The following is a 60948-nucleotide window of genomic DNA, read 5'->3' as shown; positions in this document are numbered from 1 at the left end:
GATTCATCCGGGATTACAGCCGTGTGGCCGCTCCATTAACTGCCTTGACTTCCAGTATCAGGACCTTCAAGTGGAATCCGGAGGCGGATCGAGCGTTTCTGGATTTGAAGAGGCGATTCACCAACGCACCGATTCTCTCTCAACCGGACACGGCCCGTCAGTTCGTCGTTGAAGTGGACGCGTCTGATGTGGGAGTTGGCGCCATCCTGTCGCAGCGATGCTCCACGGACAGTAAACTCCATCCCTGCGCCTACTACTCTCGTCGCCTTTCGCCTGCGGAGAGGAATTACGATGTGGGTAACCGGGAGCTTCTCGCGGTGAAACTTGCCTTGGAGGAGTGGCGCCACTGGTTGGAGGGGGCGGAGCAACCGTTTATTGTCTGGACTGACCACAAGAATCTTGCTTACGTGCAATCGGCTAAACGTCTCAACTCCCCGTCCAGGCCAGGTGGGCGTTGTTTTTCGGACGATTCAAGTTTGCCCTGACGTTCCGACCTGGATCTAAGAACGGCAAGGCGGACGCCTTGTCCCGGATGTTCTCCAAGACGGAGGAGAGTGGGTCCAAGACCGAGACAATCCTCCCCCGGAACTGCGTCGTGGGAGCAGTTATGTGGAAGATTGAGGAGGAGGTGCTGGCGGCCCTTCGGACTCAGCCCGGTCCCGGTAACGGTCCACCCGGTCGGTTGTTTGTGCCTGAGTCGGTTCGTCCTGCTGTCCTCAAATGGTCCCACGCCAGTAAGATGGCTTGTCACCCTGGCGTGGCTCGGACTATGGCGTTTCTTCGCAGACGTTTTTGGTGGCCTGCCATGGCCGAGGATACTCTGGGTTTTGTTGCTGCCTGTCCAGTGTGTGCGCAGAATAAGAGTACCAATCGGCCCAGCTCTGGACTACTTCACCCCCTTCCTATTCCCCGGCGACCATGGTCGCATCTGGCCCTGGACTTCGTCACTGGGTTGCCCGCTTCTGAGGGGAACACGGTCGTTCTGACTATCGTGGACAGATTCAGCAAGTTCGCCCACTTTGTGCCAATTGCCAAGCTTCCCTCTGCCTCGGAGACGTCCGAGATCCTGGTTAGGGAGGTTTTCAGGGTCCACGGTTTGCCCAGTGATATCGTTTCCGACCGTGGCCCTCAGTTTACCTCTGCTGTCTGGAAGTCCTTCTGTTTGGCCATTGGAGCTACAGTCAGTCTCACATCTGGTTTTCACCCCCAATCCAATGGTCAGGCGGAGAGAGCCAACCAGAAGATGGAATCCACGCTACGCTGTCTGGTCTCTTCCAACCCCACCTCCTGGGTCTCTCAGTTGCCTTGGGTTGAGTATGCCCACAATACTCTCCCTACATCTGCCACTGGGATGTCTCCCTTCCAGTGCCTGTATGGCTACCAACCTCCCTTGTTCCCTTCTCAGGAGAAGGAGCTCTCAGTGCCTTCTGTTCAGGCCCATATTCGTCGTTGCCACCGGACCTGGCATCGGGCCAGAAAGGCACTCCTTAGAGTTTCGGACCGGTATCAGCTCCAGGCGAATCGTCGCCGGATCCCCGCTCCCACCTACACCATCGGAGATAGGGTCTGGTTGGCCACACGGGATCTTCCTTTACGGACTGAGTCTAGGAAGTTGTTACCGAAGTTCATTGGTCCGTTTGTGGTGGAGAAGGTGATCAATCCAGTGGCAGTTCGACTCAAACTACCGAGGACGCTCAGAGTCCATCCCACCTTTCATGTCTCCTGCCTCAAGCCTGTCTTCCTCAGTCCTCTGTTGCCTCCTCCGCCTCCTCCTCCTCCTCCTCGGATGATCGGAGGTGGTCCTGCCTACACGGTGCGTCGCATCATGGATTCCAGACGGCGGGGCCGGGGTTTCCAGTATCTCGTGGACTGGGAGGGGTATGGTCCTGAAGAGAGGAGTTGGATTCCGCGGCGACAGGTCCTAGATGCTGACCTCATCAGTGATTTCTACCGCCTCCATCCTGGCGCTCCGGGAGGTCCGCCCGGTGGCGTTCGTCGGAGGGGGGTACTGTAACGATCCCGGCAGTCTGAGTCGGGTCCTGTCTGGTGACTAGTTTTTCCTGTTCGTGATCTCCAGTTTCCCGAGGGTTCGGGAACGCTCCGGGAGCTCTCTTGTTTTCCGCACCTGCATCCCATCAGCAATCTGCACACCTGGTCCTGATCATCACCCTTCTTAGGCTCTGGCCAAACATCCAGTTCCTGCCGGATCGTTAGCCATGAACAGTAGGTTTATCTGAGTATCAGTCCTAGAGCTTCTAGCGTTAGTTTTGTTGTTTTGTACCTTGTTGGTTTATTGTTGACTTACCTCCGTTTTTGTTCCATCTCCAGTCACTCGTCCGGAACCCTCACCCTACCTCTGCCTGATGGTCGGCGGCTGCCGAGCCATCATTGGACCAACAACTGCACCCTCAACAACTCATCCACGCCGCCCGCTCTGTTCCCTGGATTATCCTGCACCTTTTTGAATCTGTAATAAACCCTCACCTTCGTTCAACTCTCCTTGTCCTGGTCTGCTTCTGGGTTCTGTCTGAGGGAACCGTGACAGAAAAAGTGGTTGTTCTAAACCGAACAGAAGGTGGCTCGCTATTTCGACTAGACTGAAAGAGCACAGTCTTCAAATACTGTTACAGACAACCAAATTTGTATTATTGAAACGTAAAGTCTGTAGTAGGCTATTTGAGAGAACTATCATCATTCCTTCATTCAGGTTTGTCTTCTGGAAATCTCCAATGCACTAGATAAGTGTCTGTCATATCATATGTCAGACTGTCATATGACTATGTGTGTGCAGGTTATGTCCTGTTTACAAATGTGATTTACAACTGTAGCCTAAGCTTTTGTATTAGACTTTTATTCTGAAACTATGTTGAGTCATTATTACTGACTGTACCCTTATTGTGAAGCATTTAATTATTCCCGGAAGGCATCTGCGTGTGTCCAGAGTGAAAAAGAAGAGCTTTGATGTTGATGTGATTCCTACTTGGCTGCGTTCTTGTGATCGACGCACTAATACAAGATTAAGTATTAGTATTACCTGTTGTAACAGTGAGTTATTTTATTCTAAGACCCACAAGTCCTCCGGAAGAGATTGAATATAATACACAACTATCATCAGAATTAAAACATATAAAAGGGAAGCTATAAAATGCTATAAAAAGATCAGTGAATGTGGTAATTAAGATTGGGCAGGGCCAGGCTCTGTAGTAGTTATGAACACAGGATCTCTGTTGTGCTGATAAGTAGAGCCTCTCCATACTTAGGTTCCCTCCCAAATGGCACCCTATTCCCTACATAGTGCACTACTTTTGACCAGGGCCCATAAGGATCTGGTCAAAAGTAGTGTACTATGTAGGGAATAGGGTGCCATTTGGGACACACTGTGTCTTAGTAAAGCTGAAGTGGATGATAATGTAGTGTGTGCAGTACTTAAGCCTGGTTGGTTGGCATGTGAATTAATTAACACTCTCTGAACATTGAGTGATCTTAATTGCATTGAGGATGGAGGGGTTGGGTGCACTGCGTACCAATTAGTAGGACGCTCTTCTATGGGGGGCTCCGGGTGGGGAGGTACTTTGACACTGTAGGAAGGTGATAGTTATCCCGTCTGCGTCACGGCTATGCTATGTTTACTCTCAAGACAAAAATCAAGAATGCCTAATGCCATGTATGAGCAGCGACACTGATGACAACCCCCTCAGCTTTCAGTCATATTCATATCGGTGATACCAAAGATCCCTCCCGAAGTCATTCATATTGCATACATACAGCACTGTTGTGATTTGTGAGAGAATCTGTTATAATTCTCACTTCCAAAACCATTATAAGGTAACACTTTATTTGGATAGTCCATCTGTAGATACTCTATAGACTATCTACAGACTATCAGTAACATTTCAAATAACTATCTACTAACCCTAACCTTAACCTTTACCCTAACCCTTATTCTAACCCTAACCCTAGCCCTAACCCTAAACTTAACCCTTACCCTAAACCTTATTCTAAACCTAACCCTAACCGTTACTTTAGCAAGCAGTGGCTCATCAACAGATAGTTTGTTGATGGTATGACCATCTGTAGAGCATCTGGAGCATCTACAGATAGACTATCCGAACTATCCAAATAAAGTGTGACCTAATGTTCTGATAATACTTTAGGGATACCAGTATTTGTGTCATCAATTCACTTTCCAGTTGTTCGGGGAGAGAGGAGCCAGTGAGAGAGAGGAGTCAGTGGATGTTCAGAGAGAGAGAGGGGCGTCAGTGGATGTTCAGAGAGAGAGAGAGGAGTCAGTGGATGTTCAGAGAGAGAGAGGAGTCAGTGGATGTTCAGAGAGAAAGAGAGAGAGGAGTCAGTGGATGTTCAGAGAGAGAGAGGAATCAGTGGATGTTCAGAGAGAGAGGAGCCAGTGGATGTTCAGAGAGAGAGGAGTCAGTGGATGCTTAGAGAGAGAGGGGAGTCAGTGGATGTTCAGAAAGAGAGAGGAGTCAGTGGATGTCAGAGAGAGGAGCCAGCCAACTGGTTGAGGGAAAGCAGAGCATCAATATATCACACTTCCTAAATTACAGATTAGAAGCATCTGGTTCATCGAACAGCGTTCTGCTTCTCATTTAGAGTCAGTCCTCCCCATGTTATGTTCATCATCCCTGTATTCTCCCTGTAGCTCCTCTCAGCCCAGATCAGTCTGAAGGAGAAGGCCAGATGGCTATGATAATTTACCAAGTTCAAATCAGACCACCGCCTGTATGAGTGTTATAGGTTTATTGACTGCCGCCTTTATGTGCGTTGCATGGGTTTGTTATTGAGTCATTAGCCTACTATTTTTCAAAGCAGTGGTGTTATTCTATGAGAAAATATAAGGATACATTTTAGATCATCTTTTTACAGATTTGGATCCTCTCTGTTTTAGACAAAGATCACGCCTATATTATAATGGTCACTGGTGGAAAATGGAAGCATTTTATGCAAGATGTATACTAATCATTAGATCCAGCCAGGGTCAAAGGCCAAACCATATAATAAGCTAACAACATTCAACCCTTTAACCCTTGAAGTGTTGTGTTTCCACAGCCTGCCTGCAGCCCATAGTCATCTAGACCATGTCAGAACCATTTCTTTCAGGTGATTTCCTGCTCCTAGTGATAATTGTAGCTGTGCCCTGAGGGTTGTAAGTATTTTCAGCTAGCTAATCTGTGAGGTCGGCGATCTCTATCAATAAGTGTTTATCTCTTGCAATCTGGAACTCATTAAAACAATTAACCTTAACATAAACATTTTAAATTCTCTCTCAAGAATAATTGGCAATAAAATATATCAGTAAAGGAGAAAGATATTGTTTTTGCATGTCATCCAGACTGACTGGATGAATGACACAGAAAATTATACAGAAATAACATGTATCTCTGTCAAAGACAGATAACCCCCATGCAGTCCTAACTCAATAACCCAAAGGTCCTTACTTTACAACTTTACAACTCTACAACCTTACAGCCTTAAAACCTTACAACCTTACAGCCTTACAACCTTACACCTTAAAACTGTACAACCTTACAGCCTTACAACCTTACTGCCTTACAACATTACTGCCTTACAACCTTACAGCCTTACAACCTTACAGCCTTACAACCTTATTGCCTTACAACATGACAGCCTTACAACCTTACAGCCTTACAACCTTAGAGCCTTACAACCTTACAGCCTTACAACATTACTGCCTTACAACCTTACAGCCTTACAACCTTACAGCCTTAAAACTGTACAACCTTACTGCCTTACAACCTTACAGCCTTACAACCTTACAGCCTTAAAACCATACAACCTTACAGCCTTACTGCCTTACAACATTTCTGCCTTACAACCTTAAAGCCTTGCAGCCTTACAACCTTACAGCCTTACAAACTTACAGCCTTACAACATTACAACCTTACAAACTTACAGCCTTACAGCCTTACAACCTTACTGCCTTACAACCTTACAGCCTTACAGCCTTACAACCTTACTGCCTTACAAACTTACAACCTTACAACATGTCTGCCTTACAGCCTTAAAGCCCATTAATGCTTTATCTGAAAATGTGGTCTGAGGCGCCGTATGGATGGTGTGACACAATTACGGAGCCTCCGGAGAAATGCAGAGGTCAAATTGAGCACCGTACCGCATCGCCGTGCGCCTCTCAAATTTTTTAACAATGTGGAGGGCTCCGTATAGCTCCGCATTGACATGATTGGTTGCCAGTAGATGAGGGCTGGAGGTCCTGTACAAACACAAACTCACTTCCTTGAAAACTAACTTCACAACTGCTCTGCGCTGCTCCGTGAAGTGCAAAAAGTATGTTTGCTCTGACTTCTGCAGAGGCCGCATCGCAGTAAATGCTTTATAGCCAATGCAGACGTTGGATTGACCATTCAGAGCCTTTTACAAATGTACAGTCTTCCAACCTTAAAGCCTTACAGCCTTACAACTCTAGAGTCTTACAACCTTACAACCTTGCAGCCTGAAAACTTTACAACATACAGCCTTACAACCTTACAACCTTACCTTACAGCGTTACAGCATTACAACGCTACAACCTTACAGCCTTACAACTCTACATCCTTACAGCCTTACAACTCTATAGTCATACAACATTACAGCCTTACAACTCTACAGCATAACAACTCTACAGCCTTACAACCTTACAGTCTTACAACTCTACATTTTTACAGCCTTACAGCCTTCCAACTCTAAAGCCTTCCAACTCTACAGTCTGACAAACTTACAGCCTTATAACCCTACAGCCTTACAACTCTACAGCCTTACAACCTTGCAGCCTTACAACTCTACAGCCTTACAACCTTGCAGTCTTACAGGTTTACAGCCTTACAACTCTACACTTTTACAACCTTACAGTCATGCAACTCTACAGACTTACAACTCTACAGTTTTACATACTTACAGTCATGCAACTCTTCACTTACAACTCTACAACCTTACAACTCTACAGCCTTACAACTCTACAGCATAACAACTCGACAGCCTTACAACCTTACAGTCTTACAACTCTACATTTTTACAGACTTACAGCCTTCCAACTCTACAGCCTTCCAACTCTACAGTCTGACAAACTTACAGCCTTATAACCCTACAGCCTTACAACTCTACAGCCTTACAACCTTGCAGCCTTACAACTCTACAGCCTTACAACCTTGCAGTCTTACAGGTTTACAGCCTTACAACTCTACACTTTTACAACCTTACAGTCATGCAACTCTACAGACTTACAACTCTACAGTTTTACAACCTTACAGTCATGCAACTCTACACTTACAACTCTACAACCTTACAACTCTACAGCCTTACAACTCTACAGCCTTACAACTCCATAGCCTTACAACCTTACAGCCTTACAGTCTTACAGACTTACAACCTTACAATCTTACAGTCTTACAACTCTACAAAATTACAACCTTACAAACTTACAGCCTTACAACCTTACAACCTTACAAATCTACACCATTACAGCTTTACAACATTGCAACTCTACTGTAGTACTACCTTACAGCCTTACAACTCTACAGCCTAAAAACTCTACAGCCTTACAACCGTACAACCTTACAACATTACATTCTTACAACTCTACAGCCTTACAACCTTACCTTACAGCGTTACAGCCTTACAACCCTTCAACCTTACAGCCTTACAACTCTACAGCTTTACAGCCTTAAACCTTAGAGCCTTACAACCTTACAGCCTCACAAACTTACAACCTTACCTTACAGTCTTACAATCGTACAGCCTTAAAGACTTACAGACTTACAACCTTACAACCTTACAACCTTACAACTCTACAGCCATACAACTCCACAGCCTTACGACCTTACAGCCTTACAGCCTTACAACTCTACATACTTACAGCCTTACAACTCTACAGTCGTACAACATTACAACCTTACAACTCTACAGCCTAACACCTCTACATCCTTACAACCTTACAACATTACAGCCTTACGACCTTACATCCTTACAGCCTTACAACTCTACAGTCGTACAACAATACAGCCTTACAACTCTACAGACTAGCAACCCTACAGCCTTATAAACTTACAGTCTTACAACTCTACATCTTTACAGCCTTACAGCCTTCCAAGTCTACAGTCTTACAAACTTACAGCCTTACAACCCTACAGCCTTACAACTCTACAGCCTTACAACCGTACAGCCTTACAGGTTTACAGCCTTACAACTCTACATCTTTACAGCCTTACAGCCTTCCAACTCTACAGTCTTACAAACTTACAGCCTTACAACCCTACAACCTTACAACTCTACAGCCTTACAACCTTACAGCCTTACGGTCTTACAACTCTACAGCCTTACGACCTTACAGCCTTACAACTCTACACCCTTACAGCCTTACAGCCTTTCAACTCTACAGTCGTACAACCTTACAGCCTTACAACACTACAGCCTTACAATCTTACAGCCTTACAACCTTACAACCTTACGACCTTACAGCCTTACAGCCTTACAACTCTACAGTGTTACAACCTTACAACTCTACACCCTTACAGCTTCAGAGCCTTACAACTCTACAGTCATACAAACTTACAGCCATACAACCTTACAACTCTATAGCCATAAAACTCTACAGCCCTACGACCTTACAGCCTTACAACTCTACACCCTTACAGCCTTACAGCCTTGCAACTCTACAGTCATACAACCTTACAGCCTTACAACTCTACAGCCTAACAACTCTACAGCCTTACAACCTTACAACCTTACAACATTACAGCCTTACAACTCCACATCCTTACAGACTTACAGCCTTACAACTCTACAGTTTTACAACATTAGAGCCTTACAACTCTACAGCCTAGCAACTCTACAACCTTACAACCTTACAGTCTTACAACTCTACATCTTTACAATCTTACAGCCTTCCAACTCTACAGCCTTCCAACGCTACAGTCTTACAAATGTACAGCCTTACAACCCTACAACCTTACAACTCTACAACCTTACAACTCTACAGCCTTACAACCTTACGGTCTTACAACTCTACAGCCTTACGACCTTACAGCCTTACAACTCTACACCCTTACAGGCTTACAGCCTTACAAATCTACAGTCGTACAACCTTACAGCCTTACAACTCTACAGCCTAACAACACTACAGCCTTACAATCTTACAACCTTACGACCTTACAGCCTTACAGCCTTACAACTCTACAGTGTTACAACCTTACAACTCTACACCCTTACAGCTTTACAGCCTTACAACTGAACAGTCGTACAAACGTACAGCCATACAACCTTACAACTCTATAGCCATAAAACTCTACAGCCCTACAACCTTACAGCCTTACAACTCTACACCCTTACAGCCTTACAGCCTTACAACTCTACAGCCTAACAACTCTACAGCCTTACAACCTTACAACCTAACAACGTTACAGTCTACAACTCTACAGCCTTACAAACTTACCTTACAGCGTTACAGCCTTACATCCCTTCAACCTTACAGCCTTACAACTCTACAGCCTTACAGCCTTAAAACTTACAGCCTTATACAACTCTACAGACTTACAACCACACAGCCTTACAGCCTCAGAAACGTACAACCCTACCTTACAGTCTTTCAATCTTACAGCCTTAAAGACTTACAGACTTACAACCTTACAACCTTACAACTCTACAGCAATACAACTCTACAGCCTTACGACCTTACAGCCTTACAGCCTTACAACTCTACATCCTTACAGCCTTACAACTCTACAGTCGTACAACATTACAGCCTTACAACTCTATAGCCTAACAACTCTACAGCCTTACATCCTTACAACTCCACATCCTTACAGACTTACAGCCTTACAACTCTACAGTTTTACAACCTTACAGTCATGCAACTCTACAGACTTACAACTCTACAACCTTACAACTCCACATCCTTACAGCCTTACAGCAATACAACTCTACAGCCTTACGACCTTACAGCCTTACAGCCTTACAACTCTACATCCTTACAGCCTTACAACTCTACAGTCGTACAACAATACAGCCTTACAGCCTCACAAATGTACATCCTTACCTTACAGTCTTACAATCTTACAGCCTTAAAGACTTACAGACTTACAACCTTACAACCTAACAACCTAACAACTCTACAACCTTACAACTATATAGCCATACAACTCTACATTCTTACGACCTTACAGCCTTACAACTCTACATCCTTACAGCCTTACAGGTTTACAGCCTTACAAACTTACAGCCTTACAGCCTTACAACTCCACATCCTTACAGCGATACAACTCTACAGCCTTACGACCTTACAGCCTTACAACTCTACATCCTTACAGCCTTACAACTCTACAGTCGTACAACATTACAGCCTTACAACTCTACAGCCTTACATCCTTACAACTCCACATCCTTGCAGCCTTACAGCCTAACAACTCAACAGTTTTACAACCTTACAGTCATGCAACTCTACAGACTTACAACTCTACAGCCTTACAACCTTACGGACGTATACTAATATAATAATATGCCATTTAGCAGACGCTTTTATCCAAAGCGGCTTACAGTCATACGTGCATACATTTTTTTGTGTATGGGTGGTCCCGGGGATCGAACCCACTACCTTGGCATTACAAGCGCCGTGCTCTACCAGCTGAGCTACAGAGAACCACTTACAACTCTACAGCCTTACGACCTTACAGCCTTATAACTCTACACCCTTACAGCCTTACAGCCTTACAACTCTACAGTCGTACAACCTTACAGCCTTACAACTCTACAGCCTAACAACTCTACAGCCTTACAATCGTACAACCGTACAACCTTACAGTCTTACAACTCTACAGCCTTACAAACGTACAACCTTACCTTATAGCGTTACAGCCTTACAACCCTACAACCTTACAGCCATACAACTCTACAGCCTTACAGCCTTAAACATTACAGCCTTACAACTCTACAGCCTTACAACCTCACAACCTTACAGCCTCACAAACTTACAACCTTACCTTACAGCCTTACAGCCTTACAACTCTACAGTCGTACAACCTTACAGCCTTACAACTCTACAGCCTAACATCTCTACAGCCTTACAATCTTACAACCTTACAACCTTACAGTCTTACAACTCTACAGCCTTACAAACGTACAACCTTACCTTATAGCGTTACAGCCTTACAACCCTACAACCTTACAGCCATACAACTCTACAGCCTTACAGCCTTAAACCTTACAGCCTTACAACTCTACAGCCTCACAAACTTACAACCTTACCTTACAGTCTTACAACCTTACAACCTTACAACTCTACAACCTTACAACTCTACAGCAATACAACTCTACAGCCTTACGACCTTACAGCCTTACAGCCTTACAACTCTACATCCATACAGCCTTACAACTCTACAGTCGTACAACATTACAGCCTTACAACTCTACAACCTAGCAACTCTACAGCCTTACATCCTTACGACCTTACAGCCTTACAGCCTTACAACTCTACAGCCTTACAGCCTTAAACCTTACAGCCTTACAACTCTACAGTCTTACAGCCTTACAGCCTTACAACTCTACAGCCTTACAACCTTACAACCTTACAGCCTCACAAACGTACATCCTTACCTTACAGTCTTATAATCGTACAGCCTTAAAGACTTACAGACTTACAACCTTACAACCTAACAACCTTACAACTCTACAACCTTACAACTCTATAGCCATACAGCTCTACAGCCTTACGACCTTACAGCCTTACAACTCTACATCCTTACAGCCTTACAACTCTACAGCCTAACAACTCTACAGCCTTCCAACTCTACAGTCTTACAAACTTACAGCCTTACAACCCTACAGCCTTACAGGTTTACAGCCTTACAACTCCACATCCTTACAGCCTTACAGCCTTACAACTCTACAGCCTTACAACCTTACAGCCTTACAGCTTTACAACCTTACAACCTTACCTTACAGCCTTACAACCTTACAGACTTACAACCTTACAACTTTACAGTCTTACAACTCCACAGCCATACAACCTTACAGCCTTACAGCCTTACAACTCTACAGCCTTGCAGCCTTAAACCTTACAACCTCACAACCTTACAACCTTACAGCCTTACAGAGACTTACAACTCAACAGCCTTACAACCTTACAACCTTACCTTACAGCCGTACAGTCTTAAAACTCTACAGACTTACAGCCTTAAACCTTACAGCCTTACAAATGTACAGTCTTACAACTCTATTGCCTTACAACTCTATATCCTTACAACGCTACAGCTTTACAACTGTACAGCCTTACAACTCTACAACCTCACAACCTAACAACCTTACAGCTTTACAACCTTACAACCTTACCTTACAGCCTTACAGCCTTACGACCTTACAGACTTACAACCTTACAATCTTGCAGCAAACAGGAAATGTACATTATTATGTGGATTATAAATCATGGATATTTTTATAGGGGTTGATACATTTTTACGTTAGGGCAAATCAAGTCTGACATTTTTAAGTGGCAATTACAAACTTTGGAAGCCTTTTTAAAACTTGAATACTCTACAAGTTAGCATTTCCTGCTGTGCAGGAAAATATTCATCATCGAAAGAATGATTAAATTAAGATCCTACATCTGTAGATTTCCCTGGTAAACTGTGTGGCCAACAGGCATATATAAAGGGCAGGACAAATGATCGACACGGTCCCATGAGTACGCTCTGTGCAGTATACCATGGGTCTATGGCTTCATGAGCAAGCGCTCCGCACTCACACAATGCCAAGGCATGATAGATATGTAGCTTAATGATGGAGTGCTAATTATCAAGGCTGTAACCATAACGCTGTCAAGATCTAAGCAATTTAAGCATGAGTAATTTGTGGGTTAAACTCTGGGCTTCAGCAAACTTCAATGTTTTACAGTGAACTATGAGAGTGTGGTAAAGAATGGTGGGAACATGGAGTACCAATCTTCTGTGTAGCATCCAAGTGAGGTGAATAGACAGTAAAAATGAGCCTTGAGGCCAAAGAAGCAGGCCAGTAACCAGGGGGTTGCTGGTTCAAATCCCAGGGCTGACTGGATAAATCTGGTTGGAGTGAGCTGGTAACTGAAACTACCATCAGCATAAATCTGATCATATCTGGCATTAGTATATCAGATGCCACCTACTGTCATGTGCCCTTAAGCAAGGCACTTAACCTGCTCCAGGGGTGGTTCTCTGCAGCTGACCATGTGCTGCCTCCTGCAGACACTCATGGTAATACTGGCTTGTGTAGCAGATGGGGCTCTGTGAAACTCACTCCTCAACCTAAAGTTACTCCACTAGCTTTTCGGCGGCGTGACTGGGTAAGACGCTCCTGGAGGGCAGTCACTTGTGTTTGCGAGGCAGACGTCCTGTGTTCGAGCCTCAATATGAGCCTGTACCCGATAAGCAAGCAGCGTGACGTCCTTTCAACTTGCAGTCTTTCTCCCATAAACCTACTCCATACCTCCATCTCTTCTAAATAGAAATGGGTTATTCCTTCACATTTATTTTGACACTGCAAAACAACCATAACATGTACCAATGTCTTGACAGGGGTGTAGCCAATATATTATTTGTGGGAATACTTGAAACAAGATGTATATATTTCGATCACTATGTCTGCCCTCAAAATAACATTATGGTGTCCAGCTGTTTCGAATGTGAAACAATTTCTGCCATTTTCACCACCGATGTCTTCGTTTTAGCATCTTTCCACCAAGTGGGCAAGAGTTGGGAGTTTGAATTGACCAGGGGAATGCTGGTGTTGAAACCCATGCTGTAGGCTATAATTTTGGAATGTCTAATTGGCCTTTTGGATCCATCAAAAGTAAAGCTGAGAGGAACGCTCTGTCCTCAGATGGCTGGCTTGCCCTTTGTGATGCGGCTTTCAGCAATGAGCCTCTGTGTGTAATGTCATGTTTTATCCATCCATACCTACTGCACTCTCCTAGCTCACACTCGCCGCAATGGGGCTATCGAATGAATGAATGAACTTGGACATCTTCATGCTGTGCTCGTCTATTTTCCATGACGATTTCAAAATCAAGTTGTCTGAAAGCGAGTTACCGTTTGCAAAACAAAGATATCTAAAGTGGATCCATTTTATCGGGCTGGACTAATGGACTTCCTAAGAATTCGATGGAAACTATTGAGTCCGTTTCTGTCACTCATGGAAAAGGACTGATATACTATTTTCGGCCATGCCACAATGGTTATAATTCTGGTCTTGCTATTGGTGAATGTATTACACCCCAGTCACGAAAAGCCTCGTTCTTCTTTGGCGGTAAGGACATCTACTCCGCAGAGTGTCGGTGCGCAGAGCTTTGACCCGAGGCAGCGCAGGGATGCTGCGGGGCGCGGAGGAGTGTATGAGCACCTTGGGGGAGCACCGAGACACAGAAAGCTGTACTGTGCCACAAAATATCACTTACAAATACATCCCAATGGGAAAATAGACGGGACCCTGGAGGAGCATAACCCTTTCAGTGAGTACAGTATAACATACGCTTTTATTTCTGCCTTGTTATGTGCTATGCATATATAAAAGTTTATGTTCAGCCACTATATGGGCTAAAGCCTAACAAGAATAGTCCTACGGTACACATGATTGTAAATAGTTTTAAAGTAGACGTTCATGATTTCTCAGTTAAAACAGAGCTCTGTTTTACTTCTTACAAGTTGCGTGCATTATTGTGGGGTCGTTCTTACTACTGGTCATTTGGTAGGCTACATTGGAGTGATCAGAAGACTAGCTGATGATGTAAAGTGTTACTGAAGTCTAACTAAAATCCATACAACTTTATTGTTGCATCCAACACAACAGTAGTGTATCGACATTATAATAACATTGTTATTACACTGACACAAGTAACACTTGTCATTGCATGAAATGAGAATGAATGAACGTTTTTTATTGGCTATATTGTTTTCCCATTCAGGTATATTGGAGATCACAGCAGTGGATGTGGGAGTGGTGGTTATTAAAGGACTGTTCTCTGGGAGATATCTGGCCATGAACGAAAAAGGACGACTACATGCATCTGTAAATGAGACATGATCTCTGAGATCTTTCTCTGTCCCTCTGTTCTTCTGTCTGTCCTTCTGTCTGTCTGTCTGTCTGTCTGTCTTCTTTCTTTCTTTCTTTCTTTCTTTCTTTCTTTCTTTCTTTCTTTCTTTCTTTCTTTCTTTCTTTCTTTCTTTCTTTCTCTCTCTCTCTCTCTCTCTCTCTCTCTCTCTCTCTCTCTCTCTCTCTCTCTCTCTCTCTCTCTCTCTCTCTCTCTCTCTCTCTCTCTCTCTCTCTCTCTCTCTCAATTCAATTTCAATTTCAATTTCAATTTAGGGCTTTATTGGCATGAGAAACGTATGTTAACACTGCCAAAGCAAGTTAAGTAGATAGTAAACAAAAGTGAAATAACCAATAAAAATTAACAGTAAACATTACACTCAGAAGTTCCAAAACAATAACGACATTTCAAATGTCATATTATGTATATATACAGTGTTGTAACAACACTGTATATAGAATATATATATACTCTCTCTCTCTCTCTCGAATAATTGGATAATTGACTACCATTCATAAACAGTCTCATTTCCATTGAGCATAGTCTTACATTTGGAAAAACTTTCATTGTAATGCATTTGGTTTCAACTAAATACATTTGTTCTCAGGCTGCCTTCAACCAGGAGTGTGAGTTCATGGAGCGGATCCATGAGTTAGGCTACAACACCTACGCCTCCCGCCACTACCCGACAACCCCACACTCCACCTCAACAGGAAGCAGCAGCAGGCGAAGGGCGAGTGCTGAGAGGCTGTGGTATGTGTCAATCAATGGAAAGGGCCAGCCAATGTGGGGACGGAATACCCGAAAGACAAAGAAGGCCTCCCTCTTCCTGCCCAGGGTCCTGGGCCACAAGGACCATGACATGGTTCACCTGTTGATCAATAGTAGTCTGGGATACAGGCAGACTGCCCTCAGACTCACGGGGAGGACAGCACAGAGGAGATAGACACGTGTGTTCATCTCCAGGGAGCTTTGATGACCAGTCTCACTAGTCAGACTCAAGGCAAGACATCCACACGAGGACTATGGGAAGAGTATGACTGGTGACTGAGAGATACTAGCTCCCCCTGCCCTCCTTTAAACTGGCATAATGGTACTCTTTGAAAGACGTACAACATTACAGAGAGCATGGATGCATCATGCTGTCCTGTGAATAAAGTGGTCAATGTCTTGACTATAATGTATCTTTGTACTGTTGTTGTTAACTCACAATATCGAAAGTACATGCAGTTAATGTCCTGTATTATTTTTCTTGACCCCCATTTCATACGAATATGTCTGGAAGGATGCATGTAGATTACTCAAGAATATAATGTACAAAAAAGCACTTTGTTCAAACAATTGTATATTGTCCTATTGTCCACTTGGTAGAGCTTGGTGCATGCAACGGCAGGATTGTGGGTCCCATCCCGATCTATGTCGCTTTGGGTAAAAGTGTTTGCAAATTATAAATAGTATGTATATTACTGTTGTGTTGTTTATTTATTTGCCTCTATTACTTTTTATATCATAAACACATTTTCTATCAATATTACTTTTGCATTGTTTTTCTATTGGTCTATGTAACTCAAGTTTCATTACTCGTGGTAGTCTAGATTATATTTATTTATGAATTAGGCTACTAGCCTAGAGTTTTGAGGAATTATCTCAAAACTGTAGTAGGTAATCTAGAAAACAATTGGATAATCAAGACTACCAGATATGCAGGCTGTAAGGGTTGGGATTTAGGGCTACTGGTATCACCTTGCCTGAGTTGTCTATGGCTGTGTTTACACAGGCAGCCCAATTCTGATATTTATTTCACTAATTGGTCTTTTGACCAATCAGATAAGCTCTGAAAAAAATCTGATGTGAAAAGATCCGATGTGATTGGTCAAAATACCAAATAGTGGGAAAATAATATTTGAATCGGGCTGCCTGTGTAAATGCAGCCTTTGGGTTCTATTTGCAGTGTATACTATTGGTTCTGTTCATTAGTAGACACTGCACCCTAGGGGCAGCAAGTCAAATCTCTTCTCTTCAGAGGTTCTGTTTGCATTAAATTACATTCCAAGAAAGTAACATTGCTCTTTAAAATAATGATTTTAAGCTATTATTAGTTTACCAATTTCCCAATGACAACAGAAACATAACGAAAGGAGCACAGGTCATTCGTTTTTGGTGTAATGATAAGGTAAGACAATTGCAGGGCATACTAATCTCAGTAAGGCAGTCATAAGTCATTTTCTTACCAAATCAATGTATTTTGTTATTTGAAATTACTGAAAAAAAGTGACTGACTGTGGCTTCAACATACATTATTTCACAGCCTGTGAAAAGTTGAACAATGACATCCTGGAAACCGCATCCCTGTCCAGCATGGATCTGACTAAAATGCAGTACCATGGAGAGCAGCTGAGAACGCGTATGTATAGGCTAGAATTCAGCAGCCTGAAATGATTATTGATATTTTGGCTCTTCAATGATACGATATGAGTAAATATCAACAAACACCCGATCTAATAAATCGAAAATTGTTGGGCTATTTGCAGCGCTAAAATACTGTGTTGCGGTTTTATTCTTGCAAAGCAATTAATTACCTAAACCTGAAGGATTTCAGACTTTTTTTCAAGTAACAATCAAAATAGGTAGGCTATCTAAATATAAGACTAAAAGCTTATATTTTTGGGGGGGTTGGGACATCAGTAGGCCTATTGCGTTAAATATTGTTGCAAGTTCAATTAATCCAAAATATCAATTTTAATATGAAAATAAAGTTAAGTATATTTGAGACGTTTGCCAAAGTAATGGTGTCACAGACAGGTCGTTGCCTGGACCATATTGAATTAAACTCATGACCACGTTATATCATGCCAAAAGTAAATGGAGATTTATCAGTGGAGGCTGCTGAGGGGAGGACGGCTCATAGTAATGGCTGTAAAGGAGCTAATGGAATGGCATCAAAGAAATGGAACCCATGTGTTTGATGAGCCTGTCCTCCCCAATTAAGGTGTCACCAACCTCCTGTGGATTTAATATAGCTTCTTACATGGCCCTCAGTCTTCGTTTTATGTATAATTTAACAACTATTAGCCGCAATTTTTCCACCAGTAATTCCCCAGCTTGAAATAATTAAAGATTGTTTGTGAGCAGGTGCAAAAGTCGTTGCGCCTCACGCCCCACTTGACACCTCTATGTCATTCCGGTTGTGCATTACACTGGCAAAGTGGCCATAGGCTTTCTAAGGTGTGGACGGTCACACATACGGTTCAAACCTCGAGCAAACCTTTGATATGAACTTTTGTTGAACATTTATGGACGTGCGTTGGGATTGGATGGGTGTTTTACGCATCACTGGCCACCATGGGCCAGAACTTGAGTCTAATAACGGACATCTCCAACATCCTGTGCGTAAAGGCTTGGTACCTTGTGCGCAAGCTCTTGGTACAGTCTGGGGGTATTACATTGTGTTTAGCTGATCAGATCAGATAAACAGAAGATGACTGTAGATCCCTCATCCCCATGGTAGGAGGCTTGGGTTGATAATGTCTCCAAACCTTTTTAAGATGCTAAAGTATTTGTCTTGCATCAAAATAATACAAATATAACCTTATTGTTGATATTGTTGCATTTAAATCATTATTTTCTGTGCAGGCTATCCCTTATTTCCATTATTCTAAAAGTAGGAAATCCCATTAAAGTGCTGTTGTTTTCCTGTTATGGTTTCATTTATAGCACTGTCTACTGTGCAACAGTCTGCTGGCTTTTCAGCTTCCTATTCTGCATCCTGCAATACATCATTTATTTTATTTCAGACGATATTGGAGGAAGTTTTAGACAACGATCCCATGCGTAATTCATCCTGTCGCCTGGACACATATTGAGAAGCCTGGGAAGAGCAATATAAAGACACTATATATACAGGCTGGGCTAAACGTTTATATATAGGCTATATGTGTCAGCTCATACTAAAATTACAGTCAATACATCAACCGAGCGCATTGAGTTGCATGCGCACCGCCACTCCGATATCTGAGTGCACAAGAAGGGGAGGTGGTTTTCTGAGTGACTTTGCGTCGGAGGTAACTGAGAGCAACGTTTTGGTACAGTAGGTGGCGTGTGATGTAATTTCGGAGCACATATAAGTATCGTCAGGAGAGAACAGACATGGCCATGTCCTGCAACACGACTGACAACTCACAACTCCAACACAAAGCAACTCGGAATAGAGTCATACAAACACCAGCGGAGCCATTGAAGTAGCCTACAGAAAAGACTTCATGCGGCCTCAGAAATAAGTTCACATTTACCCTGTATAGCTCACTGAGTCCCACAGTCTACACAACTTTTTTTGTCAACCTGTGAGCGCCACGGACAGGGGAAAGGGGGTTTGGGGAATTTTAAAACCTCTTCAAACACGTGAGACAGCACTGACCGACTGCACAGGGATGTCTGTCCACGCGTCCTGGCTACCAGTACCGCTGCTGGTGTGGGGACTAGTGTGTAGCTCAGTGCGCACTGCCCCGTTCACGGGTAGGCAGACCGACACTCTAGAGCGGCATTGGGAAACGCTCTACTCTCGCTCACTGGCTCGAAACCCATGGGAAAAAAGAGAAATCAACCGGGACGGTGACTATCTTACAGGCATCAAAAGACTTCGGCGTCTCTACTGCAATGTCGGCATTGGGTTTCATATTCAAGTTTTACCAGACGGAAAGATAACTGGAATGCATAACGAAAATAGATACAGTAAGTTTATTTTCATACTTTTATTGAACTCATCATCTTTGGGCCAACTGTTTGATCTGCAACCTGTCTGTGCCATGCGCCAACACTTCATATTGTGGGATCGAGTTGTGTGAATGGGGACCATGCCAACTTGAGCATAATACTGTGTTTAGATTAGGCTACTAGTGAATTGACGTCACATGGATGTTATTATTATTGTCCCATGTGACTACAGTTGAAGGATGCGAGGTGTGTTTTAGCCAAGAGTGATGTTTCATTTCGGCTTCTTTGCAAGGCTTTGATTAATGCGCCTCCTTGAACAATTTTCACAGGTCTTTTTTCAAATAAAAAGGCTTCAGGACATGTTTCTGAAATGTCAAAAGGAATCAGGGATGGTACCAGATCTGAGAGTTTGGCGTCAATGATAGGGTAACTTGGGGGAAAACGCCCCATGGAGGGGGGGTGGTTGCCCCAAACAAATTGTACTATTTTATTAAAAAGTTATCACCATTTTTCTCTCTAGCCAAGTGGATTGTTTATCTTTAGGCTCCCCTACTGGTATATATAAAACAGTTTATAGATCTAACTTCATTAGGTTATATGTATAACTTTTTCTAAATCACAAAATATTAGATCAATGTACATCAAAATCGTTTTGTTGGAGTGACTTAAAAAGTTGAGATGAGACAGATGAAATGTTTACTTGAGCAAGACTAGTGGCATCCAGGGAAAGTGTTGAAAAACATGTTTGTGGCATAAAGTGGATTCTGTGAGAATTACAGGAGGGGGGCGTTTAACCCCAACCCACCCTAACCGTTGGCTATCAACATATTGGTGTGAGGTTGGGTCAGTTATTCCCCATGATGTATTATGGAGAATAGGCTAGTCATCATAATACATTATGGTATTATATCCAGTACTGTATAAAGTCACGACCCATTGGAAAATATGTAGTATGTTTCTCTTCCTTCCTCACAAATGAGTCTTTTTAAAACAATCCTCAAATAAAACCACAGAGACAAGACAAGGTTGTTTGTATCTTGTTTTATCATGCAAGCCCAAAGTAGGCAATTTAATCCAAAATCCAACCTGTTACTGGGAACTTCACTGAGAGGAAGTCTATATTATATTTAGGCTACTTGATGCTTCAATTCATCATCGAATATGAAGGGAGGAAAGCATCATTTCCTTGCAGGATGTTCCAGTAGCAGTTTGAACATAGACCTAAACAGACCTGTCTACTACAGTTCTCCTTATCTACTCCATCTAGTTTTACAACACAATGGATTATAAACAACTTCGTTTTGGTGTAGATAAGTACAATGTAAACATATCAGTGATATTCTTTGTCTAATTTCAGGTCTCCTTGAGATATCACCTGTGGAGAGAGGGGTTGTGACGCTCTTTGGCGTCCGAAGTGGTCTGTTTCTGGCCATGAACAGCAAAGGGAAGCTCTATGGATCTGTAAGTAGACATGACATGTTTACTGGGATGTATTTCTGGGTCACAACATACTTTGCTTCATGAGAGATCTCCACAGAAAAATTATAGTCAATGTCTTGGCATGCCTGTACATGTTTGTAGCTTATGAACGTCATAGTACGCTACGCCACAGGTGCATTCAATACAAGGTGTAGACATTTCCTTTCCCTAGAGTCCATGACATGTACAGTAGCCAATATGGTATTTAAAAGTAATGTGGAATTGGCCAAAAAATCCCAAGTGTTGAGATTGACATGTGTGATTGGATTCATTTGGCCAACAGAGGTTCTACCGCAGCTTCCTTATAGTCTACTGTACATTGAATTATTTTACCGTAAATATTAACCTCTTATGTCATCCCTTCTCCAGGGTCATTACAATGATGAGTGCAAGTTCAAGGAGAATCTCTTGGCAAATAACTACAATGCTTACGAGTCAGCAGCTCACCCAGGGATGTATATTGGACTGAGTAAGACTGGCAAAACCAAAAAAGGAAACAGAGTAACACCAGCCATGACAGTGACACACTTCTTACCAAGGATCTGAATGACTCCAGTGAGACTGTACCTTAAACAAGGGTAGAGGAGAGGGACTGGAAACAATGCACTTTCAAATGTTTTTCTAGAGTGTGATATTTAAGTTATTTATTTATGATTCCTGATAATTTTTCTATTTTGGGAAAGTGGAATAACGTAGAAAGGGGAAAATGAATAATGACAATTGTTTTTGTTTTTGTTTTGTATCTATGAAATGTGTGCTGCTATAAATGTATTGAGATGAGTGAATTTTTTAAAGAGTAAAATTGATTTTGCACTTTTTTTAAAGTACTGTTGTGCAGCAACGGTTATGCAGTAAGCGTTGTTATACTACTTGTACTACGTTGAAAGAAATTGGAGACCCACGCTTGTCAGATTTGTGTCACAGCATCATAAACAAAGATAATGATGGTAAAGGTCCAAACCATTCAAAGTTCAGTACTGGTCCCATGATTAGTTATTTATTGGTCAATACAATGACGATTGGGACGTCTAAAAACTAAATAACACAGAAATCGGTTCCTGTATTGAATTTGTTTAACAAAATCATGGTCTTGGTCAGAGTTGTGTTACTGTAGTATTTTTTAAAAATGTAAGCAAGCTCACTTGTTAATTTTTCATTTCTTATTGATTTAGTGTTTCACTACCTCAGTACGGAGAAGCCAGGATGGATTGTGTTGTTGTTTGTTCAGTGTCTTTTATGTTGTTTTGTTGTCTTTCTGAGCACGACGGATGACGCTGCCATGCTTCTACGCTTTACAACATAGCCTACACTGGATATCACTGATGAGATCAACCAAAAGGAATAGAGAGGAGCCCAATCAAAGAGAGGGAATCAGAGTTTAGATGGCACATCTGTAGTGTACGGTTAGGGTTCAAGATTACCCCGGTCCAAGTATGAACTATGTTTTTGTTGCATGCATGTATGGTAAAAAAGTATTTCAAATGCACACACAAATGACTGGACCCTCCTCTACTCTCACATTAGTGAAGGTAGATTACTATTTCTTTATATAGATATATAAAGTAATCTATGACATTGTCACTTTGTTATGTTTTTCTGTATTTCAAATATATGTCTTGTTGTACTCAATGCCTGATATGTGCAAACTAAACCAAGAAGAATGTTATTTCTTGTTGGCACAGCGGATGCAGAAAATTAACATATACTGTAAACTGAAAACTGAAACAGGGCTCTATTCAATCTGTATCGCTGAAGCGTTACAAATTGCCCAATAGAAATGTAAAAGTAATTTCAGATTGAGCCGACATACAGATGTAGGATCTTAATTTGAGCCAGTTTTCTACAGCAGGACAATAATCCTGCAGCAACAGGAAATGTGAATTATTATGTGGATTATAATTAATGGACATTTTTTGTAGGGGTTGATGCATTTTTCCTAAGGAAAAATGAAGTCTGAAATTTCAAAGTGGAAATTACAAACTTCAGAAGCCTTTTTAAACCTCAAATACACTACACGTTTAAAATGTCCTGCATTGCAGGAAAGTTTTCCAGCAACAGGTTGGTCAAATTAAGATTCTACATCTGTTTGCAGCGTTTACCGTGAATGCATTCTCCGCTAATGCGTGAACATTGCCTTTAAATTTCAATCACGCTTTAACGCTGAACTTGAATAGAGCCGTACATGTGTTTCTTACTGTGTTCATTAATATTATCCCTTGTGATATTCTGCGTTCAGTTCAACATTATACTATATCCCCTGTTATGCATTTCATGTAGCCTATATGTATCAACATTATGGCTGTAGTTTTATACAGGTCCTGTTCAACATTGTGGTGTATGTGCTGTGCATATTATCAAATAACTTAAAGAAAGTAAATAAATTATGTTCTGCAGCATAACAACTTTGTGTTATGGATTGTTCCAGAAAGCAGTGCATTAACAAGTAGAGACTGAAACCAACTCTGCACCACCCTATCAAGCTAATATTCAAGTTCAAGTCAAGCTAAAAATACTCTGTGTCTGTGAATAATGTTAACCTCTCTCGATAGTTTACATCTATATAAAATATACACATATCACAGATCATTTGTCCATGCCAACGACTCACAGCCCTTGTGGAATTCAGAAAGCTCTTTCAAGTAGGCCTACTGATTGGGGCAATACATAGCCTGGGGGACATGGGCCTATCACACACTCCCACAACAAGGACGTGTTATGCAGTGTTCTCTTGTGAAAGATGACTCATAAGGATACAGCTCAGACTTCAAACTATGACGCTTCGGTGTGTCACACTAAATAACGGGGTTGCCCAAAAATGACAGTGATGGAATGCATTCTCAAAAAAGACAGAAAGTGAACGAAACGATTAATAATGATGATGAGCAGCGGATTGTATTGTTTTACTCCCCCCTGTAATTTATACTCACTTACAGACCAGCAAAATATTTAACATCAGCACTTTAAGTTAGACTTTAAATCCAGACTGATTTCAGCTTCATTTCGCATTTGTTTCAGTGAAAGAATGGTGAAACATGGCATGATTCAATCTAGATTTCCAGGTTAATTATCAATGACACTTCAACATAGAAATCCAAGTCCACACTGCTTAAGTTATTGGGAGATCTCTGAGACGAAGGGGTAATTTGCATGCTTGGATTTATCACTGTGTTGAGTGAAGATTTACATGTTAAAAGCCTGTTGCATTCACACTTCTCTAAAGTGGAAATGCTGCTGAAATCGCATCAGTAAATTAGCTATGCTAACAGGTATGAACATGACTAGACTGTTTTACTTGTGGCTGGCTGAGACAGTGTGAATCGAGGACAAAGCAGTAGCCAATCTGAGAGTATGATTTGTATGTCAGGAGAGCATCAGGCCTCCTTCTTTGGGCTCTATACATGCTCTGCTTGCCTTGATTAATCCACCATTCACTATAGAGTCATACATTCAGAACTTTAACAAAGTGCTTAGCCCATGTAAGTTAGTCTCCTGACATGCAAAATCTATGGTGGCCCCAAGATGCAAAGTAGCAACCGTGTTTTTGTTTTGCTACTTTAGTAGCTAGAATCATAAGATCACAGAGGGTAGTGGCCTATTAGGTATCAACAGGTGTTGTATGTGTCCAATCCCCACACTAGCATGTTAGGCCTCCTCTTCCAAAAGCTTCCCCCATAAAGATGACAGTACACTGATACCCTCCCAGCCAAGATCTGTCTCGGAGCTGAGAGGACCTATAAAATTGGTGTCATTTCCGCACTAATTGCACTATCATCATCAAAACCAATATTTGAGCATGGCTCGGGTGCTACTCCTACATTGAACAGTTTACCTCAAGGGTCTGCTTTATGCCCAATGGTCATTTCATGTCCTTTAGATGTACAAAGGTCCCAACAAACTCCAGACAATCCAGGAAACTGACAACGATGTGTGTGATAACAGAAAGTGCATTGATAGTAATTGAATGGTGGTTAAGTATCCCAGCCAGGCAATGTCAGGGTAGATGCTTTCCTCTCTCCTTTGCACTGCTAACACACACATGCATACACACGCACGCACGCATGCACGTACACACACGCATACACACACACACACACACACACACACACACACACACACACACACACACACACACACACACACACACACACACACACACACACACACACACACACACACACACACACACACACACACACACACACACACACACACACACACACACACACACACACACACACACACAATGGCCAGGAGGCTAGCAGCAGGGAACAGCCAGCCCTACACATTGACAGCAAGCAGTTGTGAGAGCGCATGTATAATGCAACCGTCCTATTGCCTCTGTATCTGAGAACTCAGGTGCAAAAGGGGGGATGTCCTAAATGTTTGCAGAATCACATTAGTGGAAGCCAAGACTGTTCTCAGGGCAGGCCTGGTTGTAGCTAGATATGTTCGAGTCGCGTTGGGGATAATTTTATCATTTTAGCTAACCCTAACCCTTTTCCTAACCTTAACCTAATTCTCCTTACCTGCCACATTCATTATCCTAACCTGCCGCGTAAGTTCTCCTAACCTGCTACGAAATGTAACTTGTGTCTGTCCTATACACTGTATATGAGAGATATAAAAAAGATCAGGAAACTATCTTAATTTATTGTTATTATTATATATTTTTACATGTATTTATCCCCTTATTTTAGGCTCTAAACTATCTCCATATATACAGTGGCTTGTGAAAGTATTCACCCCTCTTGGCATTTTTCCTATTTTGTTGCCTTACAACCTGGAATTAAAATAGATTTTTTGGGGGTTTGTATCATTTGATTTACACAACATGCCTACCACTTTGAAGATGAAAAATATGTTTTATTGTGAAACAAACAAGAAATAAGACAAAAAAAACAGAAAACTTGAGCGTGCATAACTATTCACCCCCCTGAAGTCAATACTTTGTAGAGCTACCTTTTGCAGCAATTACAGCTGCAAGTCTCTTGGGGTATGTCTGTATAAGCTTGGCACATCTAGCCACTGGGTTTTTGCCCATTCTTCAAGGCAAAACTGCTCCAGCTCCTTCAAGTTGGATGGGTTCTGCTTGTGTACAGCAATCTTTAAGTCATACCACAGATTCTTGACTAGGCCATTCCAAGACATTTAAATGTTTCCCCTTAAACCACTTGAGTGTTGCTTTAGCAGTATGCTTAGGGTCATTGTCCTGCTGGAAGGTGAACCTCCGTCCCAGTCTCAAATCTCTGGAAGACTGAAACAGGTTTCCCTCAAGAATTTCCCTGTATTTAGCGCCATCCATCATTCCTTAAATTTTTTGACCAGTTTCCCAGTCCCTGCCGATGAAAAACATCCCCACAGCATGATGCTGGTCCTCTGTAGCTCAGCTGGTAGAGCACGGCGCTTGTAACGCCAAGGTAGTGGGTTCGATCCCCGGGACCACCCATACACAAAAATGTTTTATGCACGCATGACTGTAAGTCGCTTTGGATAAAAGCGTCTGCTAAATGGCATATTATATATTATATTATGCTGCCACCACCATGCTTCACTGTGGGGATGGTGTTCTCGGGGTGATGAGGGGTGTTGGGTTTGCGCCAGACATAGTGTTTTCATTGATAGCCAAAAAGCTCAATTTTAGTCTCATCTTGGCGAACACCAAACGTGTTTGCTTATTTTTTCTTTAAGCAATGGCTTTTTTTCTGGCCACTCTTCCGTAAAGCCCAGCTCTGTGGAGTGTACGGCTTAAAGTGGTCCTATGGACAGATACTCCAATCTCCGCTGTGGAGCTTTGCAGCTCCTTCAGGGTTATCTTTGGTCTCTTTGTTACCTCTCTGATTAATGCCCTCCTTGCCTGGTATTGAGTTTTGGTGGCGGCCCTCTCTTGGCAGGTTTGTTGTGGTGCCATATTCAATCAATTTTTTTATAATGGATTTAATGGTGCTTCGTGGAATGTTCAAAGTTTCGAACCCTGATCTGTACTTCTCCACAACTTTGTCCCTGACCTGTTTGGAGAGCTCCTTGGTCTTCATGGTGCTGCTTGCTTGGTGGTGCCCCTTGTTTAGTGGTGCTGCAGACTCTGGGGCCTTTCAGAACAGGTGTATATATACTGAGATCATTTGACAGATCATGTGACACTTAGATTGCACACAGGTGGACTTTTTCTAACTAATAATGTGACTTCTGAAGGTAATTGGTTGCACCAGATCTTATTTAGGGGCTTCATAGCAAAGGGGGTGAATACATATGCACGCACCACTTTTCCGTTATTTCTTTTTTAGATTTTTTTTTATCAAGTTATTTTTTTCATTTCACTTCACCAATTTGGACTATTTTGTGTATGTCCATTACATTAAATCCAAATAAAAATCCATTTAAATTACAGGTTGTAATGCAACAAAATAGGAAAAACGCCAAGGGGGTTGAATACTTTTGCAAGGCACTGTACTTCCATAATTTTTTTAACTGGTACTAGGGACCTTCAGATGAGTCTTGTGAGGCTTGTGGGTGTCCTGGAAAACACCATTGTGTTCGTGAGAGTCTCAGCTTTCCACAGAGTGGTTTTATTAGAGTGTAGGCCAAACTGTTCGGACGCTACAGACGTTTTCGTGAGAAGACCCATTTTTGGGATGTCTCATGGTCTGAAAAACACCGCTCTAGCTCTGCCACCTTTCACTGCAGATTCGGAAGGGCGATATTGGTGGATGCGGTGGATTGAGATGCAGCCCATGCAAAAAAAAAACTGATATCTCTAGCTTCAACAGACATATATTGATGTGGATTTTTGTATTGTGTTAATTAGATTAACACAGGGGCGTGGAAATTGTAGGGCAAGGGTTAAACTAAGCATTTGTCTTAAAATTTGGGACCCACTTAATCTTCCTCTACTGCTATGAGTGAATTAATCTTCCTCTACCTCTACTGCTGTGACTGACTTAATCTTCCTCTACCTCTACTGCTGTGACTGACTGTTAGGGGAGCCTTTAACTATTCATGGTCCCATTAGTGTCTCAGCATCCATGATTGTTGAATCCATTAAATGACAGGGGTTTTTATTTCCCTCTTTATCCCCCTTTAACACACAGTCTCTGCATTTGAGAGAGAGCGATAAGCTCAGTGCCGGGAAGTACTCTCCAGGACAGGGCTCATGTCTTATTCTCTGTTATGGCCTTTAGGCCTGAGCAAATAGGAGAAGAGCTGTGGACACGGGAACAATGCAATGCTTTGGTGAATCCAGTAAGACTTCTGGGTCTGGTTTTCCCGGACACAGTCCCCCATAACTTCCCTTTCAACAGGTGCTTTGGGGACAGTATTGCACCTATGTAATTTCTTCTTCAACACAAATCCACTGGCCTTTAGATCACATTTAATTGAAGATTCACAAGATGTGAATAAAAGCTCTTCTTGATCCACACACCCTTGTTAAAGGTTTGTTGTCTAGATCTCAGAGCTTTGGTGTGATACTCCAGGCACAGCTAGTGTTGTCTAGATCTCAGAGCTTTGGTGTGATACTCCAGGCACAGCTAGTGTTTGTCTGTTGTTTAGTCTGTCCCTGGGCCTTTATCTAGTCACTTCCCCTTGAGTTAAAACAGAACACAGGGCAGATGGAAGTCTTTCTTTCCCTAAGGTCAGACCACCTTGCATACTATACTTAGCTATAGTACTATATTGAAGTGAATGGTGACAGTGCAGTGCCCCTTGCAGGTCTCAAACCCAGGTCTCCCAGCCCGTAGCCAAACTCGCTAACAACTGCTCAAATATTTTTTTTTTCATGGGGTTTGAAATATGATACAATTGCTTTGGGAACATATAAATATTTGTGTGACTTGTTCTTTGTGAGCGAATGTCAAAGTAAAACGTTGTAGTATTGAATCCAGGCAAGTACTAAGCGAGTTTACTGTCCCGTTCGATATAAGCAATTCTCAACGCAAACAGAACATTAAACATCAAAGGGAATTACTCATGGCCAGACATGAAAGAGCGCTCATTTAAGAGTGAAATCGTATGATATACAGTCAGGGTTGCAGTAAGATGCCACATGCTCCGGTCTGTTTGTCTGTAATCATTTCTAAGCACGTAATGGCCAGCCTTTTCTTTGCTAGGAATTCACAATCTGGGAAGTCATAGCTTAGCTGTTCACCTGCTCCTCTTGCTTCTCTCTCTAAACTAAATGGCCAATCATGTGAAAGTGTGCATTTCCTGTCTATGTAGAGGTGTGCGCATGTCTGCTCCTTCCCCGTGCAGCAATGGCGGCCCAGGCTTGAAATGGGTCCATGGTGCGGCAGGCCTGAACCTGCAGCTGGGAGCCGAGTCCTGGCCTAGCAGAGCAAGGGATGTATTTAGCCAGCGTGTTTGTGCCCCTGGTCTCCTTTGTAGAGCCAGCTGTGACATGTGTGTTTGGGACAGTGGTGTGGTGTGGGCCTGCAGATGTTTGACCATAAAGAGCAGCACTTCAAAAGGGCTGAGACACCCCGGCTCCCCCCTCTCTACCCTGTCTCCCCTCCCTCCTCCCTCCTCCCGCCCCTCTCTTCTGGGACACAGCTCCACTCTGGAGGAGTTCAGAGATGGGAAACAATGCAGACTTGGGCCCTGTAATCAGAGGCCACCGACAGGTGTTGTGAAGAGTAAAGGGCTAGTTCTGGACTGGAGAAACAAGTTGAGACCCAAGTCACTTTCTATGCTGTTGTCTCTCACATGATAGAGCCAACTGGTCTGTTGTGGCCAGGCAAGGCTTTATGTCTGTAAACTTGGGGCACCTTGAACTTGACTGCCACTTGCATTCTGCCTTCCCACCTGGCCGTCCTGTTTCTGTCCAGGAACAACCTCTAGTAAAGCATTTTACAAACACCAGAACCTGAAACATAAAAAATAATGAATGGGTTAGTGTGTGTGAGTTAGGAAAGCTTATGTTAGTATTAACTGTGTGTTTTATCAAGATGCTGGGAACTGGAGCAGCTAAAGTGTTTGCATTATCTCTTTAAGGATCCATTTTGTTCTGCTCTGACAATTACATGAAGGATCCATTTTGTGCTCTGACAATTCCATGTGGGTTATTTAACCAAGGATTTAGACCTGTTATGCACATCTGTTTCAGATCTGGATCACAAACACTTGATTGCAGGGACCACAGAGGAAATTACTCTTTGGTGAGGACATTGTAAGTATTGGAGGTATCAACAGTGTTGTATTTACTGTGTTATTTCCTGTTCATTTTCTCTAAACTAGCCAAGGTCATATCTGACAGAATATAATGTGTTAGATTCAATCGGAATGTCGCATCATCCAACAACTGTACAATGCGGGTTCCCCAGGGATCTGTCTTAGGGCCTTTACCCTTTAGCTTACAGTATGTCCTTTCTAATTGATCATAGTATCCTAACGGTGGCATAGCTGCTGGTACAGTTTAGCTGCTCAACCCTCCTGGTAGCTCCATTGAAGCCCCCACTAGTTGACGAGTCCCAGGTGACGAGCGGTAAAGGCAGGACATAGGAGGGACTTGATGGTCACACCTCCAGTGTTTGTGTGATTAGAATTTTCTCTAGGGGGGAATAGAACAACTTCTGTTCTCAAAGGTCAGTCAGATTTCCACTGCATTCCTGCTACATGTTTTCACATTTCCAGCTGCTTTGTCAAACGTCCCCATTCTTCTCCCCTGGCACTCCCTCACAGCTGAGTTGGTGCTGCCAGGGCATAACAAAGCAAAATGGGCATGAAATGTTACAGCTCAAACAGATTTCTCAGGCAGGCCGTGAAATTGACAAACAAATAAACAGACGCAACAAAAGCTTGTAACTAATGTTAGAAATTGAATGGTTGTTCTCCTTTTCAAATAGTTAAATAAATAGTTTCTAATAGAAAATGAAACAATGGTTTATTTTTCAAGAAACTTCTTAATTTTTTTCCAATAAGGTCCTACACAAAGTCATGCCTAAACATGCTCCTCTTGACCCAGGGTTGTTTCCCGCCACTGTCAGTGAGGTCATTAAAGAGAAATGTAAAAAATGGTCAACTTCATATTTATAATCTCCAGCTCCACCCCAACATCAGCATATGTGAAAATTGCGCGTTTCTGTGTTTTGTAGTAAAAAATATAGAGGAAGATAAGTGTTTCCAATGACATCATCGATGAGCATTGTGTGATTTTAACCAATTGTGAGTAGGCATTGCCTACTACAGTGGGGGAAAAAAGTATTTAGTCAGCCACCAATTGTGCAAGTTCTCCCACTTAAAAAGATGAGAGAGGCCTGTAATTTTCATCATAGGTACACGTCAACTATGACAGACAAAATGAGAAAAACAAATCCAGAAAATCCCATTGTAGGATTTTTAATGAATTTATTTGCAAATTATGGTGGAAAATAAGTATTTGGTCAATAACAAAAGTTTCTCAATACTTTGTTATATACCCTTTGTTGGCAATGACACAGGTCAAACGTTTTCTGTAACTCTTCACAAGGTTTTCACACACTGTTGCTGGTATTTTGGCCCATTCCTTCATGCAGATCTCCTCTAGAGCAGTGATGTTTTGGGGCTGTCGCTGGGCAACACAGACTTTCAACTCACTCCAAAGATTTTCTATGGGGTTGATATCTGGAGACTGGCTAGGCCACTCCAGGACCTTGAAATGCTTCTTACAAAGCCACTCCTTCGTTGCCCGGGCAGTGTGTTTGGGATCATTGTCATGCTGAAAGACCCAGCCACGTTTCATCTTCAATGCCCTTGCTGATGGAAGGAGGTTTTCACTCAAAATCTCACGATACATGGCCCCATTCATTCTTTCCTTTACACGGATCAGTCGTCCTGGTCCCTTTGCAGAAAAACAGCCCCAAAGCATGATGTTTCCACCCCCATGCTTCACAGTAGGTATGGTGTTCTTTGGATGCAACTCAGCATTCTTTGTCCTCCAAACACGACGTGTTGAGTTTTTACCAAAAAGTTATATTTTGGTTTCATCTGACCATATGACATTCTCCCAATCCTCTTCTGGATCATCCAAATGCACTCTAGCAAACTTCAGACGGGCCTGGACATGTACTGGCTTAAGTAGGGGGACACGTCTGGCACTGCAGAATTTGAGTCCCTGGCGGCGTAGTGTGTTACTGATGGTAGGCTTTGTTACTTTGGTCCCAGCTCTCTGCAGGTCATTCACTAGGTCCCCCCCGTGTGGTTCTGGGATTTTTGCTCACCGTTCTTGTGATAATTTTGACCCCACAGGGTGAGATCTTGCGTGGAGCCCCAGATCGAGGGAGATTATCAGTGGTCTTGTATGTCTTCCATTTCCTAATAATTGCTCCCACAGTTGATTTCTTCAAACCAAGCTGCTTACCTATTGCAGATTCAGTCTTCCCAGCCTGGTGCAGGTCTACAATTTTGTTTCTGGTGTCCTTTGACAGCTCTTTGGTCTTGGCCATAGTGGAGTTTGGAGTGTGACTGTTTGAGGTTGTGGACAGGTGTCTTTTATACTGATAACAAGTTCAAACAGGTGCCATTAATACAGGTAACGAGTGGAGGACAGAGGAGCCTCTTAAAGAAGAAGTTACAGGTCTGTGGGAGCCAGAAATCTTGCTTGTTTGTAGGTGACCAAATACTTATTTTCCACCATAATTTGCAAATAAATTCATAAAAAATCCTACAATGTGATTTTCTGGATTTTTCTAATTTTGTCTGTCATAGTTGACGTGTACCTATGATGAAAATTACAGGCCTCTCTCATCTTTTTAAGTGGGAAAACTTGCACAATTGGTGGCTGACTAAATACTTTTTTTCCCCACTGTAATTGCGTACTAATTGTCTACTAATTGGTTGATGATGTCAACACCTATCTTCCTCTGTCTTTTTTACTACAATTTTCACATATGTTGATGTTGAGGTGGTGCTGGAGATTAGGAATATGAAGTTGGAAAAGAGAGACATTTCCCTTTAAGATCACACACCTTCATTTGACTGTCTCCTCCCTCTCAGCAGTGCTCTCGTTGATATCCACAGCTGAGTGTTGTCATGGCACGGGCCTCACAGACGTGCCTGGGGATAATACTCCTGTTCTGCCGCTAGACTCCTATCGCAGAGAGAGAAGAAGTGATGGCTTCAGGGCGGGAAACTTCTCATCTCATTCATCAAAGTTGCTGAGTTCAGGCCCTGCCCTACCTCACCACGGCAAAGATGTATCATATCTGATCTGCCTGTTAAGCATAAGAAGCCGTCTTCTTTCATTTAGCAGCCTCTTGATCAAATGCTTCACTCTCAGGTATCAGATCCAGCAAACGTTTGCCCCCGACAGGGTACAAGGTACCGTATCAGTACATGAGGGCTCACTATAAACAGGGGTACTATCGTTTCATAAATGATGTGGGACACTTGATTGTTGCTCAGGATTGACATTGGTGGTAAAAGGGCTTTGAGTTTTTAGGTAGTCTGTGAACTGTGACTACCTCAGACACATCACTGTGCTTATGGTTCTTCATAATGCATAGGGCATTAGTTACAGTATATGAATGGCATTCATTTCACATATGACAAATAAATGCAGCATTTAATCATTGGTCTTATAATCTATATGAACTCCTTTTTCCCGCTGTTTCCCTCATTTTCACCTGAGTGCCTCCTCAGCGGCCTGTGGGGGTTGATGTCAAATCAGGCAGAGACTATCGTTCCAAAAAGCTGCCGCAGCTTTATTGCCCCATGTGGGCCTGAGATCAAACAACCTATTATGGGAAGACCTTAAGCAGGAAGGAGGGTAGGCACACATGATGTATCTAAATCAGACTTTACTCATGATTTCAGTCAACAGAAAAGGTCACTCAGTGAAACTTCGGAATTGGAGAAAAATGTGACATGGTTTCAGAGACATTCTTTTTTAAAATGAAATAACGTTTGGTATCATTCAATCCCTTTGTGTTTGATGGAATAGTAGTAGAGATCTTTCACAGTGCAGTGATAACAGTAATAAATAACGTTTGGAATCATTCAATCCCTTTGTGTTTGATGGAATAGTAGTAGAGATCTTTCACAGTGCAGTGATAACAGTAATAAATAACGTTTGGTATCATTCAATCCCTTTGTGTTTGATGGAATAGTAGTAGAGATCTTTCACAGTGCAGTGATAACAGCAATAAATAACGTTTGGTATCATTCAATCCCTTGGTGTTTGATGGAATAGTTGTGCAGATCTTTCACAGTGCAGTGATAACAGTAATACATAACGTTTGGTATCATTCAATCCCTTGGTGTTTGATGGAATAGTAGTAGAGATCTTTCACAGTGCAGTGATAACAGTAATACATCAGTAATAACACATTGTCAGCATGTCCTACAACTCTCCAACTCACATATAGCATCGTATTCCCTTCCCTTGTTATCTGACGGTGATACAAACTCTCAAAGACAATCTGAGGGGGAGTGAGCCTCAAAATAAACACTTTTAAAGTATTATTAGTGCAAATAAACGTCAGCTTGTTGAGTGTTGCGCTCTGGGGGGGTTCTAATCATCAAACACACGAGTCATCAGTGAGTTTCTCAGCAGGTGAGCAGTGAGTTCTCTGGGTGTCTGTCTTATCCTGTCTGACTGTCTCTCTGTGGAGGAATGGGATCTGGAGATCAGACGCAACATCCACCCCTGTGTGTGTGTGTGTGAATGTGTGAGCGTATGTGTGTGCGTGCATGTGTGTGTGTGTGTGCGTTTGTATCTCCCACCCAGCTTGTAGTGACACTACATCTATGCGGGCCAGGCTGACTCATCATCAGGAAGTGTTACCTTACCCTTACCCTCTGGGCAGATGAGCAAACTGTGCAATAAGATACGTCCTACACACTAGAAAGCAAAACAACTGAAGTGGGTTGAGTCAGCGGGTTGAGAGACAGCCTGACTGAGGGCTTCTCCTGATGACCACAACACTTGTTGGCCCGGGTTCCATTTCCACCCCTTGTTTTAGATCCTGTGGCTCTTGTGTTCATAAATCCAAAAAGTGTCAAGGACTGGATAGGTGAAAGCAGTATTGTGACGCCCCCAAGCCAGCTCTATAACATGCGAACATGACTGGCGGCATCTACCATCACTAGTCAGAAAATTCACATCTTTAATTACCGAAGGAGTAGGCGTCATCAAAGGAGCTAGGGGAAAAATGGAACTGAGCCTCCTCAATCGGGTGTCCTCAACATGTGATCCTCAACGTGCGAGTAGTGTGTTGGTGCAGGAGCGGCAGCTCCCACACGAGGGCGATGTTCAGTGAGAACAGATTGAATAGAGACGGAATTTCAAAAGGCTGCGTTTGTAGTGCCGCTCAGGCTCACCTGCTGAAGTGGACTAGATTTACAGGTAGGTACACATGCATTCATGCTTATGCCCTGACATGCATGGAGTTTGACTTTTTTCTGCGTGGGCCAATTGTGTAAATCACAGACCAAAGGTGTAATATGCGATTCCCAATGACAAGCTTAGCACCCTAACCCAAGAGGGTGACCAATAAGGGTGATTTTTGTGTGACAATAATCCACAATGGAACATATAGGACATAGTGCAAATGTCTTAACATAAACAAATGCCTTGTACATGTATTTGATACATATTACAACAGTATCCCACACACTGAGAATAGCGTGTCAATTTCCCATCAGCCTTGACAAAAACAGTCATTTTAAAAGGCTCTTTTAAGCCACCTTATTTACCTGCTTGTTCTCTGATAGGGAGCCCTTCAAAGGCAGAGCCGCTCCAGATAAGACACCACGACATAACAATGTATTCCTGGAGGAGCACTACACAACAGAGAGCAGGGGGCACAGATTACCTCGATGCTGGCTGCAGGAATGCCCATATAGAGGAAGGTGTTTTGTCCTGTTCTGTTTAAAGATTTACCTGGAGAGCTTTGAACAGCATTGACCTCAGTTTATTTTGCCAACTTTGTCCCAGCAATGCTCATTCTGCTTAATTTGAGTAGATTGGATTGGACTGAATTATACTATTTTTTTTTTGTTGAAAATAATGAATGATTCAATAACAAACATCATGATCCTGTGTACTGTGAGAATTAATTAAGGATCAATAACACAGAAGGTGAGCTATAGTTCTGATAATCTAATCTACTGCTCCAAGGATCGTTGGGGTTTAAAAGATATCAGACATGGAGGTGTTGAAAGCAGTTCAACCGGTTAGTATAGTAAAATCAGTCACACATTAAATTACTTTTTGTGAGTCTCCAATGTTAGAACGAAGACCCCGTTGGGATAGTCTGGGTGCCAAAACAGTTACCTAGCAAACATAATCCAGTAAAGTGCTGCCATCAACTGGGTAAAATAGTGAATCACAAGGTAGCGATGGGGCATAGTCTTTTCTAACGTCCTGCATCTATTAGGTATGATTCCTGATGGTATGCTTCTATATAGGCCTCATAGAGGGTTTATGATGACTTCATTAAGCATTGAACATTTTCGTTTATTTAAAGTGGGACCCCAAATCCTATAGAAAGGACGAAGTATGACAACAACAGTATTGAAGGCCTTAGTATCAGACGTGTGCTCGATCTGTTCTGGACCCTCCAGTAGAGGGTGATATGACCCTTCCTCCTGGACTATGTGACACTACAGGACACTACAGTTGGTTGAGAGCGAATGAGAGCCACAGAGGCTGTCTGCATTGTGCTGCTGCCTCCCTGCCAGGCTGGTTTTGTCCTGATGCTGCTGGACAGCTGCCTTTCTGATTTTCCTTTTCCCCAGAAGAGGACTGGATCAGAACTCAGCAGGACAAAGCCGGCAGGGGCCAGCTGCCGAAAGGACAGACAGCTGGCCTATAGCACTCTGCAGCAGGTGAGGATCGGACTGGCGGCATGAACTGAGGCCCACTGATAAAATTGCTCTGCTCTCGCTCTCTCTGCTCTCTGCTCTCTCTCTCTCTCTCTCGCTCTCCCTCTCTCTGGTATCTCTCTCTCTACTTCAAGGCTCCGCTCTGCAAACAAACAGCACTTCACGTCAAATGCTGCTAGCTTTACTGCTTGTAAACCTGTGTGCCAACGACCGTGACCCTCCTCTTCATAAAGCTGTGTCAGTGGAAAATGCAACAGCACAAAGTGGACAACTCTGAGAAGCAGTCTGTAAGAGAGATCATTTAGAAAAGGAGAGAGAGAAAGCAGTAGTCCCTCGAATTTGAAAGCAGCATTCTCTGGAATGCAGTATTCTAGAAAAGCGACAGCTGGTATCGAAAGTAGTCACAAAAGAAGAAAAACAAGCTGTAACTAATTTACACTTATCATAGCGTACATCATTTTACTTTTACTTTACAGGTTAGAGTGGGAACTCTCTGGAGAACAGAAACAAAAAACAGCTTTACAATCTTACAAGCTAAAGAGGAAAACTCTTCTTCTCTCTCTACTGTTTGATAAATTACATTATTCTGTTGTGTGACGTAACAGTGGTGGTGCAGTGTCTCCTGAGGCCCAGGGCGGTTGGCTGACTGGGGGTAGGATGACTGGCAAAGTAGTGCACTACATATGTTGGATCTTAATTTGAGCCAGTTTGCTACAGCAGGACAATAATCCTGCAGCAACAGGAATTGTGAATTATTACATGGATTATAGTTAATGAACATTTTGGTAGGGGTTGATACATTTTCCTTAAGGGAAAATCAAGTCTGAAATTTCAAAGTGGAAATTACAAACTTCAGAAGCCTTTTTATACCAAAAATATACTACAAGTTTTATATCTCCTGCTCAAATTAAGATCCTACATCTTTATGTAGGGAATAGGGTGGCATTTGGGATGCAGTCTGGTGGTAGGATGTAGGGGTACAGCACTGCTCTTCTCCTCCCTCTGCCCTGGCCCATTCTTCACTGTTTGTCCAGCTCATGTTCACTGGCCTGTGAGAAAGGATTGGGGTTTCAGCCTTTCTATTCCTCTATACAGAATTCTCCCTTCAAAAGCATTCCATGCATAACAAAATAGTATACACTACATCCCTCCCCTCCCCTCCCCTCCCCTCCCCTCCCCTCCCCTCCCTTCTCCTCTCCTCTCCTCTCTCACTCTCTTTTGCTCCTTTCTCTCAATTCACCCCCTCTCAGTCTCTTAACACCCCCCCACACACACACACACACACACCAACACATGCGCATGCAGACTAGCCTGATATCTTTTTAACAAATGTTCCCCACTAGGTAGGAATCAAAGTGAGAAAGACTTGGACAGCAGCATCGTTTTTACTTGACTTTGCTCACAAAGACCAGAGACGTACAGTGTTTACTTATTTTATGGCAAAAACACAATATTGGCTCAGTATGGGACACTAACATACTGTAAAGGGACACTAACATACTGTAAAGGGACACTAACATACTGTAAAGGGACACTAACATACTGTAAATGGACACTAACATACTGTAAAGGGACACTAACATACTGTAAAGACAAAATACGTCTTTTTTTTTTCTCCATTTATTGTGCAGTAAAAACACATGATTGATAATGTCACGTCTCCGGTCGTTTCCAGCTGATGACACAAGACGGCACATTGTATATTTTTTTATCAAAATGGTGTTAAATCGCTATCAGAAAACAACCTATGGCTTAATAGGTAAACATGCCATTTACAAAAGTCCATCATATCTGTTTTCAATTTGTACAAAAGCTTTATATATATATATATATATATATATATATATATATATATATATATATATATATATATATATATATATATATAGGGCCATCATCGATCTAATGGGGGATACAGTCTCCTTAACTGAAACAGCTTAAAAATTAGTTATACAGGTGTTATAAAGGAGTTATAACAACTTTATTACAACAGGTTGGTTATTATGGCACAAGGTTCAATCAATGCTTTCTATAATAATTTTTTTACCCTAATTTTCTACCAGAACTATCATCATAGACAAATTAAAACTCAGATGAAATGAACAGATAATTGTGTCTGTGGCATGAGGTATTGTGAAGGAAACAGGAGCTAGATTTTGTTTCTTTTTTGGAATAGAGCAGATATCATAAAACATAGAGTTTTTAAAAATCAGATCACATACCAATACACTACGAAAGAAGGACAATGTCAATAATATCATATAACTTTCTATGAAAAAAATTAATTTTATTACATGGCAGTATATTGTCGTTTTAATAAAAAATATCTACAAAATAGCAGCAAACACTTTGATAAGAACAAAAAGCATTGTTTTTATTTTATTTTTCATTTCATTTAGTCGTGAACCTTTGCTGGGAATATTCCTCCATAGCAGCGTCGTTATAAGGAGTGTTCACTTGGTTTTTTTCTGTCATTGTACAATCAAACTCATTGACTCTGCAGTTTGCCCACATACTGTACTTAATGCCCCATGTCACTCCCGTAGCAACTTCAGTTATGTCTTCCAGATTGATCCTCCACTGATCTCTAACAATACAAAAATGACATCTTTGAATTTGTGCAAAATGATATAAAAGCCTTTTAAATGTTTATTTGATGACAGGGGAAGATTTGAAACATTTCGTTTTTTCATTTGAGTTTTTCCTCAACATTCAGTACACTAAGCCAGTGCAATGATTTTATAGTAATATTTAGAGTTTACTTTTACTTCACATGCCTTTCAAAGTATTGAATGGTTTGACATATTGACATATATGAAATAGCCATCTGTCATCATGATTCACACTGGCCTTGAAAATAGAATATTCTGCAATAAATAGCTGTTGTTCATGTAACTATAAATTACAAGCTTCAGATTCAATTCAAGCAGTTTGAAAAGTCCAAATCTGTCATCAGCTGTCATGAGGAGAATAGATAGAAAGGTGCCTTCTTGCGAGGATGGCGCTGCCATCTTTCACCTGTTAAGAAAGCTGGGGTCCAGGTACTATAGCTGGATAAATATATTAGATTTCCCCTTAACATCCTACTATGTCCTGCCTTTCCCACGTAACACCATATTTAGAAATCCCAGAGGAAAGTCTGTCGTTGTTCCCAAACCATTCCATTCTCAAAATAGTCAGTAAAGCGTTATTGACCAAAAGTGCTTTTCCGATGGAATGTTCTTAGAAAGTAAGACAGAGTAACAATTCGATAACGACTGTGGACTACGTTAGCTTCCATTGAGAGCATTCAGGACAGCTAGCTAATCATTCTGTAGCAGAATGCGATGTTGCAAGTATTCAAGTACACTAGAAAGTAGACTTTTTCCTGTAGACATTCTGAAGTAACTGTACCTTACTGGTTAGCTTGCTGTCTTCGGAAGGCAGTGTGTCAGCAGTTATGACAGAGGTAATCCACAGTCCTCTGATGATAATTGAAAAAGTATGCTAAGCAAAATTACATTGTATGGTTACATTCTCCATTTCAAAAAAGAGGAGGTTAGAAGACTGATTTTCTAAACAATATCTCAAAGTCGGTTAAACGTTGAGGCAAGCATGGACATACCAAACTAACCAGGCACAGCAAAACATCTGCTCCTTTAGAAGCGGGTATACCATATTTTAAAATGCCTATGTCATCAAACAACTCAAAACTAGATTTTTATGTGAGAAATTGCAGGTGCAGGTGTACTCAATCTGTTGAACAAAAATAAGACCTAATTCATTATTATATAGTTTATGTCTAATGTGTTGCACAACACATATGTGGCACATACAGTACTACTTCAAAATGTTTTATCTTATTCAAGTTTGTTTTATAAAAAATACATAGCGGGAACCACGCCCAATTTATGCTGCCACAAACCAGTGAAGGGACAGAGAGCAAGCGTAGGAATTAAGCCCTGGCTGATCGCTTACAACACATGTTAGGAGCCAGACAAGACGTTCAGGCCAGGCCAGACCCTGTGCTATGAGCACAGGTATGTAAGTAGGTGTAAGTGGGTGAGAGCACAGTCAGCGGGGAGCGGTGCTGCTGAGACAGTGTCAATCAGCGCGTCCTCTTCTCTCCCCGAAGCCCTCTCCTCCATCTATGGCCTCTCCTTGGTGTGCACCAGACAACACTGTCCAACTCAGATGTTCACATCTCTCACGTCCGTTGGCGTGCACGAGAGGTTGACCTCCTTTTCCATGCTCTTGGTTTCTGTGGAAACAGTGTGTCGCTGTGCCTGACGGAGACTGGTCTCCAATAAGGATTCGATCTGTTCTTGACACGCCCGTAGACAGTCCTGCAGAGGGAGACACATCGTTAGTGATGAGATATGGACTAGTGTTAGACGGTCTCTCAGCAATGAGCGTCACTTACAGTCATGGACATTTGACTAACAGATTGTTGCCTGCCTTATAACAAAAATCTTCAAAACAATCTGAAAAATACAGATGTAGGATCTTAATTTGATCACTCTTTTGTTGTTGAGAATTTGCCTGCACAGCAGGAAATGCAAACTTGTAATTTCCACTTTAAAATGTCAGACTTGATTTGCCCTAACGTAAAATGTATCAACCCCTATAAAAGATATCCATGAATTATAATCCACATAATAATTCACATTTCCTGTTGCTGCAGGATTATTTTCCTGCTGTAGCAAACTGGCTCAAATTAAGATTCTACATCTGTATACAGTATTAGAATGGTATGACAACGGTACCAATGATATACTGTGTAGGCTTTAAGGAGTTGTGGTAGCACACAGAACCACAAGGGCAGAGTGGTACTCTAGTGGGAAGGGCTGTGACTATGCCAGGATTAGGAGGAAGACAATTCATCCAGAATGACTGGAAACCCAATCTGCTAGCACCCATTCCTGGCCCCAAAACAATAGGAGCTAAAGCAATTCACTGGGCCAAGGATAAGAGGGCCAGACCCTCAATCAGGTGGGGGAAGGAGTGCCCCAGGGACCTCATTCTAATGATTACGGTTCTTATTACCTGGATCAAAGAGGCCTGTAGAAACTAGAGCCAGACCAGTGGGCGAGGAAGAATTCAGAAGTTATTCTATTACTAACAACACTAAGTTATTAGCCTTTGATTTTTTTTGCATGAGACTGGGTTGTTCTCGCGTACCGGGTCACTTCTGATGACTTGGGACAGGAAGTGAGTGAGTTGCTGGGATGACATTGCATCGTCCATCTTCAGATGCAGCCCCTGGACAGCAGCCGCCACACTGCCCGCTGCGATCATTGACGGAGGGTTGGCAATGAATTTGACATCTGGTGTAGAGAGAGAGAGAGAGAGAGAGAGAGAGAGAGAGAGAGAGAGAGAGAGAGAGAGAGAGAGAGAGAGAGAGAGAGAGAGAGAGAGAGAGAGAGAGAGAGAGAGAGAGAGAGAGAGAGAGAGAGAGAGAGAGAGAGAGAGGAGGCAACAGGTTAAATTCCTGAAGCAAGGCATTTGATCCAAAAACAATTCACACCACGACCTTGTTCACTGGCTGCTCACTGGCTGCAAAGAGGCAGCTCAGGCCATTGACTATCTGTAGGGAGCAGGTGACACAGGGTGAGACAACAAGACCAAGATTACAAATGTCAATGGGCCATTCTCCCTATCCACATCTTCTCACTCCACCACCCTGGCAGTGAGGGGTGAGGAGGAGGAGTGGGGGAGGAAGAGAGGGGTGAGAAGAGGTGTCGGGGATGGGGCAGTTTAATGTGGCACAACCAGATAATGGCAAGGCAGAGAGGAGAGAGACAGTGTGCTTCCAGCAGAATCAGAACAGAGGCATTCTAAAGTTCTAAAGTGACACCATGCTGACATGTGGCAGGATGCCCTGCCTGCTACTGATGAACTACGCTGTAGGTCCCAGTCTCAGACTGGCTCGCCCTTATTACACCCCTACAGACATCATCCCCTCCTCCTTTCTCTATCCCCCTCTCTCTATCCCCCTCTCTCTGTCCCCCTCTCTCTGTCCCCCTCTCTCTGGCCTCCTCACTCTATCCCCCTCTCTCTGTCCCCCTCTCTCTGGCCTCCTCATTCTGGCCTCCTCATTCTGGCCTCCTCTCTCTATCCCCCTCTCTCTGGCCTCCTCACTCTGGCCTCCTCTCTCTATCCCCCTCTCTCTGGCCTCCTCTCTCTATCCCCCTCTCTCTGGCCTCCTCACTCTGGCCTCCTCTCTCTGTCCCCCTCTCTCTGGCCTCCTCTCTCTAACCCCCTCTCTCTGTCCCCCTCTCTCTGTCCCCCTCTCTCTGGCCTCCTCACTCTGGCCTCCTCATTCTGGCCTCCTCTCTCTATCCCCCTCTCTCTGGCCTCCTCACTCTGGCCTCCTCTCTCTAACCCCCTCTCTCTGGCCTTCTCTCTATATCCCACTCCTTCTGGCCTCCTCTTTCTGGCCTCCCTCTCTGGCCTCCTCTCTCTAACCCCCTCTCTCTTCCCCCTCTCTCTGGCCTCTCTATATCCCCCTCTCTCTGTCCTCCTCCTCTCTCCATCATCTTAGAGAGTAAATTGACATGCATACAGAACATTAGGTAAGATTAAAGAGTAGATAAAACATGTCATTAAAATAAGAGGGGAAATGTTTTGCACTTGTTGGAATAATTATGTTTAACATTTACATTTTAGTCATTTAGTAGAAGCTCTTATCCAGAGCGACTTACAGTTAGTGAGTGCATACATTTTTCATGTTGGTGATGAATGATCTATTCAGCCCAAGAGCTGCTTAATAATCACACAGAGAGAAAGAAAGAGAGACAAGCTCATGCAGATGTATTCTCCTCTAAACCCCCTCTACCCTATACACCTCCAGCCCAAACCCCCTCTAACCCCTACCTCCAGCCCAAACCCCCTCTACCCCTCCACCCCAAACATGCTTCTACCCCCTCTACCTCCAGCCCAAACCCCCTCTACCCCTCTAACTCCAGCCCAAACATGCCTCTACCCCTCTACCTCCAGCCCAAACCCCCTCTACCCCTCTACCTCCAGCCCAAACATGCCTCTACCCCTCTACCTCCAGCCCAAACATGCCTCTACCCCTCTACCTCCAGCCCAAACATGCCTCTACCCCTCTACCTCCAGCCCAAACATGCCTCTACCCCTCTACCTCCAGTCCAAACATGCCTCTACCCCTCTACCTCCAGCCCAAACATGCCTCTACCCCTCTACCTCTACCTCCAGCCCAAACCCCCTCTACCTCCAGCCCAAACCCCCTCAACCCCTCAACCTCCAGCCCAAACCCCCTCTACCCCTCTACCTCCAGCCCAAACCCCCTTTCTCTCCTCTTCTCCACAGCCTCACTATGCAATAAATCACCCTTCAACTAGCTCTGCTGGGACACCTCTCTGGAAAGATCATGTCTCACTTCCTATTTTTAAGTGGTTAAAGAGACAATACATCTACTCCGGGCAGGGGTGCTCACACACACACACACACACACACCCAGAGGGACTCCTCAGGCGTGGCACATTGTGTGAAACAACAGGTCTAATCACCAGGCTCAGACCATTAATTTGACCATATTAATTAGGGGGCCTCCCAGTCTAGGAGACAAGCCCCCTTTAAATCCACCAGCCCATGCAAAGAGTATGGGGCATCACTGTGACTGAGCTCCCATTACAAGAGCCTGCACCACAAAGAGTTTAGAGACGAGGATTGAGGGAGCGCTGTGAGATTAATTTAATTTGACACTGGCATAAAGGCAAGCCAGAGAGCCATCATCGGGGACCATATCCTCACTAGATCTACCCAATCATATCCTCACTAAATCTACCCAATCATAGGCTCCCCTAAAAGAGAAAGGAAAGAAATGCTTGAAACCCTTTAGGTTAAATCATTTTACATTTTAGTTAAATGTAGGAATGCCAGCCAGTAGCTGTCCTTAAGGAACTATATAAAGCAGGTGACTCCACAATCTCAGAAAAAAGGAGAGATATAAAAAAGGGGATCATCTCTTCTATTGGTGGCAAGACGAAGGAAGTAAATATATTTCACAGAGGTGTATTTCACAGAGGTGCATTTCACAGAGGTGTATCAAAGCCTATCGAAACACCTCGGACAACAACAATGTGGCAGCAGTTCAAAACTACACTGAACAAGAATATAAACGCAACATGTAAAGTGTTGGTAGCATGTTTTCATGAGCTGAAATAAAAGGTCCCAGAAATGTTCCATACGCACAAAAAGCTTATTTCCCTCAAATGTTGTACACAAATTTGCTTACATCCCTGTTAGTGAGCATTTTCTCCTTTGCCAAGATAATCCATCCACCTGACAGGTGTGGCATATCAAGAAGCTGATTAAACAGCATGCTCATTACACAGGTGCACCTTGTGCTGGGGACAATAAAAGGCTACTCTAAAATTTGCAGTTTTGCCACACAACACAATGCCACAGATGTCTCAAGTTTTGAAGGAGCGTGCAATTGGCATGCTGACTGCAGGAATGTACACCAGAGCTGTTGCCAGAGAATTGAATGTTTATTTCTCTACCATAAGCCGCCTCCAACGTCGTTTTAGAGAATTTGGCAGTACGTCCAACTGGCCTCACAACCGCAGACCACGTGTGGGCAAGCGGTTTGCTGATGTCAACGTTGTGAACAAGAGTGCCCCATCATGGCGGTGGGGTTATGGTATGGGCAGGCATAAGCTACGGACAACGAACACAATTGCATTTGATCAATGGCAATTTGAATGTACAGAGACATCGTGACGAAATCCTGAGGCCCATTGTCGTGCCATTCATCCGCCGCCATCACCTCATGTTTCAGCATGATAATGCACAGCCCCATGTCACAAGGATCTGTACACAATTCCTGGAAGCTGAAAATGTTCCAGTTCTTCCATGGCCTGCATACTCACCAGACATGTCATCCATTGAGCATGTTTGGGATGCTCTGGATCGATGTGTACGACAGCGTGTTCCAGTTCCTGCCAATATCCAGCAACTTCGCACAGCCATTGAAGAGGAGTGTGACAACATTCCACAGACAACAATCAACAGCCTGATCCACTCTATGGGAAGGAGAAGTTTCGTGCTGCATGAGGCAAATGGTGGTCACACCAGACTGGTTTTCTGATCCACGCCCTTACTTTTTTTTTTATGTGTCTGTGACCAACAGATGCATATCTGTATTCCCAGTCATGTGAAATCCATAGATTAGGGCCCAACAAATGTATTTCAATTGACTGACTTCCTTATATGAAATGTAACTCAGTAAAATATTTGAAATTGTTGCATGTTGCACTTATATTTTTGTTCAGTATACCTTCCTTAGAAGTATTACTCATCACAAATAGCACATACAGGATCTTCAACATGCTTTCACACTCTCTAGTGTTCCACTCCCTACCCCCTTCACCTCCAGCCCAAACCCCCTCTTCCTCCAGCCCAAACCCCCTCTACCCCCTCTACCGATCCTACAACTGTAACAACAGACAGGCAGGTAGTGGTGGAGCTCCCATCATGCATACCTGTAGCACATAGGGCCACAAAGGTCTGGGCATGCTTGCGCAGGATTTGCTCGGTGTCCTGATGGATGTGTAGTTTGGAGAGGAAATGGTCTATGAAATCGTGTGGGGTCACTGAGGCTAGATCCCATTTCAGTTTGTTCAATACTAGTAGTTCCATTTGCTGTAGATGAGAGAGAGGGAGAGAGGGAGAGAGAAAGAGAGAGAGAAACAAAACCTGTAGTAAGACACTGTGCAAGGGTTCAAGACACCACCACACCACTAGAGGGGGGTATGCACCACACAGGCCTACACTCTGCCACCTTGCCAATTACTTATCATTACAATCATTGATACAGTATGTTATAGGAATTTGGTTTGAGAATTTCTTTCAGAATTTGAGTTATTATCTCATTTTAAATGATTGATCTCCAGAAGTTAACCATGGCTATATGGAATATAATGAACACATCAATTATTTTTCTGATTATAGGCATACTGTGTAATAATATGGATATTACACTATACTATATTATACAATACCTCGTTAACATAATATACATGTGTTGGTTACAACTAATGAGAACATGATGAGGAAGTGAAATTACCAGCAACTCGATTGGTCGGATGGAATTGTCAGTGTATATGCACAACTTCTCAGCAGTTAGAGGAATGGTCTCCTTCATTTTAGACGCCAGAAACATGCAGGTAGCTCCCAATAATTGTAGTCGGGTCTTCTTTGTGGGTTCGACCGACAAATATCTGTCCAAAAAATTCATAGCTAGGGGAAAAACCTCCTCTTCACATTTCTGTTCCTCACAGACCTGTAATCAAAAACCAAACGAAAGATCAGTTACATATCCAGTCTATACCTGTATAGGTCTATTTCTATCTACTACATAGTAGTGGTGGGCACCAATATTGATAATTAAATATATCAATATCGTTTGATATCGATATGAGCAAGGCATATCATGATATTGGTTTATTGTTCCTGCTAACCTACACTGTTCTGTAAAAAAGCATACATGACTGTTAAGGCATGCACAAAACCCTCTGACTTAAGCATACTTAATTGCCTGCTGATGGGTCGACAACTGTGGATGGGATCCCTTTGTTCTCAAACTGGTTAGGTAGGTTTAGGCTACCAGAACATTTACACCAGGGCCAATGGGCAATCCGCAAGCAGTTGTATGAACTGTACTTTCTACAACCCGATATGATATCAATATCGAATCGAAAAATGCAACAGAGATTTTACATCTCGGTGACCATCACTACTACAAAGTCATCAAAAAGAACAAACAATAACACGAGTCATACATGCATGCATATAAGTGTATATTATGTGAATGTAAATGCAGATGTAAGACGTTTTGGATAAATCTACAACATTTTGACAACATTATATTTCACTCGTGGACACAAAGGTGGCGTCAAGGCAAGCACATGGCGTAGAAAGCAATTGTAGATCGTCATATTTTCAAAAAATATTTTTTAATATTTGAAAATTGTTTTAGCATGTAACAATTGCATGTAAACAGTCTAAGACGTATACTTTATTGGACAGAAGTGTCTTATTCCGAATAGCTAAAAGAATACAGGTCAAAATTAACTTTTTTTGTAAGCCACTAAATTGGACAAGGAGCATGCGCCCACATCTCATTACAGCATGCAACTTTAGAAATTAATAAAAAATATATTCGTCCACATCACGAAAACATTTTTATCATGTAAATTTTAAGCAATGTTTCTTCTTTCATTATATGACACCTTCATTGCATTCTCTCAAAGGGGATCGAAGATATTAACCATATTTAGACTAGAGTCGACCCGTTGCAACTCCCACATCGACTTTGATGGTTCAGTTGTAAGTTTGCTTTATCAAGTTGTAACTTAACAATAGAAACATAGCTCCAAATGCATATGAGGTCAATTAGCCTACTATATCGAAAACAGCAGTGACACAGTTATTACTTTTTTAAACACACAAAATAGTGCTATAAACCACAAGAAAACAAAGATGGCGCATTTTGGCACTTGTGACTGCATACGTGTACATTGACATTAATTTAGAGAATTATGAAACTAAAGTGTTCGTTCCCTTGAATATATAATATATGGGAATATTTGGCGTCATTTGCAGCATGTATCAGGTAAAATGACGCTCAATGAGTCCCACAGACAACCTCTTAATGTAGTCCAAAGGGTAAACTGGGTGAATAAATACGTATGATGTAATAAACACATTTGAAAGGTAGGCCTATAGACAACTTTGACCAACACAGGACAAGTACTCTTTATAGACGCATGCTAGTAGCGTATGTTGCCTTTTATTATTCCAAAGGCATTGGCTAGACATATGAGATGTTTCGGTGAATGTAATGTTATGTATCTGTTTCGGTGAATGTAATGTTATGTATCTGTTTCGGTGAATGTAATGTTATGTATCTGTTTCGGTGAATGTAATGTTATGTATCTGTTTCGGATAATGTCATGTTATGTATCTGTTTCGGTAAATGTAATGTTATGTAGCTGTTAGAAAGTGTTTCTTGCACAAACCTCCAGCATCCATGTAGAAAGAATTCTCCTCATGCAAGGTACAATCTCTTTCTGTACACATTTGAAGTAGTTCGTTGCTGGGAGATAATTGTCTTCAGCTTTTAGCATGGTCTGCAAAACTCTATCGTTGAGCAGGTTCGAGTCTTGGTAAGCTCTCCGGATTGTCTCCACTTCACAGCACAGCAACTGGTGTTCCATTCCTTCGGCTTCGGCAGTCGCTTGAGCAATGAGAGAGACAGAGAGAGACTGATAGAGAGACTGATTGATTGCTTCCCCCAAAGTTCCGTGGAAGTTGCTCTGCTCTGTCTGCTGCGACTGCTGTGTCGAAGCTCTCAGGAGGCGACCAAGCTCTGCTCTCCTCAATAAACTCCCCTCCCCTCCGCGCAGTTGGTCAATGACGTGACTGTTGTTATTAGAGAGCAGATCAAAGGAAGGCGGCGTCGACCATGAGAGACAGTCAGAGACACAGAGAGAGAGAGAGAGAGATAGAGACATATTTCCCTCAGATAACAGACCCACAAAGAATTCGAAAACAAATCCAATTTTGATAAACTCCCATATCTACTGGGTGAAATACCACAGTGTGCAATCACAGCAGCAATATGTGTGACCTGTTGCCACAAGAAAAGGGCAACCAGTGAAGAACAAACATCATTGTAAATACAACCCATATTTATGTTTATTTATTTTCCCATTTGTTCTTTAACTATTTGCACATTGTTACAACACGGTATATATACATAATATGACATTTGAAATGTCTTTATTATTTTTGGAACTTGTGTGAGTGTAATATTTACTGTTCACTTTTTATTGTTAATTTCACTTTCGTTTATCCATTTCACTTGCTTTGGCAATGTAAACATATGTTTCCCATGCTAATAAAGCCCCTTGAATTGAACTGAGAGAGTGAGAGAGAGAGAGAGAGAGAGAGAGAGAGAGAGAGAGAGAGAGAGAGAGAGAGTAAAAACAACCCATATTTATGTTTATTTATTTTCCCTTTTGGACTTTAACTATTTGCACATCGCTATAACACTGTACATAGCCGTAATATGACATTTGAAATGTCTCTATTCCTTTCAAACTTTTGTGAATGTAATGTTTACTGTTCATTTTTGATTGTATATTTAACTTTTGTTAATTATCTATTTCACTGGCTTTGGCAATGTAAGCATATGTTTCCCATGCTAATAAAGCCCCTTGAATTGAATTGAATTGAATTGAATTGAGAGAGAGAGAGAGAGAGAGAGAAGGGAGAGAGCGAGTCAGAGAGACAGAGAGAGACCCCCCCCCCCGCCTTAGAGAAGAGGACACGTTTTAGAACTCTATTCCACATAAACTCATTCCCTTCCCATCGCAGCCAGAACATTGTGTGGGCTATTGGAAGTGGGAGGTTTCAGGTCCGATCTGGAGGCAGTAGGCTAGGCGAGGGTCTGATTGCAGCTACTTCGGGGGTACCGAAAGGGGAAGCAGAGATGCTTGGTGGCTGGACTGGAGGACTCATGTTGTATTGTTTGTGTGGCCTCTTTTTTACCCATGCACTTTGAACTTTGTCAAAAATACTAACTACAAGCCTAGTAGACTTATGAGAAAAAGAAGCAGAGGAAGGAGGAATGTAGTAGGTTAATACTAGCGTAATTATTAGCCTATTATTATTATTATTATTATTTTTGTTATTAGTTGTACAATGGGTTGTTATTATTTTAATTATTATGGTGATGATGATGATTATTATCATTATACATTTTATAAGTTGTCATTGTCATGTTAGCAAGGTGAATGTCTTTTGTTTTGTGAGTCTGACTCTGAAAATGAATGCAAATTTGCTTGATCATTAAAATAAAAAAGAAAGACCTTAAACAAATGCAACAAGTTCCTTGTCTATATACACACAATGATTTTGTTCTTATTAAAGCTAGACAATAACAAAGCGGTCACCCTGCCTCTGTTTTGGTAAAAAGCTGAGGGATGGGCCTGGAGAAATGTAACCCCTCTCAAATTCATAGACAGAGCTATGGATGCAAGGACTGACCATCAATGATATCAACATTATAGTTTTAACCATGTTTAGAGACAATACAGTGACTATTTTTTTACAAACATTAGAGAAATTGTTTTTGTGTACAGTGCCTTCATAAAGTATTCACACCGCTTGACTTTTTCCAAATGTTGTTGTGTTACAGCCTGAATTAAACATGTATTACATTTAGATTTTTTTTGGTCACTGACCTACACAGAATACCCCATAATGTCAAAGTGTAATTATGTTTTTCGAGATTTTTACAAATTAATAAATAATGAGAAACCGAAATGTCTTGAGTATTCAACCCATTTGTTATTGCAAGCCTAAATAAGTTCAGAAGTAAAAATGTGCTCAACAAGTCACATAATCAGTTGCAATAACAGTGTTTAACATGATTTTTTTATGACTGCCTCATCTCTGTACCCCACACATACAATTATCTGTAAGGTCCCTCAGTCAAGCAGTGAATTTAAAACACAAAATCAACCACAAAGTCCAGGGAGGTTTTTCAATACCTCGCAAAGAAGGGCACCTATTGGTAGATGGATGGGGAAAAAATCAGAGATTGAATATCCCTTTGAGCATGGTGAAGTTATTAATTACAGTTTGGATGGTGTATCAATACACCCAGTCACTACAAACATACAGCTGTCCTTCCTAACTCAGTTGCCGGAGAGGAAGGAAACTGCTCAGGGATTTCACCATGAGGCCAATGGTGACTTTAAAACAGTTACAGAGTTTAATGGCTGAGATAGGAGAAAACTGAGGATGGATCAACAACATTGTAGTGACTCCACAATACTACCCTAATTGACAGAGTGAAAAGAAGAAAGCCTGCACAGAATAAAAATATTCCAAAACATGCACCCTGTTTCCAACAAGACACTTAAGTAATACTACAAAAAATGTGGCAAAGCAATTCAATTTTTGTCCTGAATACAAAGTGTTATGTTTGGGGCAAATCCAATACAACACATTACTGAGTACCACTATCCATATTTTCAAGCATAGTGGTGGCTGCATTATGTATGCTTGTAATTGTTAAGGACTGGGGAGTCTTTCAGGATTTCTTTTTATGGAATGGAGCTAAGCACAGGCAAAATCCTAGAGGAAAACCTGGTTCAGTCTGCTTTCCACCAGACATTGGGAGATGAATTCACCTTTCAGCAGGAAAATAACCTAAAACACAAGGCCAAATATACATTGGAGTTGCTTACCAAGACGACATTGAATGTTCCTGAGTGGCCGAGTTACAGTTTTGAATTCAATTGGCTTGAAAATCTTTGGCAAAACTTGAAAATGGCTGTCTAGCAATGACCAACAACCAACTTGAATAATTGTTTTAATAATCATGTGCAAATATTGTACAATCCAGGTGTGCAAAGCTCTTAGAGGCTTACCCAAAAGGACTCACAGTTGTAATCACTGCCAAAAGTGATTATAACATGTATTGACTCAGGGGTGTGAATACTTGCGTAAATTAGAGTATTTCTGTATTACATTTTCAATACATTTGCAAAAATGTCTAAAAAAATGTTTTCACTTTGTCATTATGGGGTATTGTGTGTAGATGGGTGAGAAATCTATTTAATCCATTTTGATATCAGGCTGTAACACAACAAAATGTGGAATAAGTCAAGGGGTATGAATACTTTCTGAAGCCACTGTATTTTGGTTTCTGATGGGGTACGACAGTTGAACTAAGTTTATGAGGCATTTATAAGTTATATTCTTCAAGAATCAATGAGTATTTACTGTATAATGAATTTGAATCCAAAAATGGATGTAACAACTAAGGATTCTAGCCTTAAGCATGTATGAATAGATACGGCTCTCCCTACTCCAGCAACCTGTTCACAATAGGCCTATAGGCTACTTGTAGCTAGGATTTTAATGAATCTGAAAAGTTTAGCTGGGTTTAGCTTTCTAGGCTCTCCGTCCAACTATATAGACATTACAGCTTCACCGAATAATTACTGTAAAACAATCCCTTTTAGTCTGAGAATTACTGTAAAACAATCCCTTTTAGTCTGAGAATTACTGTAAAACAATCCCTTTTAGTCTAAGAATTACTGTAAAACAATCTATTTAGTCTGAGAGTTACTGTAAAACAATCCAGAGTTCACTTCCCACACAGCACTTTGTGTTCTCACATTATGTATTGTGAATACATAACATACTTTGAGTATTCAACTCTCACTGGGGCTCCCAGAGGCGCAGCGGTCTAAGGCACTGCATCTCAGTGCTTGAGGCGTCACTACAGACCACCTGGTTCGACTCCAGGCTGTATCACAACCGGCCCAGCGTCGTCCGGGTTTGGCCGGTGTAGGCCGTCATTGTAAATAAGAATTTGTTCTTAATTGACTTGCCTAGTTAAATAAAGCTAAAATAAATAAATAAATTCATACTAATATATTGTAAAAACTAAATATTTCCTTACAGTGTATCACGTATGTGTGGTATAAGAAGAAGGGGAAAACACACTCGTGCATGCGCACACACACATTTCCTGATCACCTATTATATAATTGTCCTCTGCTAAGCTTGCAGCAGGGGTACACAGAGGGATTCATTCCTCCTGTTGGTCTGATCAATAGAAATACCAATACTGTATACTTCACTTATTTCACAGTGACTTCCTGGTCCATTGCCACGTATGAGCAACAGAGGAGATATGTATGTGTGTGCCAAAACCTGGCCCTGCCCTGTGTAGGACGGCTCCACTTCAGTTCCAGGAGAGGTGGAGGTGATGGGAGGGCGAGGGCTGTTTAGTTTTCCCACGGCCCTCTGCTCTCTTCCTCTGTGTCATGCACCTGTAGGTGTGCTTGAGGAAGAGCTACACATTAGCTGCCAGTGGGGCTGTTTATAGTTGCCATGGATTACAAAACAAAATAATTAATGGATAAATGAATGAATGAGAGAGGTAAAGGTTGTCATTTATGGTAAGTAAAAACCTCTCTCACTTTTTACCCACACTGACTGTGAGTCACACCTAGCTTTACAGTTGTGTCAGCAATCTATTTGACATATCAATTTGACATTGTACAAATGCCAAAATATTTTACTAAAAGGCTATCAAAATAAAAAAATTAAGAACAAGCATACATACAGGCGTCAGCTAGCCTACCGGTTAGAGAGGCGAGCCGACAACCGGAGGGTTACCAGTTTGAATCCCGGGTACTATGGGAAAAAATCTGTCGGGAAGTGAGCTGGCAAATCCTAGATGTCATTGTCTGCCATTGTGCCCTTGAGCAAGGCACTTAACCCTGTTCTGTTTCAAAAAGCCCCCTTTGGGCTAAATCTTGAGCCACACCCCAGATCTCCTTGTGAATATAAATTCCAGTTCCTTGGAGAAATCTGAACCTTAACAACCCCATAAATCAGGCAACATAATGGAAAACTAATTACATAGGGAGTGGTAGAGTACCATGTAACCGGAATACAAGATTAATGTCTACTCTCTGTCTTCTGACCACAACACCGTGACCCCATAGCTGTAAATCAACTATACTTGAAGTGATTCAAAACCCAAAGAATCTAGAACTCAAAGGAGGGAGTTTGAATGGTTCTCATAACCTGTGTCAAAGGTTCCAAATGAAAGAACTCGAGAGAAAGGGAGTGACATTGGCCGGCGAAAGCAACAAAGGCAATGATGTTTTGATGCTAGGATTTCTTTGTATGGCCTTGATCATCTTGGTTGGGTCAGGGTTATTTTGGTCCTGTCCTGAGCACGGTCCTGGCTTACTGGACCCATAGGTCTTCATCTGAAACTTTGTCTTAGCATGGTCTTCATGTTATCAGTGTTTACCTTGTTATTTTTTGTTTGTCATGTTACCTTTAACCATATAAATACCCTGGAGTAATTAGCAATCATTAGGACAGAGAGGGGTCCCTATCAATGCTTACAGGAGGGCCTCTCTCCACACACACCCCAGTGCAGTGCTGCTTGTTGACATTATTTTGTTTTATTTATTCAAGCCTCAGTGACTTAATTACGTAGTGAGGTTATTTCCTGTGGGTGAGAGGTTTTGTACATACCTTTACGGCTGCTGTAATCCTCAACTGATCTCTAGGCCTACATTTCCTCTCTCGCCCTCTGTCTCTCTGTGTTTGCATCCCAAATGGCCCCCTATTCTCTTCCCATAGGGCTCTGGTCAAAAGTAGTGCACTATATAAGGAATAGGGTACCATTTGGGATGTACCCATGTGATTCAATCCACAGCTAGCCTGTGACTTTTTGAAGCCACTCTCCTTCTCCCTGGCCAGTGTTTTACACAGTAATGATGATGAAGATAAATTAAGAAAATAGATGCCTGCTGCCCTTTGAGAAAGATCTGGCATTTCTGTCTTCCTGTGAAGATAAATGTAGATGAAGTGAGTGACCTGAAAGCTTTAGTTTTGGGGGATCATTTGAATTAACGTCTGTCCTCCTGTGAGGGGGGTGGGCTTGTACCTATTTATCCCACACCCACTGGATCCCTAATCTCAAACCCAGAACCAAATCTGCTTGTGTGCTTGTGGGCAGCTACTCGATTTGAACGCTAATGTTAACAATCTGTCATGACTGAATCCGTAACATGTTTAATCTTGTCGATCAAAATTAATGTGATACATTTATTACGAATGTGTGATTGGTGCATACAACGTTTGCTTTATGACAGAGATTGAGCATTTTCAGTTTACATTCCATTCAAGCAAGTTGAGATATGAGTAAATCAAAATGTCCCAATCAGTACTAATGGAAAAACCCTAACCCTGCTCTCAAAGTACTCAGCCAAGCCAAGCCAAGCCAAGCCTGTTTCCCACTCTGAGTGAATGTTTTCATCATACACATTCCTTGTTTCAACTAATTGACCAATTCCAGTATGATTTCACAGGCATTACAATCTGACAGTCAAGCACCCAATAACGCAAACACAGCACACTGCCTGCAGCAAAACCCCATTGAGGAAATTCCCCATTGAAACAGCCAGGGAGCATAGCTACAGTGGGATTCCTCCCCTGAAGCACATCAGTGAGAAAACCAAATCCTTTCAAGCAGTGGAGCCTAGATTAGAGGCTGTTTACACAGGCTAATCTCTAATTGATGGATGTGCTGCAGTCAAACCTGGGTTCAAAAAGTGTTTGAAATAATTTCAAATACTTTAGCTGGGCTTGATTGAGCTTGCCTGTTGCATGGGAACCAATAGAATTGGTCCCAAAAGTGCAAATCTGGCACCATCTGGTAGCCCAGGCAGGTTTAAGCAAACACTCAAAGTATTTGAAAGGTTTCTTGTTGTGTTTGAACCCAGGTCTGACTGCAGTAGTGCTTCAGGACCTCTGACTGAGGGGGCAGTAGGGGGGCAGGGGGTGAGGGTAAGGGGCAGTAGGGGGGCAGGGGGGTGAGGGTAAGTGTAAGGGGGCAGTAGGGGGGGCAGGGGGTGAGGGTAAGGGGCAGTAGGGGGGCAGGGGGTGAGGGTAAGGGTAAGGGGCAGTAGGGGGGCAGGGGGTGAGGGTAAGGGGCAGTAGGGGGCAGGGGGTGAGGGTAAGGGGCAGTAGGGGGGCAGGGGGTGAGGGTAAGGGGCAGTAGGGGGCAGGGGGTGAGGGTAAGGGGCAGTAGGGGGCAGGGGGTGAGGGTAAGGGTAAGGGGCAGTAGGGGGGCAGGGGGTGAGGGTAAGGGGCAGTAGGGGGGCCGGGGGTGAGGGTAAGGGGCAGTAGGGGGGCCGGGATGAGGGTGTTGTTTTGCAGGATCATTCACGCCTCGCTGCAGGTTTCATGAGATGCACCGGTGACAGACACATAGTCACCTGTTTAATCCTGCCCTCTGGGCATTCCATCGTCTCTCCAACTAACTTTAAACTAACTGTAAACTAACGTTATGACTAGTACCTTGTTTTGACTAGTGAAATTGAATTCAAGCCTGGTCGTAAAAAATAACAAAACAACTCCTACTCAATTAAGACAGGATTAAGGCAGGATATTTTATTCAGACAGGCTCATAATACAGTGGGTGTGAACTACCTGGAGGATAGAATGTGCTCTGAGAAGAAAAACACCTTACTACAGTTAGTCTCTGTCACAACAGGTTGCTGACAGAGAGCAGGAAGTTTGGGCTCTTGTGTGAAGAAAGTCCTGTGTTCTGTGTTTGGATTAATGGGTGAATCACTGTTTGAGTGAACACATTGAGTACTTGACTGCTGGTGCTAATGATGGTAGATGTCTTCTCAATAATATTAGGATATCTGGTTATCTCAAATTCAGCTCTGCGTATGATTCTGCATTAACCCTTCTCATACAATTTCTGCGGCCCTGCGGAAATCTAATTAACATAATTTAAAAATCCCAATCAAAAACCGCCTGTTTAAGTATCATTTTCCACTGCATCTGCCGATATTGCCCTTCCGCATCTGCGGTGAAAGATGGCAGAGCTAGAGCGGTGTAAACATTGTTTTATCTAAATGAAATAGCTAAATGATTCCATATGTTAGCTTAGTAGAACCCACCCTCCCCTGGCTTAGACAGGGCTTAGACTCTAAGGGGTTAACACAGTAGGGGTATAAAAAGTATTGAGTTTTAATGAAAGTTACTTACTTCCATTCACCGACAGCAGAGAGAGAAAGAGAGAGAGAGAGAGAGAGAGAGAGAGAGAGAGCATCAATATACTGAACAAAAATATAAACGCAACATGCAACAATTTCAATGATTTTGCTGAGTTTGTATTTATATTTGTATTTATTATGGATCCCCATTTATTATGGATCCTGGGGTCCCGCAAAGTTAAGGCAGTTCATACAATTTTAAAAACATTACAATACATTCACACACTGTGTGCCCTCAGGCCCCTACTCCACCACTACCGCATATCTACAGTACAAAATCAATGTGTGCGTGTGTGTATAGTGCGTATGTTATCGTGTGTGTGTATGCATGTGTCTGCGTCTACGTTTATGTTGCATCACAGTCCCCGCTGTTCCATAAGGTGCTTTTTTAAATCTGTTTTTTAAATCTAATTGTACTACTTGCATCAGTTACTTGATGTGGAATAGAGTTCCATGTAGTCATGGCTCTATGTAGTACTGTGCGCCTCCCATAGTCTGTTCTGGACTTGGGGACAGTGAAGAGACCTCTGGTGGCATGTCTTGTGGGGTATGCATGGGTGACCGAGCTGTGCGCCAGTAGCTCAAAAAGACAGCTCGGTGCACCCAACATGTCAACACCTCTCATAAACAAAAGTAGTGATGAAGTCAATCTCTCCTCCACTTTGAGCCAGGAGAGATCGACATGCATATTATTAATATTAGCTCTCTATGTACATCCAAGGGCCAGCCATGCTGCCCTGTTCTGAGCCAATTGCAATTTTCCTAAGTACTTTTTTGTGGCACCTGACAACACAACTGAAAAGTAGTCCAGGTGTGACAAAACTAGGGCCTGTAGGACCTGCCTTGTTGATAGTGCTGTTAAAAAGGTAGAGCAGCGCTTTAATATGGACATACTTCTCCCCATCTTAGCTACTGTTGTATCAATATGTTTGACCATGACAGTTTACAATCTAGGGTTACTCCAAGCAGTTTAGTCACCTCAACTTAGTTCATACGAGGAAATCAGTAAATTGAAATACATTTATTTGGCCCTAATCTATGGATTTCACATGACTAGGAACACAGATATGCATCTGTTGGTCACAGATACAGTACCTTAAAAATAAAATGGGCCTCACAATGGGCCTCAGGATCTCGTCACGGTATTTTTGTGCATTCAAATTGCCATCGATAAAATGCAATTGTGTTCGTTGTCCGTAGCTTATGCCTGCCCATACCATAACCCCACCGCCACCATGGGGCACTCAGTTCACAACGTTGACATCACCAAATTGCCTCCCCACTCGACGGTTGTGAGGCCGGTTGGGTGTACTGGCAAATGTTCTAAAACGACGTTGGAGGTGGCTTATGGTAGAGAAATTAACATTCAATTCTCTGACAACAGCCCTGGTGGACATTCCTGCAGTCAGCATGTCAATTGCACACTCCCTCAAAACTTGAAACATCTGTGGCATTGTGTTGTGTAACAAAACTGCACATTTTAGTGGCCCTTTATTGTCCCCAGCACAAGGTCCACCTGTGTAATGATCATGCTGTTTAATCAGCTTCTTGATATGCCACACCTGTCAGGTGGATGGATTATCTTGGCAAAGGAGAAAATGCTCACTAACAGGGATGTAAACAAATGTGTGCACCAAATTAGAGAGAAATCAACTTTTTGCAACGTATGAACAATTTCTGGGATCTTTTATTTCAGCTCATGAAACATGGGACCAACACTTTACTTGTTGCACTTATATTTTTGTTCATTTTAGGAATTCAGAGAGCTAGGGTAAGTATGAAGACTGGTGTTGTATCGTTTTCCCTAAAGCTTTTAACTAACCAAGTGATATCTGATACAACACATTACTTGTTACAGACCAGAGACCATTGATGACAATATAATGTGTGGAAGGAAGACTCTCGTGGAGAAAGAGAACATTCATGATGCACAACCAACATATTGTGATTATGTGATCTATGATCTATGTTCATTATTATATGACTAAGTAAAGCTTTTGAAACAGGACTTTGGCTTATTTGGCATATTTAGCATTTTTTTACTATATAAATGAAATGCTACAGACTATGAATAGCTGAAACAGGGCATGCTAAATCAAATCTGTAACAATGTTTTGTAACACTTTATTTGAAGAGTACCTACTTAGGACTTCATAACACATTAATAAACTGTACATAACACATTAGTCTCAATGAGATTACAAATATATTTTTTTCAAGATAGACCTGGCCAAAATAGCAGCACACAAACTTTTAAACATTTACAACATAGAACACAGTTTAAAACATCAGTTTACACATTGAACTGGCACAGCCTCCTAAATCAATTTTCCGCCACAGAGTTTACCCTAGCTGTAAAAAAAAAAAAAACATTTAAGGAGACAAGCTCCTGTAGTTTCAATTCCATTTGTAGTTCGTTCCAAGTAGAAGAGGCAGAGTACTGGAATGCTTTTTTGTTCTATGTACGGAACTTAGGCACCGTCAAGGAGATACAGTCCTGGGCGCATAGGCGCTAATTGTAATTCGGCTGTTGGACAATGTAGGTACACAAGTAAAATGGGAGCATTCTCAGTATGGCCTTATAAATAAAAACGAACCAATGACTTAGTCTCCAAAGAGCTAAGGAAGGCCAGCCCATTCTGGTATAGCGGTTCCAGTGATGGGTGAGAGCTTTGGAGTTCATAACACGCCTCTGCGCCCCATGGTACACAGTGTCCAGCATACGTAACGACGCCACAGGGGCAAACATGTACAATGTACATAGTCGATTACAGGCAAGAAGGTAGCTGAACAAGTCCCTTTCTTGCTTTAAAAGAAACACAACTTATTTCTAAAATAAAAACCAAACTTGAGCCTGAGCTTTTTCACAAGACCTTCTATGACCTTCATTAATGAAAGTCTGTTAATGAGGTAGAATTTCCCACAATCCACCTCTTCCATTCCGCTCTTCTGTCCGTCCGAGGGAACGTCGCTCTCTCTGGCTGCCGGTCTATCAGGTGCTTTGATGTGCTGCTGAATACTCTTCATGTCATGGATATCAAGTCTGGGCATAAAAAAAATGGATAAGGGCTTCCCAAAAGAGAGACACATAGTCTGGGGGTTTGCTTCGTTTTCTTTCTTAACCTTAAGGAGGAGGATAAAGAGGAGAAAGAGGTTTCCCAGTGAAAGAAAACCGTTCTCAACCCAGGGTGTTGCCACAATGGCCCATAATGAAAAGATGGATAGAGAAATTGTCCTGTTTAGTGATCCGCAAAA

General features: G+C 42.3%; 3 protein-coding genes across 3 annotated transcripts; 2 read left to right on the top strand and 1 right to left on the bottom strand.

Annotated features, from left to right (window-relative positions):
• Nucleotides 1-14226: 14226 nt before the first annotated feature.
• LOC121531285 (fibroblast growth factor 3-like) lies at nucleotides 14227-16092 on the top strand. Its single transcript, XM_041836525.2, has 3 exons — nucleotides 14227-14503; nucleotides 14957-15060; nucleotides 15690-16092. The coding sequence occupies exons 1-3, from the start codon at nucleotides 14227-14229 to the stop codon at nucleotides 16026-16028; spliced, it is 720 nt and encodes a 239-aa protein (XP_041692459.1). The 3' UTR covers nucleotides 16029-16092.
• Nucleotides 16093-19509: 3417 nt separating this feature from the next.
• Nucleotides 19510-22204, top strand: LOC121531284 (fibroblast growth factor 4B-like). The gene is made up of 3 exons (XM_041836523.2): nucleotides 19510-19810; nucleotides 21150-21253; nucleotides 21641-22204. Exons 1-3 carry the CDS (start codon nucleotides 19510-19512, stop codon nucleotides 21815-21817), a joined length of 582 nt encoding a protein of 193 aa, XP_041692457.1. The 3' UTR covers nucleotides 21818-22204.
• Nucleotides 22205-39689: 17485 nt separating this feature from the next.
• Nucleotides 39690-49443, bottom strand: LOC121531644 (G1/S-specific cyclin-D1). Its single transcript, XM_041836990.1, has 5 exons — nucleotides 49093-49443; nucleotides 47139-47354; nucleotides 46555-46714; nucleotides 42224-42369; nucleotides 39690-41388 (listed from the first exon to the last, which is right to left on the bottom strand). Exons 1-5 carry the CDS (start codon nucleotides 49288-49290, stop codon nucleotides 41233-41235), a joined length of 876 nt encoding a protein of 291 aa, XP_041692924.1. The 5' UTR covers nucleotides 49291-49443; the 3' UTR covers nucleotides 39690-41232.
• Between the last annotated feature and the right edge of the window lie 11505 nt (nucleotides 49444-60948).

This window comes from Coregonus clupeaformis, chromosome 19, assembly GCF_020615455.1.
Source record: "Coregonus clupeaformis isolate EN_2021a chromosome 19, ASM2061545v1, whole genome shotgun sequence".
In the NCBI taxonomy this organism is placed as follows: Eukaryota; Metazoa; Chordata; class Actinopteri; order Salmoniformes; family Salmonidae; genus Coregonus; species Coregonus clupeaformis.
The sequence above is the reverse complement of the archived record's forward strand: the minus strand, read 5'-3'. Positions and strand labels throughout refer to the sequence as shown.

Coding starts and splice junctions, on each gene's coding strand:
- LOC121531285 (XM_041836525.2), top strand. CDS start 14,227: ATGGTTATAATTCTGGTCTTGCTATTGGTGAATGTATTACACCCCAGT. Junction 14,504..14,956: donor GGAGGAGCATAACCCTTTCA/GTGAGTACAGTA, acceptor TTTCCCATTCAG/GTATATTGGAGATCACAGCA. Junction 15,061..15,689: donor AAGGACGACTACATGCATCT/GTAAATGAGACA, acceptor ATTTGTTCTCAG/GCTGCCTTCAACCAGGAGTG.
- LOC121531644 (XM_041836990.1), bottom strand. CDS start 49,290: ATGGAACACCAGTTGCTGTGCTGTGAAGTGGAGACAATCCGGAGAGCT. Junction 47,355..49,092: donor TTTCTACATGGATGCTGGAG/GTTTGTGCAAGA, acceptor TTTTGATTACAG/GTCTGTGAGGAACAGAAATG. Junction 46,715..47,138: donor TCCGACCAATCGAGTTGCTG/GTAATTTCACTT, acceptor TCTCATCTACAG/CAAATGGAACTACTAGTATT.
- LOC121531284 (XM_041836523.2), top strand. CDS start 19,510: ATGTCTGTCCACGCGTCCTGGCTACCAGTACCGCTGCTGGTGTGGGGA. Junction 19,811..21,149: donor GCATAACGAAAATAGATACA/GTAAGTTTATTT, acceptor GTCTAATTTCAG/GTCTCCTTGAGATATCACCT. Junction 21,254..21,640: donor AAGGGAAGCTCTATGGATCT/GTAAGTAGACAT, acceptor TCCCTTCTCCAG/GGTCATTACAATGATGAGTG.